General features: G+C 45.3%; 1 protein-coding gene across 2 annotated transcripts; it reads right to left on the bottom strand.

Moving 5' to 3' along the window:
• Positions 1-8447: 8447 nt before the first annotated feature.
• RAB4A (RAB4A, member RAS oncogene family) lies at positions 8448-54956 on the bottom strand. 2 transcript variants are annotated; one of them, XM_043596357.1, is made up of 8 exons: positions 54682-54954; positions 29249-29329; positions 26886-27000; positions 21778-21840; positions 20062-20216; positions 18728-18823; positions 14300-14436; positions 8448-10171 (listed from the first exon to the last, which is right to left on the bottom strand). In XM_043596357.1, exons 1-7 carry the CDS (start codon positions 54710-54712, stop codon positions 14321-14323), a joined length of 657 nt encoding a protein of 218 aa, XP_043452292.1. In that variant the 5' UTR covers positions 54713-54954; the 3' UTR covers positions 8448-10171; positions 14300-14320. The 2 variants fall into 2 exon arrangements, with proteins under 2 accessions (XP_043452292.1, XP_043452294.1); XM_043596359.1 differs by lacking the exon at positions 8448-10171 and adding an exon at positions 11217-13248 and having other exon boundaries at positions 54682-54956.
• Positions 54957-60098: the final 5142 nt, after the last annotated feature.

Consider the following 60098-nt stretch of genomic DNA (forward strand, 5'->3'; position numbering starts at 1 on the left):
CCATTGGCCTTGCCATTAAGTTATCTTTTAGTTTTTATGGCGTAGGTGTTGACTAATATCTGTGATGACAGCATCGGTTTCTCTCTCACATTCTTATGGCTTGAGGATTTCACAACTGGGGCGTTACCTTGTCTTTGTGCTGCCCTGCTATTGAGAGGAACCCTGGGAAGTTGGGATCAAACGCTTGCTTCCTGCCAAGAGCCTCCTCGAGTGGCTCACCACGCTCGGATGGCCACCTGCTTCTTGGGCGGGCCCCGCACGCCGGCTCAGCACCCGGGGCTTTTGCACCCTGCTCACTGGTGCCTGATTCCTGCCGCCCTTCCTGCTTTCTACAACACCCGCTGGACTGGACTTTTACTTTACCCGCCACCGAGGACTCTGCTGTGTCACCCAGTGACAGAACAGACCCGACATGGGGGTAAAATCTCGTGCCAACGGGAGAGCCCTATGAACAAATCCCAGACTTGGGCTACAGTGGAGGCCACTGGACGGGTCCCAAGATATGACTACATTTGGTAAAAGTTTGGAGCAACAGGCTCGCACCTCCCGCCAAAATTACTTCTGGAAATAAAAAGGGGGGAAGTAGAATAATCCGATAGGTATAGATTAAGTGAAATCCTAAGTAAGGCGATTTCTCTTTTACTCTTGCTCGAAGACTAAGTGAAATAAGTAGAGACGAGAAGCAGCAGAGGCTACGACTAGCCTGGCTCCAGAGTTTATTGCGCGTGCGTGCGCACACACACACACACACACACACACGGCGCAGGAATGTGGCCACAGGAAATACACGAAATGTTGCGGTGAGGGATGTAAGCCCCAGGTATAAGGTAGAGGACACTCTCATGAGGGGGGGCGACCGCTGTTAGCACAGGCCTCACAGGCACATTCTTACCTTTACCAAAGAAATATTTAACTCGCACACAACCTCAGGACTGGACAGCTTTAAGAGCCAACGAGAAGATATTGACAAGCATTCTGAAAAGAGTTAGCATGTGCTTTCGGTCACGCACTTTTCACCTGCTAATATTTTCAACTCACTGAAGGCAGGGCCAAAAGGCAAGTTATCAAACTTGTAAGTTTTTTTTTGTTTTTTTTTTTGTAAATCAAAACATGGTGTCACAAGGATGACATCAATATCTTCCCCACCTCTAACGATTTGGCACTAACGTTTTTTTTTTAATTTTTTAAATGTTTATTTTTTGAGAGAGAGAGAGAGGGAGAGGGCGCCTGAGGAGGAGGGCAGAGAGAGGGGGAGACACAGAATCCGAAACAGGTTCCAGGCTCTGAGCTGTCAGCACAGAGCCTGATGCGGGGCTCGAACCCACGAACCGGGAGATCAGGACCTGACCCGAAGTTGGTCGCTTAACCGAGCCACCCAGGCGCCTCAAGTACTAAAGGTTATTATTCTTTTTAATGTGTATTTATTTTTGAGAGACAGGGTGCAAGTGGAGGAGGGATAGAGAGAGAGAGAGAGGGAGATAAAATCTAAAGCAGGCTCCAGGCTCCAAGCTGTCAGCACAGAGCCTGACACGGAGCTTGAACTCACTGACTGCGAGATCATGACCTGAGCCAAAGTCGGACACTTAACTAAGCCTCCCAGGCGCCCCACTAAAGATTATTTTTAAAATAAAAAATTCTACTATGTGAAATAAAAACTCTTTATAAGTTCTTAAAAACTCCAGTAAATGTGTGTTTGAAATTTTGAGGGAAGAAAGGATTCCAATCAACACAAATCCCAGTGCGTTTTCCGACTGCTGTGCGGTGGGCTCCACAGCCTGCACCCAGGGCCTCCTGTCACTTCCTAGGGGTGGCCGGCTGCTACCCTCTGCCCTTTGGGCCCTAACTGCAAAGGGCTGTGTTGAAGGCTAAATCAGGCGTTAACGTGAAAATACTTTTCCGCTGCAAAAAACCGCAGAGCTCTTTCCAGGGCTTAATGTTATAGACATTTTAATTGACAGTATTAAAAATGAGCTTGCTAAACTAAATTTTCTGGTAATTTCACGCGTAAGCATTTTTATTTTACAATTTTTTTTTTTTACAGATTTTAATCTCTACACCGAACGCGGGGCTTGAACTCACAACCCCCAGATCAAGAGTCACGCGCTCTACTCAGCCAGCCAGGTGCCCCAATAAGCTCTTTTTTAAAGAATCAGTGGTCACCACCACCTGTCCTGCCAGCCATCTGTGGTTTCAGTTACCTGTGGTCACTCTGGTCCCAAAATACCAAACGTAAAACTTCAGATATAAATAATTCATTAGCTTTCAATTAAGCTGCATGATGAAATCTTGTGCCAATCTGCTCTGTCCTACGCAAGAGGTGAATCATCCGTTTTTCCAGCACATCCGGGCTGTGCACGCTACGTACCCATTGGTCACTTGGCTGACTTGATGATCAGATTGGCTGTTGTACCGTGGTTCTTGTGTCTAAGTACTATTTTATTTAATAATGGCCTCAAAGCACAAGGGTGGTGACGCTGGCAATTTGGACATTCTCTTACTGTGCCTAATTTATAAATTAAACCTCATTGTAGCTATGTACGCGCAGGAGAAAATGCAGTATGTAGGTCTCAGCCCTATAGCTGCAGGTTCAGGCACCTACTTGGGGGGTCTTAGAATGTACACCCGTGGATGATGGGGGGACGGCTGCACTTTGATCAGAGAGACCGTGAACGACCCAACGAGCGCTCGGCAACGGGAACTGGATTTCTCCAAGTGCAAAAGTACAGTTCTCATCGCTCAGGGTGAAGGTGCGGAGAACCAGTCAAAAACCTGTATAAACAATTTAAGGAGAATGCAAAGTTTGAACGTTGCCATTCCTCTACCCCTTTGGCAAGGCTGCAGGTACTGAGTTTTCAAGATCTGACTCTAGCCCTGGCTCCTCCAACACGGGGACTTGTCTGTTGTTAACAGGGTTACGTGATTAACAAAGTGGAGAGATTTGACACATTGCAGCCCCAAGCATTTAGGACCCAGCATACAATCCTTAGACAGCTGAGCATGGCTAGGCCTGAAAACAGGGGCTTACGGGTGATCATACGCTCGATGGCTTCCCACAGCCCTCAAGCTTAAAGCTCGGTGACTGCAGCAGCAGGTTGGTGACGATGGTGCGCGGACCTTGGCCACCTGCTTGCCCACGGGCTGTGCCGCGAGGTGCCAAGAGGCTAGCCAAGGGTACAAAGAACGCTAGTCCAAACAACAAAACCTGCTGCCCCAGAGTCAAAGCTCTTGCCCCTAGAATTTAAAATAACTGGGTACCTATGTTCATTACCCAACTTTTGGAAAGGGTGTAGGCTGCACCAGGAGATATGATTTTAGACACTTTTATGTGCCTTAGAGAAGAAATTTTGGTGTGACTCATCAGCTTCATGAACTTGGATGTGCAAATGTCTCTCCAGGTTTGGGAAGTTCTCAGCCACTACTTTAAATAAGCATACCCCCCCTCCTCCCTCCCTCCGTCTGGGACTCCAGTGACGCATAGATTGTTTCTTAACGGCGTCCTGTGAGTCCCGTAGACTTTCTTCATCCCTTTTCATTCTCCCTTTGCTTCTCTGGGTAATTTCACACCACTTGCCTCCAAGCTCGTGGATTCTGTCTTCTGTTCAGCCCGGTCTGCTATTGAAGCTCTCTACTGAATTCTTTGATGTAATAATTGTATTCTCCAGCTCCAATTTTTTTTTTTTTTTTTGGTTTTTAGGTTTTCTCTTTGTTGGACTTATTTTGTTCCTGTATTTTCCTGATTTTGTTACCGTTTGCGTCCTCTTGATCATCTTTAGAACAACTGTTTCGAATTCTTTATCAGGCGACTCATAGATCTCCATTCCTTTGGGGTCAGTTGCTGGAAGTTTATGGTATTCCTTTGGTGGTGTTATGATCCCCCTATTCTTTGTGATCCCCGCTACCTTGTGTAGGCGTTTGAGGAAGCAGTCACCTCTTCCAGACTTTATGGACCGGCTTCAGTAAGGAAAGACCTTCACCTGCGAGTGGGGGCCGCTGGAGCAGGCTGTGTCTCCAAGGCTAGCAGCGCAGGGTGCAAGGTCCAAGTGCAAGGGCGTGTGGCAGCTCCAGGTCTGATGCTGCATTGGTTCGGGTTGCATTGCCACGAGGTCTGTAGCATCAAGCGCATGACCCTCGGTGGACGCCGTGGGGGTGCCGCAGTGGCTTCCAGGGCTGTTTGGATCCTCAGTGCCGCCTCCAGGTTGAGAAGCTAGGGACCAGGGCAGGCAGTAGTGGTGGCCAGGCTAGTGGTGTGCACGCACTTGGCTGTGGAAGCCAGCTGCCGCTGCCCGTGTGGTGGCAGGGGCTGGGGCCGCAGCCAGCAGCAAGGGCTCGGGCCAACTGCGGGCCCATAAGCAAGCAGCTGGGGGTCCCTGGCTGTCGGTGTGCACTTCCACGGTGGTAGGATCGGCCAGTGATGAGAGGCTGGCAGTCTGCAAACGCACCGCTGGTGGGGCTGGCCACGAGGGTGCGCATGGCAGTGGGAGTCAGCTGTGGCCGGGGGGGAGGGGATCCGGGCTGGCATCTTGCACTCTTAGCCGCAGAGGCCTGGGCAGGCTGCCAGTGCAGATCCGGGGCTCTGGTTGGGGGGCACCGGGAAGGAGCAGAGCGGGACTCAGGCATCTGGCCCCGGGGGCAAAAAAGGAGGAAATGTGTAGGGGCTCCATGCAGGTGGCAGGGCTGTTTACTTCTTCAGTGGTGAAAGCCGCTGGGGTCCTCCAGAAGAGCAGGTCGCTGGCAACCGTGGTTACTCTTGCAGAGTGGCTGCTACTAGAGCCCTTGTCCCCCTTCCTCGTTCTTAGCCATGCCCGTAGGTCTCAGTGTTGCTAGCGTCTGGGGGCGGGGGGACCCGAAGTGGGTCCTTTGTGTGGTGCCCCAAAAGGCTGGGGAGTTCTCTCGGTGCTGAGCCAGTGCTGGAGGCACTCCTCCTTGGAGGATGAGATGACAGAGGCAAAATGAAGTTCTTCCTTCCCTTTTTTCGTATTCTCAGGCTGTTTGTCCCACTATGCTGGCGTTTTTCCGTGGACTCCTGAGATCGCTTGGAATGGATTTTGTGGACAGTTGTCTAATGTTGTCTGAGTCGGTCTTTGTTGGGGGACAGAGGCTGGGGACTTCTACTGCACCGTCTCGGTGCTCTCATCTGGAAAGGCGAGCTAGGAGTTATGAAACTCCCTCCCAGACAGAAAGGAATTTAAGCAGGATCGTATGACCACCTTTTGGAGAGTCTGAAAAAGGGGATCTTGCAGTGGACAGACTGGACATCCGAGTACTTTAGAAAGCCTTGGGGGCAGACCTGACTCATCATGTGTCCTTCCCACAAGCACTCCTACGTGCCAGGCAGCGGGCGCACAAATGCAGCGCTGTCCCAGGGAGGTCTTAGCCCAGGAGAGAAGACAAATAAGGATAACATATAGATAAATGAAAGGTTAGGACAAAAGAAAGGTTAGGACCGAGAATGACAGGAGCAGAGCGTGTTTGCAGGTGTCCGGGGGTGGGAGGGGCTTAGAGAAAGCTCCCAGTGGAGGAGTTCTACGCTGCCCCCTATTCGGCAACAGGGCCACAACTTGACTTGGAGAGCCAGTGGGGTGCGGTCCAAGGAAGGGAAAACAGTCCATGCAAAGGCACCGCGGCAATGAGAAAGCAGGGGGCATTCAGAAAAACACGAGTGTCATATAAAAGCACCATTCTCCCCAGGAAATGGGCGTAACAGGTACTATGGGGTATGTGATGTAGATTTATGGCCGTGGAAACTACTACAATGACCTTTCTGGAAAAGAGAATAATGTGGGAGACTTACTCTGACTTACCAAAACAATTCGATGTAAAATGATTTGAGGGCCCTCCACCCAACATAAAGAAATCAGCATGTCACCTTCATACATTGTTAGCTGGTCCTTAAATATTTAGTGAACACAATTATTTCCATGTTTTGGATATTTTCCATATTTGGGGCTGCAAAATACTCAGAAACTTAGCAATCTGTGTGCTTCACACCAGCTTTCTTTAAAATGAAACTTACACATCACCCAGAAGTTACAGAAACGAGTAGTCAGAGCAGAGGCTTATCTACACAGAAGTTTAGGGACGATGTCCTCTAACACAAAGAAGTTGACATTATTGCAAGTTTATGGTGTGGCTCAACCCACCTCATAGTTGGCTGGCGTTAAGTCGAAGTCAAATGCATTCTTCATAATGGGATATAAGCACATTAGGATGATTTCAATGAAGTATTTCTCATGCTACTGCACCGGCAGAGGGGATACTGGAAATACTTAACCAATACGGCAAGGTCACCGGCCACTCCGATGCTATGCTGGCCGCGGGGAGCAGGCCCGCTGCCCTGCTGTCCCTGCTGAGGGACAGAGCTTCTGGTACCATCAGCCACATGCTCTGATAATACTGTATGAAAGACGTGCATTTTGCTTTTTCCACACATGGCAGAAAACTTTACGTAAGTGCAAGGTAACAATAAACGTAACCACTCTTGGCTTTGTCATCAGGATCTTTCGAGAAGTCCCCGATGCTCTGGTGTTATATAAAATCACAAACTCCTTGGGTGGCGCAGTCGGTTAAGCGTCCGACTTCAACCAGGTCACGATCTCGCGGTCTGTGAGTTCGAGCCCCGCGTCGGGCTCTGGGCTGATGGCTCAGAGCCTGGAGCCTGTTTCCGATTCTGTGTCTGCCTCTCTCTCTGCCCCTCCCCCGTTCATGCTCTGTCTCTCTCTGTCCCAAAAATAAATAAACGTTGAAAAAAAAAATTTTTTAAATCACAAACTCTTTTCAGAGATGCACACTCAACTATTTTTTGGGTGAAACGACAGATGCCTTGGGTGTTTCCAAATGCTACAGCATTAAAATGTGGGGCAAAGGTCAATGAAACGAAGGTGATCCCCTGATCACACTGTTCTTGTCCAACAAGCAGTATTTTCTAACCTGAGAGGGCGATGGCCGTCACTTCCTCAGCCACGGGTCTTCCTGAGCCTGGTGAGTGTTCTCGGCTAAATCTGAAAGTCTAAAAAACAACTCCTTGAAGAATTTCATACAACTGGGAATTAACCAAGCAAAGGCTAGCTGGGACAAATTGTGACTGTCCATGGACAGGCGGAATGATTAGTCTTTAAAGAGATTCACTCCACAAGTGGCACAGAAAAAAAATTATGAAAAAATTCACAGGTGTTTGAAAGTCCTTCTAATCCTCTCCTCAAAAAAAACAAACCAAAAAAACCAAAAAACCCAAAAACGGATAAACTTCACAGAAAATTAAGAACCCCCTACTGGCTTGCAGTGTGAATTGCTAATCATTTAAGTTTTTTTTTTTTTTAATTTTTTTTATTTTAACATCAGATTCTTCACTCTGAGTAATATCACTGTTCCTTGAGACTTCAAAGACTCTTTTATAAGTCCCAAAAAATGTTTTTATTTTTTATTTTTATTTTTTTTCAAAATTTATTTATTTTTGGGACAGAGAGAGACAGAGCATGAACGGGGGAGGGGCAGAGAGAGAGGGAGACACAGAATCGGAAACAGGCTCCAGGCTCCGAGCCATCAGCCCAGAGCCCAACGCGGGGCTCGAACTCACGGGCCGCGAGATCGTGACCTGGCTGAAGTCGGACGCTCAACCGACTGCGCCACCCAGGCGCCCCCAAAAAATGTTTTTAATTAAAAAAAAAAACCATTACAGATTCCCACCCTGGGATGCTCTCATTTTCACTAAATGCTGGGCTTGTAAAATAAACAATTTCAAGTCTAAATGGAGTTTAGAGAATTTTCGAGGACTGAAAACACACTGCTCTAGAAATGTGAATTGAGAGCATCCTGAAAACGTAGTGAGTTGTGGAAAGCGTACACATAACATTTACCGGCGTATGATATAACAACATGTATTTGGTTTTCGTCCTTGATTCCCAGCACAGAGCTCCTAAAACCCTTGGAATTTCCACGATGGGGGTGTCTGCTATTAATCACCAAGTGTCACTTTGGAGCACATTGGAGTTTATGCTAATGAGGTGACTTAGGGTGGGGTCCCGTGAGCCTCAGGATGGGACTGGTCACCAGAAAGACCAAACGATTAGAGGGGCTGGAACTTCCAGGCCCACCACCTCAACTTGGGAAGGGTGGGTGCAGGCTGGAGATTGAACTCTTGAACAACAAGATGTGATGAGGTTCCAGGTTGGGGAACAAGAACACATCCTTGTGCTAGTGGTATCTGAAGTGTGTGTGTGTGTGTGTGTGTGTGTGTGTGTTGGGGTGGGGCAGACGAAGCCCGTAACCTGCGGGATCTGATGCTATCTCTAGGTATAGAATATTGGAAGTGAATTGTAGGCCGCCCCGCTCATACCTCTGGAGAATCAGAGAACTGGTTGAGGGCGTTGGAAAACACTCCACTGACCAATATACTAAATTATCTCCCTTCTTCATTTTTCCTGAAAGGCCTTTATTAAGAACCACCATGGTTTGGTTCTCCAGCAACTTTTATTGGTCAAACGATGTGGAATTCTATGCAGTACCTGTGGTTTAATTAATAGGCTCATTTGTAAACCAAGTTAACATCTTATTTTAAAAATTCTTGCTTTTGAATCAAGCGATGTGGCAGAACAGACATGCTCCTATCCCATGCAAAGAGCTGTTCAAAAGTGAGCAGCCTGCAGAACTATCATAAATGAGACGCCGAATCGAACATTCTTCCAGCGAGGTCCATGTAGTGGTTCAGTCTGAAAACTTACTTCATTTTCTGACTTTTCAAAACAAAAATATTCCAGGCAAAAAAAAAAAAAAAAAAAAGCAAAATTAAGACGCCTAACACAGATACATACTGATCTTTTTACCCAAGTCACCTCCCGAGTTTCCAGTGCCACTGTGCTCTGTTGATTAAATCGAACAACAAAAGCAGTGGCAGCTTCTAACTGAAAGGCAGTGAAATCCACCAATCAGTCTGCAGCGAAAAGTCACAGTGAAAGAACATATATAAGGTGAAGAATGCTTTTTAACCTTTTGGCCTTAAATAATACTGTATTTCAACTTTAAAGAAAAGTCCTATTATATGTTTTTTGCATCGACATTTTAAAATATTAGAACAAGTCTTTGTAATACAATATATATTACACTTCGATATACCTTATGTGAATTAAAAACATGTCAACTCGATAACCGTAGTAAGGCATTTAAGTATTCAGCAAAAGCTATACAGAAATTTCTTGATGAGTGGTATTCCTTTAATATTAACTTGATTTAGTGGGTTTCCTTAAAATGAACACAAAACAATAAAAGACTTAAAGAAGAGGCAGTGACGTCATACACCGAATCCTAGGAAAAGCACAGTAACGAACAGTGTTTTCCAGCAGGGAGACCAGACAGAGCAGCAAACGGGGAACAGGTGAGCGGCCCCAGTTATACCGTCCGTCGCATTTACCGACAGCCGAAAGTAGAATCGATTTCCTGGTAAGTTTGGGTAAAGGTAACAGAATCCTTAGTGCTGATCACAGTGCCTAAAACACAGCAGGTAGTCTGGCTACACTTCCTGAATCGATCTGGACGAAGGTGCTGTAAAATCAACAGAGCGCTGGAAAGCGTCAAGTTCATGGAAAAACTCCATTTTCCATTTTATTTCCGTGTCTGAGTAACTACTGCTCTAGTATTTCAAGTGTGGGTTACGTAAACACTTTGTGGACCGTGGCAAATGGGAAGTAAATAAGCATCTCACTGGCCATCAATGCCAGAGTCTTCGAATACCGGGCCATCAATATAACCAACTGTGCAATGTAGCTGACAGGATGATCAAAGTACACTCGCCATCGACAGGTTTTAGTTCAGACGATTAAGGAAAATAAAATTTTAGACTGCACTGGGAGCAACGTTCTATCAGGTCCTACATCAGATACCATGCCGTGGAGACGTATTGAGTAAGAGTCTATATACAGCACACAGTGAGGATTTAAACCAAAGATGAAAGGGAAAATATGGACCAGAAAATTTTTACATACATGTATACCTCTAACGGTACCGTCCATTTAATGAGATTTATTATATGATTTGCTGTGCCACATCTACTAGCTTGCATATTACCCCAAATTATTCTTCTTCGCAGGAATATCTACTTCTGTATAAAGTAGAAAAAGACGGTGGTAAAAAACTTCTTCTTCAAGCTCCGACAACTGTGCCCCAAATAACACCTGAACACCTAAAAAATATGAAGAACGATTTAGAAATCCGCATAACTATAAATGTGCAGACAAATACAGCTTAAAGTCCCATAGGGACTTGGTGAACAGATCTTCCTACTCCACTGAAACGTCATGTACACCTGTTAGATGATGTTGCAGGTGCATAAAAAAGTCCACTGTGGCAAATGGGAAAAGGGAAGCTTTACAGAGCTACGATCTCTACTTGCAAATTTTATAAAAAAAAGCCTATTTTAGCAACAGACACATTTAGACTTCAGTTAACCCAAAAAAGTCTCCGTATTGATACAAAGGCAGAAGAATCTCTATCTCAGTGACTCCCATCAACGACCACCCTTCCTTTCTAAGAGCCGAAAGTTTACATTCTTTTAAGCAGAACATCTTTTTTTTTTTTTTTTTAATTTGTGGAGTTTAATCTACCATTTCCTATTTGTTTTCTATTGGTCTGATCTGTTCCTTACTCTCCCTTTCCTCTTTCTGCCTTCTTTTTGGTTATTTAGATTAATTATGTGTTTATTTCCTTCTCATTCCTATGTTGGTTAATGGGCCAAAACTCTTCGTCATGTCACTGTAGTGGTTGCTTTAGGACTTTCTTCTTACTAAGATTTTACTTTTTGGGAGCAGTTTGAGGTTCATGACAAAAGTGAGGGGCAAGTTCATAGATTTCCCAGTTTCCCAAATACCCGCTGCCCCTCATACATGCAGAGCCTCACCCGTGATCAGCATCCCAGACCAGAGTGGAACATGTGTTACCAGGGATGAGGCTGCACTGACACATCGTCATCCCCCTGAGTCCATTATTGAGACTATGGTTAACTCTTGATGCTGTACATTGTATGGGTTTGGACAAATATATAATGAAATGTATCATCGTTACAGTATCATAGAGAGTATTTTCACCGCCCCAAATATCCTCTAGGCCCTGCCTATTCATCCCCCCCAACCCCAACCCCTGATCTTTCAATTATCTTCATAGTTTTGCCTTTTCCAGAATGTCATCTTGTTGGAAGCATACAGTATATGTAGCCTTTTCATGGTTTGAGAGTTGTTTTTTTTTTTGTTTTTTTTTTTTTAGCGCTGAATTGTCCATTGCCTGGATGTACCATACTTCAGTGATCCATTTGCGGAAGGACATCTTACTTGTTTCCGAGTTTGGGTAATTATGAATAAAGCTGCTTTAAACATTCACGTGCAGATTTTTGTGTTTTCAACTCCTCTGGGTAAATACCAAGAAGTGAGACCGCCGGATCACATTGTTGGAGAATGTTTAGTCTTGTGAGAGCTGCCGCGCTGTCTTCCAAAGCGGCCGGACCATTTTGCATTCCCGGTAGGGACGTATGACCGTTTTCCTGCTCCACGTCCTTGCTAGCATCGGGTGTTGTGCGCGTCTTTTATTTTGGCCATTCTAGTAAGTATGCGGTGGTGGTACCTCATCGTTGTTTTAATTTGCATTTCCCTGATGACATATGATGTGCACGATCTTTTCGTATACTCACTGCCACCTAGAGTACGTCTTCTTTGGTGAGGTGTCTGCTAAGGTCTTTGGCCCATTTATAAACTGGGTTGTTTTCTGTTAAGTTTTAAGGGTTCTTTGTATTATTTGGATAACAATCCTTAACTAGATGTCTTTCAGAAATATTTTCCCCCAGTCTGTGGCTTGTCTTCTCACTCTCTTGGTGTCTTTCCTAGAGCACAAGTTTTGTAACGGAACCCAGCTTATTGACTGGTTCTTTCGTGGATGGCGCCTTTGGTGCTGTATCTAAAAAGTCATCATTACATTGAAGATCACCTAGGTTTTTTCCTACGTTATCCTGTAGGAGTTTTATAGTTTTATGTTTTACATTTAGGTTTGTAATCCATTTTGATTTAATCTTTGTGAAAAGGGGGGTAAGGGGTGTGTGTGTGTGTGTGTGTGTGTGTGTGTGTGTGTGTGTGGTGTCTAGAGTCTTTTTTTTTTTTTGCACGTGGCTAGCCACTTGTTCTAGCACCGTCTGTGGAAAGGACCATCTTTGCTCCTTCATCAAAGATCAGCTGACTGTATTGACGTGGGTGTATTTCCGAGCTCTCTGCTCTGGTCCACTGATCGCTTTGTTCATGCTTTCATCAATACCAAACTGTCCGGACGACCATAGCTGAATAGTGTCTTGAAGTCCCGGATCTATGGTCGTCCAGCTTTGTTCTTCTCCTTCAATACAGTGCTGCTTGTTCTGGGTCTTCTGTCACTCCGTGTCAACTTTAGAATCACTTTGGTTTTTCCTAATATAGATCTTACACGTATTTTGTTAGAATTAGACCCGAATATTTCCTTTTTTGAATGCTAATATACACAGTATTGTGTTTTTAATTTCAAGCTGCACTTGTTCATTGCTGGTACATAGAGAAGTGATTGAGTTCTGTCTATTAACCTTGTATCTTGCCATATAACCTTGCCGTATAACCGCTTGCGTAGGAGTTTGTGGATTCTTTTGGATTTTCCACATAGATAACCATGTTGTCTGTGGACAGAGACATTAATTTCTTCCTTCCCTATCTGTGTACTTTTTATTTCCTTTTTTGTCTTACTGCATGAGCTAGAACTTCCAGGATGATGCTGAAAAGGCATGGTGAGCAGAGACATCCTTCCTTGTGTCTTGTTATGAATTGGAAAGCTTCAAGTTTAATGCTGTTAGCAGTTTTCTATAGATACTCTTCCCCACGTTGAGGAAATTCCCCTCTATTCCTAGTTTACTGAGAATTTTCATCATGAATGGGTGTCGGATTTTGTCAAATGATTTTTCTCTTGATGTGATCGGGTGATTTTTCTTCTTTAGCCCATGGATGTGATGGATTACATTAACCGATTTCGGAATGTTGAACCAGGCTGGCATACCTGGGATAAATCCCACTTGGAAGTGGCACAGAATTCTTTTTTGTACAGTGTTGGCTTTGATTTGCTAAAATTTTATTGAGGATTTTTGCATCTATATTCACGAGAGATACTGGTCTGTAGTTTTCTTGTCATGTCTTTGTCTGGTTTTGGAATTAGGGTAACGCTGGTCTCGTAGAACGAGTAGCAAGTATCCCATCTGCTTCTGTCCTGTGGAAGAGATTGTAGAGAAATGGTGTAACTTCTTCCTTAAATGGTGGAACTCACCAGTGAACCCATCTGGGCCTGGTGCTTTCTATTTTCAAAGATTATTCATCATTGGTTCAGTTTCTTTAACAGATGTAGACTTAGCCAAATTGTCTATTTTTTTCTTGGGTTTTGGCAAATAGGTCTTTCAAGGAATTGGTCTGTTTCATCTGTATTATCAAACTTGTGGGCATAGTGTTCTTTTACTATCCTTTTCATGTCCATAGGATCTGCAGTGATTCCCCTCTTTCATCTCTGATATTAGTAATTTATGTCTCTCTTTTTTCTTAATTAGCCTGGCTACAAGGTTATTGATTGTATTGATCTTTTTCAATAAATCAGCTTTGATTTTGTTCATTTTTCTCCATTGATTTCTTGGTTTTCATCTCATTGATTTCTGCTCTAGTTCTTATTATTTCTTCTGCCTACTTTGAATTTAATTTGCTCTTCTTTTTCCAGTTTCTGATGGTGGACACTTAGATGACTGATTTTGAGATCTTTCTTCTTTTCTAATTATGCATTCAATGCTATAAATTTCCCTCTAACAATGCTTACACCACATTCCACATTTTGATAAGCAGTGTTTTGATTTTCATTTAATTCCAAATGTGTTTAAGTCCCTCTTGAGATTTCTTCCTTGACCCACGAGTTATTTAAAACCGTGTTAACCTCCACAGATTTTGGATTTTCCTGTTATCTCTCTGTTATTGATTTCTAATTCAATTCCATCACGGTCTAAGAGAAGACACTGTGTAATTTCTATTCTTTTAAATTTGTTAAGGTGTGTTTTATAGCTCCGAATGTTGTCTATCTTGGTGAATGTTCCATGTGAGCTTGAGAAGAATGTTTCAACGCTGTTGTTGAAAATACCTAATTTTAATTATATAATCACCTCTCCATTTCAACGTAGCTGCAAAAAGCGACAGCAACCTTTACAGCTAAGCATGTATAGAACGCCCAAGTAAGGAGGAGTACAAGGTTGTGTCAGCAAAGATGCTGTGATGTGAGCACCTACCTGTGCACTCCCGTGCTGCTTTTAACAACCACACTCCTGAGCACTTGGGGCCTGTGCGCGACGTGGTGACCTCAGCTGTCTCAAGGCAGCATCTCCGTACTGAATACCAGAGCCCATTCTTTCTGGGTCCAGCTCACCTGAGGACCAAGCAAGCTTTCTTTAAAAGAAGTTTTTATGTTTCTGTGGTGCCCCAAATATATTCAGTGAAAAAAGCAAAGTGCAGAACACTGTGTGTAAACAGTGTTTTGAGGGGGGTCTGGGTGGCTCAGTCAGTTGACCATCTGACTCTTGATTTTGGCTCCGGTCATGATCTCACGGTTTATGAGTTTGAGCCCTGCACCGGGCTCTGCACTGACAGTGTGGAGCCTGCTTGGGATTCTCACTCCCTCTCTCCCTGTCCCTCCACCATTCACACTCTCTCAAAATAAATAAATAAACATTAAAAAAAAAACCCAATGTTTTGAATAAAGGAGTAAAACCACATACACATTTTCTTGCATGGGCATAAAAATACCTTTGGAAGGATATATAAAGAAGTGATAATAACGGCTGGCTTTAAGAAGGAGTTTTAGGGGCGCTTGGGTGGCTCAGTCGGTTAAGTGGCCGACTTTGGCTCAGGTCATGATCTTGTGGTCCGTGAGTTCGAGCCCCACGTCGGGCTCTGTGCTGATGGCTCAGAGCCTGGAGCCTGTTTCAGATTCTGTGTCTCCCTCTCTCTGACCCTCCCCATTCATGCTTTGTCTCTCTCTCTGTCTCAAAAATAAATAAACGTTTAAAAAAAAAAAAAAGAAGGAGTTTTAGATGGCTAGGGGCCGCGAGAGGGGTGTGGAGGGAGACTTTCACTGTATCCTCTTTTGTATTTTTTGAATTTGGAATTATGTGAACGTAGTATGTACACAAAACTAAATTAATTTCAAATTAAACTACAAGGAGACCACTGCCTACTTACCAGAATGGTACGAACCCAAGTGTGGTAATATTCCCCCGTGGGCGTGGCTTCAGTGCAATAAGCACTTCTATTCATTCTAGTGGGGCTCCATTCCTCATATATAGCAGGAATGTGACAGCCTCGACCTAATATCCAAATGCTTAGGTTCTCTGACCTGGCAATTCCACTCCTGGGACCTTATCCTACACACACACTCCACACGTGCGAAACGAGAATATAAAAGGTTATTTACTGCAGTATTATCTGTGACAGCAAGATGTTGGCAATAATCCAAATGTCCAAAGTAGACTGGTTAAGTAAATTATGGCAACACAGACAACTGAATATTACATGTGCACACAAAATACGTACATGTGTACCTTAGCATATGTATGTATAGGGAAGTCTCTGTACGTTGATCTGTCATCATCCGTAGATCTAGTAAGTACAAAAAGCAAGACGCAGCAGAATTTATAGTATGCTAACTTTTGCGTAAAGAAAGAAAAAAAAAAGAGGAGGAAATGATGGCTTTTGAACCATATTTTAAAAACACTGCTGAAAATTTTTAACTAATATCTTTATATTCTTTCACCTAGACATAATTATGATTTTGAGGATCTCAGAAGAAATAGACCTTGAAAGTTTTATATGAGTCAACTTATGTGTACTATATTCATGGATGCAGTATTAAGGCGGCAAGGTAATTAAATAAAACCTCAGGCTGAGCTTGGCAATACTCAACACCAAGTCAATTTTAATAACAACGTATGTTATAGAGTCTTTAAAAGTAACAGTTTTTGTGCCAAATTTCGTAAAGAAAAAATATTCTGTTTTCAGATCAAGAAAATCCAGAAGGATGAAGTGTCCCTCTCTTGTATCTGGGCCCTCGACCCTCTCTCCCACTACCTCACCCAGTGCCCTACTTTCTCTGTCATGCCCTCTCCCTACCTCCTCTCCTTTACTTTCTACCTCATTTTCTCTCTCGGCACTTAGAAATGCTAAAATGTCTTCCGTCACCGAAACCTCTTTACTCCTTTGTCCCCTGCCATACCAGTACCTTCTTCCTCAAGAGAGGAATCAAAACTCACTCTGCTTTCTCACTTCCTCTTTGTTCCTCGTTTGCTGTCTTCTATTTTCATAATTTTGCTGGAGCTGTTCTTGATGAAGATGATCAGTGACTTCCTATTACCCACCGCTGTGGCTATTTCTTAGCTTAGTTCTTAGCTTATCAGACTGGTCTCCATCTCACTCGATCGCGAACAAGTCTTTGACTCGCTTAGTGTTTGGGCTGAAATGATACCCACTTTCCCCTGGTTCTTTCCAGACATCTCTGACCATTTCCTTCTCTTTCGTAGGTTCCTCCTCTTCTCTCTCGGTCTCCAAGGCTCTGCTTTTGATCACTGCTTTTCTCACTCTCAACGGCTCTCAGACGATCACGTTCCTTCCGTAGTTTCGACTACTCCAACGTACTGATGACTCCCAAATGGATACCGCCAGCCCAGACCTCTCCCCAGAGCTTGTAACTGCACGTGCTTGTTGTGCCAGTGGCACTGCCAAGGGAACCCATCAGAAACGGACTCCCCTTCATTCCCTTGAGCCCGCCTATCCTCTGGCTTAATGACATCTCTTTACCGAGTTACCCAAGTGGGACATCTAGTTATCCTTGGCTCCTCATGCCTTCCTGACCCCACCGCCTCACCGCCCCCCTCACCCCAAAACCAACTGCCCTACTATTTAGCGTTGGAGTCACATGACGCTGCTACCAAAATATTTCTTAGATTCATCTATATCTCCTAATCTTTACTTCCACATCCTCCTTAAAGCTTTAATCAGTCATATTTTACTTGGATTACTCAAAAATGCCTTAATTGCTCTCCTGGTCTCTAGTCCTGTTCTTTCACTCCGTCCTCGACGTGGCCGCCTACATGCATGATGTATCTCAGGTCCCGACCTGACCTTACCACTCACTGCTCCCATCCCTGAATAGCTTCCCATCCCGTACAGCCGTGGTTCTCAATCCTGGAGGAGTGCTAGAGTCAATCACATACGAGGGCTTTTAGAAATGCTGATGCCCAGACTATGCTTCGGCCCAATTAATCAGCATCTCAAGAGGTGGGGCCTGGGATCTGAATTTTCGTGTCCCAGGTGACTCTAGTGGACAGCCAGAGGTGAGACTCAGTAACCCACAGGACAAAGTTCCAGATCCTGGATGAGAATCACTGGCCTGGTGGGTGCCTCTCTCCAACCTTCTCCTCTGCCACCCCCCCACTGTAGTCTCTCTGTTCTAGTGATTTCAACTTTACGGTCATTTTCTGCCAGTCTCAACTCCTGCTGTCCCTTCTGCTGGACTACCCTCCTCTCCACTCCCTAGGCTGGCTCATTCCTACATTTTGAAAGACTGGGCTCGGTTATCACCTCCTCTTGGAGGGACACCACCTCCGTGACCTGGCTGGGCAGGTTCCCCTTCTCTGTGCGACCCCAGGATTCTATGCGCCTCCCAATTATTATATCCTCCACACCGTATTGTAAATTTGATGTGTCTCATGAAAGACAGTATCTTGAGGGCAAGGGTTGTGATTAATTCGTTTTTGTATCCTAGCACCTGACAAAGAACCAACCTTCAGATATTTGAGTGAATCAATTAAAAAGTGAACGTCTACATATAATTTCAGTATCTTAATAAAACTCAACTCTAATAATGACAACTATGTACTATTTTGTCGGCTGCCTAAACTAGGGTTATTTTATTTTTTTATGTTTTTTTTTTAAAAAACTTTATTTTTGAGAGAGAGAAAGAGAGAGAGTGTGTGCAAGCGGGCGAGGAGAGGGAGACAGAAGATCTGAAGCAGGCTCTGCACCGAAAGCAGAGAACGCAAGCAGGGCTCGAATTCACGAACTGTGAGACCATGACTTGAGCCAAAGTCGGACACTTAACTGGCAGAGCCACCCCGGAGCCCCGGGTTATTTTAAACTCATTTTTACTGAAGCGACAAATACAACACAATAACGAGACGCGTTACTACCGAAGCATACTCAGTTAGCTTCAGAAATAAATTATCCACGAGGTACAAGCTGCAAGTACCAACATCGTGCATGTACCCATAACTTCCTTAACCTCACGCAGGCGGTCCACCATCACGCCACGTGACCGTGGCCCAGCAGGGCTAGTAAGCTGTTGTCAGAGAGCGAACAGAGCTCCAATCTTCCTCCTCGAAGCGATGGATCCCAAAAAGGCCGGGGTTCTGAAAGCCAACACCCACTGAGGCCCCGACTGCCCATCCTCTGTCACCAGTGGGCCATGGAAGCCACTATGAACAAGGGTGGGGTCTCACCTCAGCCATGTGCACAACGCCTTCAAAACCATAAGTGGCAATTTTAGGTTGGCGGATGTAGAGAGAATACTCCTGGACTAAATCACTCCTGGAAAACTAAAAGGTGATACTACCGGGCTAGACAGTAAAATATGCTGAAGAAAAGTTTATTGATGGAAAACTTTTTACCTGATTCAATTTTGTTAAGTATTTTTCTTGCACATTGTACAAAGGCCTCCTCCACGTTCTCCCCCGTTAGTGCACTTGTTTCCAAGAACATCAGCTCTAAAAGTGACATCAAACAAAACACGAAGCCATGTTTAGAGGACGGTCACAATTCAGTAACGGACAGCCTGTTCAGAATTCTCTTCGAACGGCAGTCAAAAAAGCAATTTATTACTTACGAACCACATATCTCTGCAAATAAAATCAGTAAATGTAAATACGGCTTTTTAAATGTCAGAAGACATCTACGCTCTCCTGAAAAGCGGGAGACGCCTTGTGCTAGCACTTAAGTCTACTGGAGAGACCGTGCGAGCTCCCGCGTTCGGTAAGGAAGCAGGCTGCTGGAAAGGGCCCAGCTGTCGACACGAGATGGAGATCCTCCAAACAGTCTTCATGTCACCATGGATACAACCGAAAGGTTTTTCATTTTGGAGGGGACTACACGGCAGCTTGTCATTCTGACGGCGAAGAGGCCTTCTATGAATTAACACTCTTCGTATCCGTCGGGGCGCTTACTACCCCAGTGGGGAGGCGGGCTCGCCTTGCTTCTGTATTTCTAAATGGTTTCTTTCCAAACTCACGATGGCTTAGGTTCTTCTCCCATGCTTATTTTCTTAGCACAACGCCAGTCGATCTGTAAGAGTATAATTTGGTAGTCCTAGACTCCAAGGGACAATTGGCGCTAGGATATTTTAGTTCTTGACTGGTTCTAAAAATTATTTAAAATGTCTAAATTCTGATCGTTTTGTGATCTATAAGCAACCATTAATTTTATGTGTCGCTCTCTGGTGTTCTGTATGGAAAGTCATAGAGGTTTCCAAGGCATCTAGAACCAAATGACTTTAATTTAATGTAACTAAAATAAAGCCAATAAGCCTAGTATCTCTTCCACTGCTTCCTCTTCTATTTAGATCTAACATTTTACCAACTTAGCTCCAAATTACATTAGAGGGGGGGAAAAGAAAAAAAGGACCGGACATCACCTGATTAGGGCCTTTAAAAATTAATAGTATAAATTTCACTTTAGACCAAAGCCTGGGCTGTTCAAAGACCTCGGACTGAAAGGTCATTACACAGTATTAGCACACTTGCTTTTATCCTCATCGTAACCTGGCGGGCAGAATACAGTGAAAATAGGTTAAGTAAGTCTAAATTTACTAAAAACCACAGGAGATCTCACATTTCTTAAGTACGGCTTAATCCTAAAATTTCAGTAGATACGGTAAACCGAAAGCAATGTTGTTACCCCCAGATCCGCCCATTTGAAAAGCGGTAGTATTAAATAAAAGGTCACTTGCCATTTTCTTGAGCAAATCTGGAGGCTTCTAAGAAAGTAACTTCACGATCTGCATCCAGGTCCTTCTTGTTCCCACAGAGGATGATCACAATGTTCTGACTCGCTAGCATTCTGGCATCTGTTAACCAATTAGTAAGCGCATTGTAGGTTTCTCGGCTGCATAATATAAGATTGTGAAAATAATACATGTTTTTTATAAAACTAGCAACTCTTTCCAATCATTCACACTACTCACACTGCTTTTAAACATGTCAGGGTAATGTCAACAACCTTTAAGGTTACTCAGGTAACCTGAATGCTCGATTACACACCACGCCATAGGGTTTGTTTGTTTTTCTTCCAGAAAAATGGAGAGAGCAAGTCAGATATTTTGCTATTTGTTTTTGCCCAATCGGTGCAAAAGGAAACAGAAGTTCCTTTATTCATTTCGCTAATATTTATCGAGCTCTTAGCTCTAGGCTCAGTTGTGTGCAAGGTGGGGAAGCAAGTTCTAACAGGTAGCTGCTATCATGTAGCAGGTCTGTGCGGCATGCTCGTACTTTGTAGGAGTTTATCACATTCTTTATAAAGACTCTGTGCATAAACTCTACCTCCCTTTTCCATGAGAAGCCTGAGGCCCGGAGAGATTAATTAAGTTGCCCAAAGTCACACAAGCAGCCAGTGGCGGAGCCAGGACTTGACTGGGTCCGTCGGACTCCAGGACCAGCTCCGCCATCTGCCGTCTTCTGTCCTGATACATTCAGGGACACATCTGCCCTGCGGGCAGATTACTTAGCCTGATGACTTTGCAGTTGGCAAGCTGAGCCTTTCACTGCCTGAGCAAGTGCGGCAGGGCCGGGCCAGGAGCTGCCACCTCATTGCCAGTGTGCCTCCTTCCGCACACACAGACTGGGTGTCACAGCAGCAAGGTGACACTCTTTGGGCAAGTTCCTACTGGAAAGAGCTGCCAGATGATAGGGTATAGATGACATTTTTAAGGTGGTGCCGGCACACACTGAGATCAGTGCTGTCTGATGGGACTTCTGCAAGGACAAGAATGTTCTATAATCCGTACCGTCCAATTCAGCAGCCACCAGTCCCGTGAGGCTACTGAGCCCTCGAGATGGGGCAAGTGAGACCAAGGAACCAGATTTCTAATTTAATTCGTGATACGTGGGTGACAGTGCACTCAGATCCTTATGATGTGCCAAGAGCCTTAACACCAACCGATTTAACCAGCTGCAAACCTCCCAAGTCTTATGCAATTATCAGCGCTCCCCGTAACGGACCAGGACACTGAAGTCCAGACGCTACGGCACCCTCTCCGAGGACCACCAAGCTAGCCGCCCAGAGCTGCATGCGAACCCGGGCGGTCAGAGCCCAGAGCCTGGGCCCTCGCCTTTCGTCGACATCGACGACTTCTAATAATTTACCACACCGAAACGTTCACCTTGAGGTGAACCTTGAGGAATGTGTCAAAGCATCAAGCTAAGAAACATAATGAACCGCTGGGGATGCTTTATCTAAAACCTCACTGCTGCATTTCCTTACGTGGCAAAGGGGCGGCAGCGGCTGGCTCAGACACCTCTAAAGCCCCGGATGAAGGGGCCGAGGGGATCCCAGAATCCCAGGCACAAAGCACACACTGCACGCAGGTGCGCTTTGGCAAGACCAGGCTCCGGGGAGCAGGGCTGCCTCTTCCACCGGGGGTGGGGATTGGGGGGGGGGGTCACGTTACCTGGTGATGTCGTAGACGAGGAGTGCTCCCGCGGCACCTCTGTAATAACTTCTCGTCACAGACCTGAAAGAGTTACACTACTCTTACTTCCGGCCAATCAAGATCCTCTCCCACTGAACACCGTCACCTATTTTTGCTTTGCAGACCACCACGCAGGGACAGGTGTTGCATTAAAACAGAAATGATGCAGACATCTGAGCGAGCGCACGGCGGGGGGGGGGGGGGGCTCGTCTGTCTGAGATCACGTCACGGAAACGCTGGGGAGGTGGGGGGACGTGCGGCTGAGACAACGGTGACATTTCCTAACAGGTAGATGAAGCTCTCCCCCAGCACCCAAGATCGGCTCTGAGCTTACAAGGAGGGGCAGAGCGTCTTAGGGAGCCATCAGAACCCCTAGGCGGGCGCTCAGCACCCAGCACTCCTGCCCTGCTTCCTCTGGGGGAGTTTCAGGCCTTCTCCACGGCCCTGCGTAGCTGCCCCCCTCTTTTCCCGGGAAAAGGGAAGTCCTCGGGTGGGAAGTCACTGCCCCCACCGCCCCCGTACTCACCTTCTTTTCCCCTCCCCACTCCTAACAAGGAAAGGCGCTTTGCCTATGCCAACTGAGTGCCTCTGACACAGCTTATCCGCTCTCGCGGTCCTCAGGATTATTTTCTCGCAGTAACCCGCTTTCTCCCCAGCAGTATCAGTCTCTCCTTCTCTGTTAGATTCCACCCCCCATCAGCAACATAAAATGTGCTCCGCTACGTCCCCTCTCGAACAGCAAGACGTGCGGCACAGTCCTTTCGGCTACCGTCCCGCTGTTCGTTCCTCTCTGCACCCCAATTCCTCCAAAGCAGTTGTCCCCAAGCAGCTGTTTCCTTCTCTTCACCACTGCTCTGGCGTCCGTGTCCGCTCCTCCGCGTCTCCGAGTCCGGCGGCATTTCTGGGTCCTCATCCCTCCACCCCGCCTCACCCCTCCCTGAACCAGCCGCCCCCCTCTCCTCCCTCACTGGCCGCTTCTCCTCCTCCAGCTCGGGGTCACGCTCTCGCGAGCCAGCCTGCCCTGTTGGTCCCAGAGTTCCTCGGAGCTGGGGCTCAGTCCCGGGTTCTCTCTTCTAGTCACACCTTGACCCGAGAGTAATCTGCGGCTCGGGCTACTTCTGGAAGATCCGGCCGCTGCCCCAACGCCCCCTCGTGACTGCCTAATGAACACGTCACACTTAACATTTACAAGACAGGACGTCTTGGCTCCTACCCGCCACGTCCATTCTGGTTTGGGGGGTGGGGAACGCCACCGCTCCTCTGTTTATCAGCCAGAAAACTCTGCCTTTATCCTCAACCTTCTCCACACTGGACCCACCAGTCAGGTCTTGGCTCAACAACTGACATCTCCTGTGTCGTCCATGTTCTTCCAGCTTCACCAGGGCCATCCTAACACAAACCACCGGTCTCCGCCTGGAGCCCTGCAGTCACCCGCTACCACGCGTGTCCCCACGGCCACTTGTGTCCCCTGGTCCACTTTCCTGAGCAACCAAATTCCTCGTCAACACCTACAAGGCTTCCTGCGCTCAGACGCTGGAAATGGACCTCAACTGCCAACGGTCGATGACTGAATCAACCGCGTTCACCTACAGACACCTCCGTAAGAACCCCTGAATGATAGGGTTCAGACAGCTTCTGAGTTCATGATCACTTGCAGGGGCAGAGAGGGCAGAGCACCCGGAGAGGGCCTGGGAGCTCAGCACCCAATTCCCACATACATTGCCCAATGCATCTCTTGGCTGTTCCTGGGTTGTACCCTTTATAATAAACCGGTGACAGTGAATGCAGTCCTTTCCTAAGTTCTGTGAGCTGTTCTAACAAATCACTGAACCTGGGGGATGTGTTGTGGGCACCTGTGAATTTGTATTTTGCTGGGCAGAAGGGAGGATGGCCTGGGCACCTAATTTAGGACTAGTGTATGAAGTGGGAGCAGGTCCGTGGGACCCCTTAGCCTGTGGGGTCGGATGCTAACTCCAGAGAGAGTCAGAATTGGAGTTGAATTGTTGGACACCGAGTTGGTATCGGAAAACTGGAGAACAGGTGTGGAGAACCCCCCGTTTGGTGAAAATACACATCACAGAACAGTGCCTGTCTTTAGGGCAAAAAGAAAACTGGGGAACTTATCAAAAACAAACAAGATGACTCATGATTAGTTTGATACTTGGAAAAGGGCAGCTATTTTTAAATGTATTTTTTGGCTCTTAAACTCCAAAGGCACACAGACAGCTTGAGGCTTTTCCTTTCTACCCGTAGACTGCGCTCTGCACGGCATATGCTTGGAGACCTGGCGACAGGTGCAGCGTGAGAAGGGCCGCATTTTGAGTGCTTCCTGGGGCCGCCTCTCGGACTGGAGGGAGGCCTCTTCTCCACATACGCGGAGGCAACTCTTTTCTATTTTAGTTTCCAGAAACTAGCAGACATCTAGTTTCCAGAGAAAGGGGTAAGAGATTTCCTCAAGATAAACTAAATTATATCGGCTGCGTCATTCACTTTAAACACGGTATTTTGACATGTGGTGTCTAACAAATTATTCAAGTATACAAATTTAAGCATTTAAGAGTACTTTTTTGAGGCAGTTAATGTTTCTCAAAAGTAATTTACAGCAGAGTAATACAGGTACATAGTTTGAAAAGGAAATACCGCTGACAGTCTCAACATGAAACTCCGCTGTCTCCTGCCTCACTCTTCCTGGGAGCCCCGCTCCCAAGGCGAGTTCCTTCCCTTGCGCTTGACTTTTTTCCTAAATGAAGTCACTAACAGAATACGTGTTGAACACCTACGTGCTATCTTCTCCCCAGGGCTTTGGAGAAGCAACAAAGAAACGCACAAACGTCCCTACTCTCATGGATCTTCGTTTCCTTTCTCCACCATTTGCTTTCATCTTTCTGTAAAATGCTTATGAAACTATTCGACTTGTGAGTTTCAGGGCTTACTGCTTTCCTGCTTTGATAAGAATCTAGCACACTCATAACCTCCCACCCCCTTCCCTCCGTCTCCTCTTCCTCCCGGGGAGCACCCTTGCCTGCCACCGACCGGCCTGCGGTGCCTCCTTGTTCTTCTCCCCAGCTGGGTGGATGGACTTCACCGTCCTCTTTCAGGGTTTACTTCTTTGTATTGATGAAGCATACCCTCCCGAAGTTTCTAAGAAAGAGTGTGTGAAAGACAACCTTTGTTTCCCCTACTCTTGAATATCTGAAGGTCTTCTGACTTCATTATCTATCACACTTGATTGATAGTTTGGCTAAGTTTCGAAGGTCGGAATGGGATTTTTCATGCTGGGTTGGCAAGGTGAGGCTTCAGTTATCTTCTGGCTTCTGCATGCTGCTGTTGAATGGTGAAATGCAATTCCCATTTCTGCTCCTTTAATGTGACTGTGTTTTTCTTCTGGGGATCTTTTTGTACCTCCGCTGCCTCTTTGTCCTCTGAAATTCCACACGACATGCACGCTAGTTGGGATTTTTTGCCCCATTCATTTGCATTCGGTCTAAGGCGGGCCCGATACATCTGGAATCTCATTTCTTCAGTAGAAAAATCACAGAGATTGGGCTATTTCATTGGAGACGCCAACATGTTAATATCTTTAGGCCTTTCCTCTGGGGCTACTCATTCTTCTGCAGAGAAAAATTGTTTCTCCTGAATACGCACCTGGCGGCCAGCAGCCAGGGAAGAGGTGGGAGGAGAGGGCGAGGGTTCGCAGACTCTCACCGATTTCCTTCTTTTCGGTCCTTCCCTCGTCCCTGTCCTCTGCTGCGCCTTACGACTTCGCGTCTAGACCCTGCTTTAACTCAGAGACTGAACTTCTCATCACGTGTGTGTGTGTGCACACATACAGAAACACTTTAAACCTCCCTCCTGTAGAACCTGAAGCTTCCAAATCCTGACCTTTCTTGGGACTCAGCAGGAGGACGTGGCCTCCAGCTCCCTGGCCTCCCCCATTATGGGCACTTAGATGTAGCTTTTAGTCAGTCACCATCCCCTAATCACGTGCCCTCCCTTTCTGGGTGTTTGCGAGTTAATGCCATTTCTGTTATTTTATAGTCATTCCGGTGAGGGTTCGGGGCTGAGAAAACACAAGTCTGCGTGTTTGATCAGTGGTTCCAGAAGAACGATCATGATTAAAAATGGTTTCGGGGCGCCTGGGTGGCGCAGTCGGTTGGGCGTCCGACTTCAGTCAGGTCACGATCTCGCGGTCCGTGAGTTCGAGCCCCGCGTCAGGCTCTGGGCTGATGGCTCGGACCCTGGAGCCTGTTTCCGATTCTGTGTCTCCCTCTCTCTCTGCCCCTCCCCCGTTCATGCTCTGTCTCTCTCTGTCCCAAAAATAAATAAACGTTAAAAATGGTTTCGATATTTCTGAAGCAAACAATTATTGAACATTTAAAATATAATATACTCCTGACTTTAATGAAATGAAATGCTTATAGTGAGAGTGAGTTTTACTTAACTGAATTTTAAGACCGTGAATATCCGTTCTGTTTTGACTTTGTGTATCTGTCAAAAAAACACACCTAAAATATCAATCTACTTTCTTGCTTTAGTAGTTACAGACTATTAAACATGTAACCTCCTATGCAGTGATCTGGGGTCATAATTTCAAACATCAGTTATGACTATAGTGTAATAAAAATGTGCAGGAGAGAATATTTGGTGGAACGTATACCAGCCGTCAGAACGTGCTAGTTAATGTAAAACAAAATAAAACCGCAAAAGAGGTTTTTAAAAATTCTCCTTTAAAAGTGGAAGATAGAGAAGAAATTGTTGTGCTATTACTTTGCCTTAATTTTAATCTCAAAGTATACTGCAGAATACACAATGTCACATCCTCCAAATGTACTCGCTAGTCCCAAAGAATAACTCAGCCTCTACATTAGGATGCGTTCGCTCAAAAGAGATTCTAACGCGTTCTTTAGCAAGTCAATGCCACCTGGAGAAAACAGTCCTTTAAGACAAGAAGCTGCTCTTTAAGCTTCCAGAGGTGAAGGTTCTGAAATCTGTGTAGGGGAGAAGACAACTACACATATTAAAAGGCTATAATTGGTTATTTCAAATCCAATTTTCAAATATTTTTATTAAGTTAGAGAGAAAGCTACCTGAATCGTTCTTGGCCTGCTGTATCCCATATCTGTAACTTTACATATTTACCACCAACATTTATTATCTTTGAACCAAACTCCACTCCTATTGTATGATTTGAGTCATCTTTGACTGAAAAAGAAAAAGAACAAGATATTTAATTTTAGAACATTAATGAAACAGGCTTACAGATTTAAACAAGTGAAATCAAGGGTTAAAGTCAACGGAAATGTAATTTACTGTAGCCTTTCATTTTTCCAACAGTCAGTTGATACGAAGCACTCACTGTTTTAAACAGAACACACACACACTTCCTCTTCTGAAGAAGACGATAAGACTCTTTTGCAAGACCCCCAAAACAAACCATACATTTTAAAGTCTAGGCTTGGAAATGGCTACACCACCTGAGAACCACATCTACCCGTCCACGGGGAGGGTACTCACAAATGGTGACTGCATAAAATACCCGGGTGCCCCCCGAAAGGGCTTACGGCCCACTGCACCTCAGTCAGTAATGAAGAGGTGAGAATTCCCACTATTTGAATGGATAAATATTCCAAAGAAATCAAAGGGGAGGAAAAACACTGTAGCCCCCAAAAGAAACTTGATGGACACCAGAGATGAAGGGAAAAAGAGGAAAAGATAAAACAAAAACAAAAACAAACGAACCCCAAACCCGAAGCCTCTACGCGTATTATCGTGGATTTCAGTACTGTGTGGCAATAACTTGGAGTGAACCTGTTGGAGAAGTCAATACTCTCTGTGCCAGGAGGCGGGCAAGATAAGCAGCTTGCTAAGCCCACCCTGAGTCAGCGGTCTGTGAAGGAACACTGCTGTGGCGATGAACACTGAGGATGGCTCCACGGCCCATGACCGGCTTCCACTTGGTGGCTCCACGGCCTGTGACTGGCTTCCACTTTACAGCCGTAGGGCCAAAGTCAGGGATGCCACGTGACAGGGTGCTGAGTTTCCTGGTGTGTGTGTGTGTGTGTGTGTGTGTGTGTGTGTGCGCGCGCGCGCGCGCATGCGTGCGGGTGCACAAAACAGGTTCATACTGACCACACAGGCCTGTCCCAGACAGTGCGGAGCTAGTGTGGACGTTCTAGAATTCAAGCTACCGAGAAACCTCGGAGTAAAAGGCTGAAAGGGTGATGGCTAAAGTCGGAGGGCATCCTGATTACAACATGGCCACAAGAGGAATAAAGTGAAACCTTTCCAGTGATGCTCTAGACCACGCGGACTAACACCACACAGGTACCGGTCTCTGTGGCGAGGCCTTAGGGGAGGAGATCAAGGGAGAGCTCGCCACAGAGAGAGGACACAAGGATTAATAAGCAGGTGGGCACTGGGCCCAATGTCCTGGGGGCCTTCTCTTCTGAGATGCTACCATGCAGTGTTGGCAACCTGTGAGGGGACCTGGGCCCCCAGGGGGGGAATATGTGTTCCACTCGGTAAGGACTGGCTCTGTGACTACTCCATGCTGGGGCCGTGTCACTGGACAGAGGTTCCAACAAGTCCTTGGAGATTGAAAATGGAAATAGCGGAATACACTTCTACAGTTTTACTCCTCGAAGCTCTTTGCCTGGATACCCTCTGCCGTCTCTTTGCCCATTTTACCCACCCCCACTTCAGCAAGGGCAGTTAATTCTGCCTCCGTGCCTTTACCCACCTGCCGCGAAACAGGTCATTCCCCACCATTCTTTCCATGGCTCTAAGGGCACACTGTTTATTTTCAGGGTCTCTAGGTCTAACAAGTCTTTTACAATACATCGGAGTAAAAAATCCAACCTCCCTTACCAGAAGAGCGCCAAGTCAATGGCAAAAAGATGGGTCTGTGGTCAAAAGGTCCGGGCTTGAGTCTAATCAACTACCCTCCCAAGGCGGTGGGATGATCGTCCCAAGAGCACACACCCACTTCTCTAAGCCTGCGCCTTTTACCTGCGAAACGGAACTGAGGACAACAGCTGCCTTCACTGTAGGACAAGGCTGCCGAGGACCCCACATGACTGGCTTATCTACAATGTGCCGCTAGGGCTTTTTGGGCGCTGGCTCCCTGTCAGGGAATGACATTCCTCCTTTGCCTTCCGCTTCACCATGTTGTAGCTCAGTGTCTGGAATGTATCTGAGTATGTGGGAAAATGGATGGTATGATAATATGCCGAACGATGAGCCATCATCAAACTGAAATAACTTGACGAAAACCACAGGCATGTTGCTGAAAGCTTAAGACGACATAAACTTTTAACGTTATTTTAACACATTTTAAACTATAACTCTTGGCCGAAATAATATTCACAAGTTTTACTACAAACAAATCTGAGCAAAGGAGCACTCTCAGAAAAAGACATGCACGAAACACTGACCATTTGATGTCACTTACATTTTTTTTCTATAAACTGATGAAGCAAGCAAGACTTGCCAGTTCCCGCATTTCCAATAACCAAGAACTTAAACAAAAAATCTGAAAAACAGAAAGAGACTATGAAAAAAACCTTTAAAACGTGCTATGTTTATTCTTAGACTATGATTAAAAACAAGAAAAGTTAGTAAGACCTGACTTGTTAACAGAAAAGAGAGGTGACTACCCTGTGAAAACAACAATACACGTGTCAACTTACCTTTTCACCTCTTGGATATTTGGCTTACATGCCAATTCAGTGGTTTCCCAAACTGTGCTCCTGGGACAACTTCCTTTCATGTTGGAAGTCTGGCGACTGTTCTTGTAATGTATAAAATTTGTCCCTTTGCGAGTCACTGTTCTTTTTTTTAAAAAAAAATTTTTTTTCAACGTTTTTTTATTTATTTTTGGGACAGAGAGAGACAGAGCATGAACGGGGGAGGGGCAGAGAGAGAGGGAGACACAGAATCGGAAGCAGGCTCCAGGCTCTGAGCCATCAGCCCAGAGCCTGACGCGGGGCTCGAACTCACGGACCGCGAGATCGTGACCTGGTTGAAGTCGAACGCTTAACCGACTGCGCCACCCAGGCGCCCCTGCGAGTCACTATTCTAAGAAATACGCATAAGCAGTGACAAGAAAAAATAGCCTAGAAATTTCAAGTGTTTCTGTACAAAAGGAAAACCCTGGGAAACTTCTAGGCTTTGAGAAGTTCACTCCTTTCCTTTTAAAAATAGGTATGCTTTCCAGGGGTGCCTGGGTGGCTCAGTCGGTTGGGCGTCTGACTTCGGCTCAGGTCGTGATCTCGCACTCTGTGGGTTCGAGCCCCGTGTCGGGCTTTGCGCTGACAGCTCGGAGCGTGGAGCCTGCTTCGTATTCTGTCTCCTCCTCTCTCTGTCCCTCCCCCACTCGCCCTCTGTCCCTCTCTCAAAAATAAAATAAAAACATTAAAAAAAGTTTTTAAAAAGATAAAAAAAATAGGTACGCTTCCCCCCGCCCTTGCGGATTTTTGTGGTCTTGCTTCTATCCCCTTATCTGTAACTTGTGGGAAGGACAGCTTGAGCCAAGTTTGAGTCAGTATTCCAAGGGTGAAATTTGTCTCATTCAGCGTAGAAAGAATTTCTCATTTCTTCTTTACAGAGTAATATGTTTAATTTGGGATATTATTTTACACGAAATGGAAATGAAGACTCCCCAGTGCAATTTGTTATTTAATCAGCATGATGTAGCATCGGTAGCCCCACGATGCCTTAATAATCCATTTTGCTTTTGCTGTTAGCAAAGAACTTGAGTTATGCGGAGCCCAGGTGCTGCAGAGGACCCCTCCCACCCCGACCCCTCCCACTTTGATCAGAACCCATCGACCGCTAGCCCCCATGCTGCTGGACTCATTGCGTGGCCCTGATGAGTCTGTACTGCGGGTTCCCTGGTTTGCACCTCTGAAAGTGTTGCCTCCATACATCTTTTGAAAACCCAGACGAAGCGCTCCGAGCCCTGGCTCCCTCTTTCCCCCAAGGAAGCTCCAACAGCCCATTTCTTTGCTGAAGCTTAGCCTAGCCCTGTTTCTTAAGACCTATATTCATCATCACTCCCAGATTAGGCCGATTCAACCTCTCACGATTTCCACAAGGTTACAGGCAATGAGCTTAGTGGATAGTGCTATGAGGATTGTCGGCGCTTAAAAATAACAAGTTTTATGCTTCTCGTTGTGTGGTTTGAAAGCATGCACATTCAGGTTCACGGCAGCATTATCCGGAGTAGTCAGGAAGAAGCATTATTTATAAATAAATGGATAAACAAAATACGGTGCATACAAGCAGCGGAATACTGCTCAGGCTTGAAAGTGAGGAAATTCTGACACATGTCACAACACGGATGGACCTCAAAGACATTACGCTAAGGGAAACAATCCAGTCACGACAGGAGAAATACCGTATGATTCCATTTCTATAATGTACCTAGAGTAATCAGACTCTGGGACAGAAAGTAGAACCGTGGCTGCCAGTGGCTGGGGACGAGGGGAAACGAGGAGGTGTTGTTTAATGGAAACGAGCATCAGTCTGGAAAGATGAAAAAGTTCTGGAGACAGACTGTGGTAACGGTTGTACTCCAATGTGAATGTGCTAAATGCAAATGAACTGCAGACTTAAAAATGGGGGGAATGGCAAATCTTATGTAATTCTACCACACACACACACACACACACACACACACACACACACACACTAAAACATGCCAAATCTAATCATTTTCATCAACCAGCTTCTATAACCTAAGACGTCGAAGGGAAGATGGTTAAGATTGCCAGGTTAAAATGAAAACACTGGAACCTTTCAATCTTTTTCAATATCTTCTTCTACTTAAGATGTAAAGCCCAATCATTGTGCAGCTGACCTTTGAACAACTGAGTGCGTCCACTTACGTGTGGATCTTTTTAACAGTACGGTACTGTAAACGTATTTTCTCTTCCTTGTGATATTCTTAGGAGCATTTTCTTTTCTCTAGCTTGCCTAATCATAAGAACGTGATATATAACACGTACAGTATAGAAAATACGTGTCAACTGGTATTTTACGTTATCAGTAAGGCTCCCCGTCAATAGGAGGACATTAGTAGTTAAGTTTTTGAGTGGTCAAATTTATATGAAGGTTTTCAGCTGTCCGGAGGGTTGGCACCCTTTGCCCCTGTCTTGTTCGAGAGTCAACCCTATAAGTTAGAAACAGAAAAGGGTGAGGGCTAAATAAAGATGCTGCCAATATGCAGGCAACAGCAAGTGCTGAAAAAGAAAAGAATCTGTATACGCAAATTGAAATGTTTATGTGTTATGTCTACACAGAAAAATGAGGATCACAAATCTACGTGCTCCTGGAACAAAACCTCGGACAGCTAAACATAGACTTTGGCTTGACTCTTGTTCCACTGTTTTCTTCTCCTTTGGAAATTTTGCTAAATGTACTTTACTATGGTAACTGCTACCCGGGTTGTCCCATAGCTCCGAAAGGCAAAAGGGTAACATATCCACTGAGCTGCACCTTGCTGGACAAAAGATATGTAGTCTCCAGATGTAAAAGCTCCTCCAAAAACGCTTTATACTCTGTCTTGTAGCTCAAACAGGTTAAGTATTCATGCTTTAGTGGAAAACCCTTTAGTGTCACCATCTAGAAATGCTGGATAAAATAGATCACATTCCCGCTCCCCCCCACCCCCCCAAAAAATGCACAGCGGAGTTTTCAGGAAAGAAAGGAAAATTCTAGACGCTTGGAACAGAGAAGAAACAGAAAAAAAGCAGTAGGGGCCCAGATATGGGACTGTCAGGGAGAGTAAATCCACACTTAAACACCTAATTACCATAGTGAAACTACAGACAAACACTATAAAGGCGATCAGAAAGAATGGAAAAACTCCCTATAAAGAAACTAAGTTCCTTACCCCAAACAGGAGAAGGCAATGAGATAATACCTTCCCAGTATTGAAGGAAGGAACACAAAACCAAAAACTGTCTAATGTAGAATTCAATGCACGCACTATTATACTCAATGCCACGGTAGACTTTTGCTTCCAAGAGATAGAATAGGAGACTTTTCCCTATTCCTCCTGCTCAGTATAACTTAAAAGCCTGGAGCCTGCTTCACATTCTGTGTCTCCCTCTCTCTCTGCTCCTCCCCTGTTCACGCTCTGCCTCTCTCTCTCTCTCAAAAATAAACATTAAATAAAAAAACATAAACAAAAGTCAGCTCTCTCTGGCCATAGGACTAGGCAAGGGCAACCTAGCAAGAGAGAAAACTTTTACACATTAACTGCTCTTTAAACAAATGAAAAACAAAAATCTTCAGCAAAGAGAAGGTCTTATCAAAGAAATAAAACATAAGGAAGAACCATCAGATAGAAATTTTAGAATTGAAAAATACAGTAACTGAAATACATAGTTCAGCAGATGGGCTCAACAGCAAAATGGAAAGGGGCAGGGAAACAATTGGTGAACTGGACGACAAAACGATAGAAAATATCCAATTCTGAACAACGAAGAGAAAATAGACTGAAAGTATATAAGTAGAGCCTCACAGACCTTTGAGACTCTAAAAAAAAGCTCTAATATTTGTGTCACTGGAGTCAGAAAAGGAGAGGAAAAAGACAACAAGGTTGCAGAGATGCTCAACGAATCAATGGCTGAAAACTTTCTCAATCGGGCAAGGGACATAAACCCAGATTTGAAAAGCTGAGTAAATCACAGAGAAGATGAATCCAAATAAATCCATGCCAATGTACATCATAACTAAACTTCTGAAAGCTAAAGACAAAGAAAAAAAATCTTGAAAGCGGCCAGAGAAAAATGACAGACCAGAGAAAATCACAGCTTACCTAACAGGGAAAAAAGCCATCCAAATGACAGCAGAGTTTTCATCAAAAACCAGAGAGGCCAGAAAGAAGTGGCACAATATTTTCAAGGGCTGGAACAGAAGAACTCTCTAGCCAGAACCTTATATATGGTGAAAGTGACCTTCTGGAATGAAGGGGGGAATCGAGACGTTCTTGGGGAGGGGGGCAGGAACACTACAGAATTTGTCAGCAACAGACCTATCCTCAAAGGAAGGAGGACCATGGGACACAAAACCATGGATAACTACAATAGGCTTTTTCTTCTTGTCCTGTTGAGTTTTCTAAATTATGTCTGGCTATTTAAGCAACAATGATTAACACTGTCCAATGTGATTCTAAATATGAGTGCAGGAAACATTTCAGACAATTTTGTTAAAGGTGGGTTACTGTAAAGGGATGTCAAAGAAGGTAAGGTTTTTTATATTTCCCTCAATGCATACAGTGGTGACACCAGTAGACTGAGATGTATATACAATGTAATACTTAGAGCGACCGCTAAACAAGCTATACAAAGAGAGATGCTCAAAAATAGTATACATAAATAAAAAAGAATTCTTTTTTTTTTCAACGTTTATTTATTTTGGGGACAGAGAGAGACAGAGCATGAACGGGGGAAGGGCAGAGAGAGAGGGAGACACAAAATCGGAAACAGGCTCCAGGCTCTGAGCCATCAGCCCAGAGCCCGACGCGGGGCTCGAACTCACGGACCGCGAGATCGTGACCTGGCTGAAGTCGGACGCTTAACCGACTGCGCCACCCAGGCGCCCCAAATAAAAAAGAATTCTTAAAAATGTTCACATAAACCACAGGAACACTGGAAAGAGAAATGAAAAACAGAATAAAAAAATGGCAAAAATAAGTCCTAATATATCAGTAATTACAATAATTGGGTAATGTATACATGTAGCAATTAAGAGACAAAAATTGGCAGATTAGATTAAAAATATGCCATAACTATTGGCTGTCTACAAGAAACTCGCTTTGATTATAACGACCCAGGCAGGCTGAAGGTGAAAGGATAGAAAACGCCGTATCGTGCAAACATTAATCAAAGGAAAGCAATATTATTATCAGGTAAAACAGACTTCATAGCAAAGAAACTGCCTACGACCAAAAGGGTTATTATATAACGATAAAAGGATAAATCGACCAGTAAGACGCAGGAATCCACACCTTCAACTAATACAATGCTATGTCATTTATATCTCAAAAAAAAAAAACAAAAAAGAAAGACTAGGAATCCTAAATGTGTATATCACAGAGCTAAAAAGCTTATCAAGCAAAAACTGAGAGAACTTAAAGGAAAAACAGAGAAACCCACAATTATGGTTGGAGACTTCAACACCACCGAGAGTTCTTCACAACCAAGAGAACGAGACAGAAAATCAGCAAGCATAAAGAACAAAAACACAGTAAACCAACCGGACCCAGCTGGCATTTATAGAATATGCCACCCAACAGGAGCACACACATTCTTTTCAGGGACCCATCAAGTTCGACTATATCCTGGGCCGTAAAACAAACCTCAACACATTTAAACGAACTGAAATCATATACAATGTGTTCTACAACCCCAATGTAATCAAACTAGAAATCAATAAGATGAAGACGGAAGGAATAGTTCCAAATACTTGGATACTTATAAATAATCCACTTCTTTTAAAAATTTTTTTAACATTTATTTAACTTTTATTTGAGAGAAGGAGAGAATTCGAGTGGGGAAGAGGGACAGAGAAAGAGAAAAGAAAGAGAGAAAGAGAGACAGAGAATCTTAAGCAGGCTCCATGCTAAGCACAGAGCCTGACGTGGAGCTCAATCCCCACAACTCCGGGATCATGACCGGAGCCAAAATCAAGAGTTGGACGCTCAACCCACTGAGCTACCCAGGTGCTCCTAAATAATTCACTTCTAAATAATCTATGATTTAAAGCAGTCTCGCGGGAAATCGAAAAAGTATATTGGGCCGAATGGAAGAAAAAACACAACCTATCAAACTTTGTGGGATACAGCAAAAGCAGTGCCGAGAGGTGAACTTGGAGCGCTAAATGCACACATTAGGAAAAAAAGAAAGCCACAAGCAATTATCTACGTTCCTAACTCAAGAACCTAGAAAAAGAAGAGCAAAATAAAGCAAGCAGGAGGAAGGAAATAATAAAGAGCAGAAATCAATGAAACTGAAAATAGGAGAACAAAAGAGAAAACCCATGAACAAAAGCTGGCTCCTTGAAAAGATCGATAAAATTGATAAGCTTCTGGCAAAACCGTAATGAGTTCAAGGAATTAAGGTCTGACCAAGGAAAAAGGCAAGACTGTGAGGTGGCACAATAAACTTTTTTGGGCACACTTGGACAGGCTGCATCGGAGGGGATATCCCTCTCAGCAGGAGAACTTCCAGACAAGATGCCCAGAAGGGGAATAGGGCAAGGGGACTTTTGGGGGAGAAGGGATTTGAGAGGGGATTTATGTGTCTAGATGATGTCGCCAGCAGTCTGGCGGGGCAGCTAGCAGCTTGAGATCCTTCATAGCCCTTGAGTTTGTCAAAGGTTAGCAGATGGTGCATGTAATTTCACAGGGTATGCAAAGCAGGAAGTCTCTAAATGGCTAAAAATATGCTTATTTGGGCTGAATTTTAAGCAACTGAGTGTGTAAGAATTTGAGGTTAGTGCTGGTAGACTCTGAACGGATGTCCCAGCTTGCCAGGAGAAAGAAAACAACAGAGGGACCAATATACAGGGCCATCTTTAATCCATTTCTATAACAAGGAAAAAAAGACGACACAAATAGTCAATCTCAGGGATGATACAGGGCATGTCACCAGAGACCCTGCAGACATCAAAAAGATAACAAAGGAATAACACGAACAACTCTATACACATTAATTCGACAGCTTAGATGAGATGGACCAATTCCTTGAGAACACAAAGTACCACAACTCACCCGACATAAAATAGACAATTTGAATAGCCCTCCAGTGACTAACGAAATTGAATCTGTAATTTTAAAACTCACAAAAAAGGAATATTCAGGCTGAGATGCTTTCACTAGAGAATTCTACCAAATATTTAAAAAAGAACACAATTCCATATAACCTCTTTGAGAAAATAGAAGAGGGAACCCTTCCCAAGTCATTTTATGAAGCTGATATTTATTATTACCTAATTTATTATACATTTTTATTTTATTATTTTAATGTTATATATTTAATGTTATATATTAAATATGTTATGTTTTATATACATATACATATCTTAAGCTTAAAAATATATTAAGTATGTATTATTAAATACATAATTGCATATTATAAAAATATTAAAAATTTTTATTTACATATATTACAGTGACACCAAAACCGGAAGAAGGCAGTATTAAAACAAAACATACTACAGAACAATATCTCTCACGAATCCTTAACAAAATACTAGGAAACTGAATTCGGTAATGTTTACATTTATAAATTTAAATAAAATTATACACTATGACCAAGTAGGCTTTATTTCAGGGATAAAAGGATGGTTCAATACTTGAAAATCAATGTCGCTACTCTATTTAGGCTAAAAAGAAAAGTCAGCCAGCCGATCATACCAATTGGTGCAGAAAAAGCATTTCACAAGAGTCAATGCTCACTTGTGATAAAACCCTCAAAAAAATAAATATGGAACTTCCTCAAATTGATGAAGAACATTTCAAAAATTGTACAGCTAACCTTATACTCAATGATGAAAGATTACTCCCCCCTCTCCCCCCGCAAGATGAGGAACACAGTAAGGATATCTGCTCCCGCCACTATTATTCAGTATCACACAGGAAGTTCCAGCCAGGGCAATAAGACATGAAAGGGAAATGAAGCCACACAGATCAAAAATAAATAAAACTGTTCCTATTGGCAGATGATATGGCGGTATATATAGAAAATCCAAGGACTCTCAAACAAAACAACCTCCTACAATCAATAAGCGAATTCATCAAGGTGAAGATTAGAGAATATAAAAATCAACTGTTTTTCTAATACTAACAGCACACACGTGGGCATCAAAATTAAAAATATAATGCCACTCACAATCACTCAAAAAATATACTTAGGTCTCAATATAAGAAAACATGTAAAGGACTTCTATACTGACAAGTATACAATGAGAATGGAAAAAAACCCAAAATAAATCTAAATAAAGGGAGAGATATACCATGTTCATGGATTAGAAGACTGGACATAGTAAAGATGTCAATTCTCCCAAAATTGATACATACATTTAATAGTTTCTACTAGAAATCTAGCAAGACTTTTCGGTACATACAGACAAGCTTATTCTAGAACTTATATGGAAAGACAAAGGAACTAGAATAGATGAAACACCTTTGAAAAAGAAGAATAAAGTGGAAGGAACCACTGTACCTGATTTGAAAATTTATTATGTAGCTACAGTAATCATGACTGAATGGTATTGACATGAGGAGACACATATCAATGGAACAGAATCAAGAACCCAGAAATAGATGTACACGAAGTCATCCAACTGATGTTAAAACTGCAAAAGTAATTCAGTGCCACAAAGTTAGCCTTTTCAACACATAGTGCTGTGGCAACTGGGCATCTATAAGGGGAAAAAATGACACTTGACTTAAGTCTCATGCCTTATGCAAAATTAACTCAAAACAGATCACAGACTTAAAGGTAAAACATCATACTATAAAACTTTTAGGAAAAATTAGGAGAAAATTCTTCATGATCTCTGGAAAAAGCAAAGAGTTTTTAGACTTGACTCGGAAAAACAACAACAACAACAACAACAAAACCAAAACAAGCCAGAGAAGGAAAAAACTGATCAAATGGTCTTCCTCAAGACTGAAAACTTCTGCTTTGTAGAAAGTTTTGTTGGGAGAATGAAAAGATAAGCTACAGGATGGAAGAAAGATTGCAAAACATATATCCAACAAAGGACTAGCATCGAGGTTATATGCGTTAAACAAACAAACAAACAAACAACAACTCTCAAAACTCCACAATAAAAACTCAAGTCATCCAATTAGAAAATGCACATAATATGAAGAGATATTTCACTGAAAAGATAGAGAAATGGCAAATAAGCATGTGAAAATATGTCTCTCATCATTAACCATTCATCAGGGAAATGCAAATGAAAACCAGTAGTGAGGTATTGTTACACACCTATCAGAACGGCTAAAATAAAAAATAGTGATAGCACCAAATGCTGGCAAGAATGCTCGGAACCCAGATCACCCACACACTGCTGGTGGAAATGTAAAATGGTGTAGCTGCTTTGGAAAATAGCAGTTTTTAATTTTTTTTTTTTCAACGTTTATTTATTTTTGGGACAGAGAGAGACAGAGCATGAACGGGGGAGGGGCAGAGAGAGAGGGAGACACAGAATCGGAAACAGGCTCCAGGCTCTGAGCCATCAGCCCAGAGCCTGACGCGGGGCTCGAACTCCCGGACCGCGAGATCGTGCCCTGAGCTGAAGTCGGACACTTAACCGACTGCGCCACCCAGGCGCCCCAATAGCAGTTTTTAAAAACAACACGCGCAACTACCATATCACTCAGCAATTGCACTCCTAGGCATCTATCCCAGAAAAATTAAGGTTTATGTTCACACAAAACCCTGCACATGAATGTTTACAGCAGTTGTATTTGTAATAGCCCCAAGCTGGAAACACTCCGATGCTCTTTAACAGGTGAACAAGCTCTAGTACATTCATACCAGGGAATCCTACTGGGCAGTAAAAAGGAATGAACCGTTGGCATATGCAGGCACCTGGAGGAATCGCCAGAGAAATACACTGAATGAAAAAGTCAATCCCAAGACATTACGCAATGCATGCATGATTCCATTTATATAGCATCGTTGAAGTGACAAGATTATAGAAATAAAGAACAGATTAGTAGTTGCCAGGGCCTCCAGAGGGGGTGGGGGCAGGAAGGAAGAGTGTGTGCCTATAAAGGGCAATAGATCCTTGTGCTGATAGGAATGTTTTGTGCCTGCAGCTGTGGCCACATCAATATCCTGGTTGTGGTGTCTTACAAGTTTTTCGAGATGTTACCACCAGGGAAAAACACAAAGGGGCCATGAGATCTCTGTAATTTTGCTTAAAACTGCATGTGCATCTGTAATTATCTCAAGATAAAAAGCTTTATAAAAAATAAAATAGGGACGCCTGAGTGGCTCAGTTGGTTAAGCATCTGACTCTTGATTTTGGCTTGGGTCACGATCTTGGGTTTGGGGGGATCGAGCCCCATGCCAGGCTGTGTGCTGACTGCATGGGGCCTGCTTGGGATTCTCTCTCTCCCTCTCTCTCTGCCCCTCCCCTGTGCTTGCATGTGCTCCCTCTCTGTCTCCTTCTCTCAAAATAAATAGAAATTAAAAATTAAAAAAAAAAAAAAGAATAGGTAACATATCAAATAATGATTCTATAAGTTTACTATGCACAGTCCTAAACTGGAAGAGTTACCAACGGATGTGCTTCGAGAAGGAAATGGTACCCAGAAGGAAGGAGGGCAGCTACAAAGCCAAGCGGTCCAGTCAGTATGTTATTTTCTGCCTGGAGATATAGCTGTTTGGCTAACCCAGAAAAAACCAAGCACCACAATGGGTAATGAGTTATTCTTTGTAGGTGAGAAGAATCCAACTCTGTGAGGAGTTTCAGCTAATGCCCCTCCTGTTTACAAGGGGATCTGGATTTCACACACCTCCTTGTAACTGAGCGCCAGGAGACGGGAGGCCCCGTGTGCTCATGTTCAACCCCGGGGTCAGGAGTACAGCCTGATGTTCTCTCTTCAGAGAGGTAGTATTTGACGTCTGATGGCCTCATGCCCCCATGTCCATGGGTCGGGTAGAATTTGAATTGATTTTACTGACTTATTTTGTTTTTATCACCGTGGGGTTTTACTTTCTTTTTCTCTTCTCTTTGGAACTGAAGGACATACACATCAAATATAAAGTACATATACGTTTTATATGTCAAGCGGACGGTGCTTAACGGCTACAAAAGGCTTTAATTAGGAGCAGGTAACTAACCATATTACAGAGTAATTAAGGAAGGAAAAATGCCCAGGTGGGCTGTATAAGATCACCTAAAGAGAACTTGTGAAATAATTAGGTTTACTTCAAGCAGACCTGATGCAGTTTTATTATAATGGTTGCTAACTTGGGGGCTCAAAATCACAAAGAAGTTTTCTGCATCGAATCTATGATAATTCCATTCACCTGATGAGGGTTTCCTTGGCATGAATTAAGCCTAGAAGTGGGGGAAAGACCATATCCCAAAGCAGAGAATCTAAAATGAATATATGCTACCAATGTACTTTTAATTTTTCACAAGAAATTTAAATGTGGTAATAGGAAAGGTATCACATACATAAAAATCAGTTCCTATTTAAAAGTCAGCAATTCAGGAACACGGACAAAGTACAGATCAGGAACAAATGGCCTCCACGCCAAGTGAAATAGCTAACAGAGAGCCAAAGGATTAACTCTATGGGAGAAACCTCACTCATTGGGGACTTGCTGACTTGTCTTTACATTCCTTTCAAGAACCTCGAACTTCTCAGACCAGAGCAGGTTAGAAGCGTATATACTAAGTAGGACTGTGAACTTCAGGTACAAGGACAATCAAGTGCTCACAGCAAAGGCAACCACGGACCAGGAAATGAGCCAGGAAGTGACTCTAAGAGCACAGCACACTTATTCAGCAATTGATTGCCAACGACGACCTTGAAATCTTCCAGAAAATTAAGTCATAGTGAGCAGACAAGACGGCCTTTGCCTTCCTAGTTTCTCCCATGAGCCATGGTTTGGCATTTAAGATTTCCAAAGGTCAGAAAGGAGGCAAGGGCTGGTGGCCCGGGCCACAGGACTGGCTCCACGTTGCACTTCCCGGCAGAAGAAATGTGGCGTGCTGGGACAGTGGGGCCATCTGAGAGGATTCCTTGGTTTCTGGCTTCGGCAACCAGCTGGTGTGGGACACCAACACCTGTGATAAGAGATACTGAAGGTTTGGAAGAGGAATCCATCTCGTGGCAAAATGATGAATGCAAATACAGAGAGGTGAAACTTAAAATACCGGTGAGCCGACACAGTGGAGATGTGGGGGGAGCGGTGCGCCCAAGGGAGGAGGCCCCAGCACCCCAGGTGAATTCATCCTCGCCTGAGACGGGGCAAAGCCAGTCGGCTGAAGATTTAGAGGCGGGACGCTGTGGATGAAAAGTACTGACAGCCGCACAAGGAGCCTGGGCGTCCGGGGGGATTGCAGAGTGTAGGGCGAAAAAAGTGGAACCTCCAGGGTGATCGGTGGCGTGAGTCTGAAGACTCGAGGGGTGAGTCCAAGGTGGGAGGGAGGGCTTGGTCACAGACAGGAAGAGAGACCTCCCTTCTTCCAAGACTGCAAGAGAAGGGTAGAGGACGAGCGAGCGTGGAGGTAAGTCACTTCACGGGTTGGAGAAGGGCAGGGGAGGAGAGGTGGTTTCCTGGGCGTGGCACATTCTCCCCTGTCTTCTACTGGACAGGAGACAAGGGGTCTAGCGAAGGTGGGGACAAAGGGCAAGATGGCCAGGATGAGAGGGGAATCGCCAAGTACTACCGAGAGCCCCTTCGAAGCAGACCACAAATCCGCAGTGAGCTTAATCTAAAGAGCGCTCTGTCTGCACGGTGGCAGGTCACGCGGGATGGGAAGCCAGGGCCAGGGATCTGCACGGTTGAAGGACCAAGAAGGGACGGGTGGAAGGAAAGGCGACGGCATCACGTGTGGAGAGAGAGCAGCTCATCACGTGACAGAAGGGGAGCAGGTGCCATGCGACTGTGTCCAATGAGCAGCCGGGGAAGTGAGTACCTGGGGGGGGGGGGGGGCGGGGAAGAGAAGGTGCCTAGAGACGAAGTGATGAAATGGACACTAAGCTGCGGACTGACCCCTCTGCACGGACACTGCAGTCACCCAGGAGCGGTGAGGCGCGGGGGCGGGGCATGAGACCCTACACCAGGGGATCTTGTAGAATGAGGCATAGCCCCGAGGTCATCACGTCACAGCGATGAGCAGGATCGAGTAGGGCACAGAATGCAAGATGGCACGAGCTTCAAAGAGAAAAACGTTCTGGTAACGCTGGTCAGGCAGGAATTAAGCTGCAAAAGCTTGAAGTGTTGGCTTGGGAGAGAGAGAGGGCTTGGGCGGTGGAAGAACACGTGACCTGTGAAGGGCGGGTAAAAATAAGGCAAGGGAGGTGGGAAAGAAGGCAAAGCCTAAAGCCCGACTCTGGTACTCTGAGTTAAATGCCAGCAGAGAGGAACCGTGACGTCTGTGGATTTAACATTTGCACCGCAGACTGATGGTTGCTCAAGGTCCGGTGACGGGCTCTGTGATTTTGCAGAAGACCTCATTTGGATCAAATCCGCTGTGGGGCCCGGGGGTGTGGATGCAAGGTAGTTAGCAGGTGAATGAGCCTGGTCAGCCACCAGCACTGAAGCTGTGAGTTCCTAGTTGCTTTCTACGTGATGTAATAACATAAAAACAGAAAGAATTCTCCCAACGTGCAAAACTGTCCCGAAAAGGAAATCAGTGACCAGTGTGGTGCACAGAGACAAAGAGACCTAATAAAAACAATCATCTTTAAGCAGGGAACAAGTTTTGGATACTTCAAGCATTTTTTTTTCATTTGTTTTACAGAGACCATGCACGAGTGGGGGAGGGGTGGGGGAGTGACTGAGGGAAGGACGGGGGGGGGGTGGGGGGGAAGGGAGAGGAGGGGGGGAGAGAGGGGGAGACAGAGAGAGAGAGAGAGAGAGAGAGAGAGAGAATGAATCTTAAGCAGGCTCCACACTCAGCACGGAGCTGACAAGGGACTCAGTCCCATGACCCTGGGATCATGATCTGAGCTGAAATCAAGAGTCGGAAGCTCAACCAGCTGAGCCACCCAGGTGCCCAGTTTTGGATACTTCCAAGAGTAGGATGTTCCATTTGATTCTGATACACGAGAAGATAAAACCACATTAAGAAGTAAGGGCAAGTCGTTCGTCAAATATTTCAGAGAACACTCCAACTGGTATAATTAAAAAAGAGAAGGTGAACAGTTAAATTTTTATTGGAGGATACATACACAAAATGTTGTCTTTCTGACTTGCGACTCTGGAGCAAACCTGAATACCGTTAACAGTATTTGCACGTTTACAAAGATCTGTGAAAGCATCCCTTGTGAATGTTAAAGGTCTTCCGCGTTGGTCTGGAAGGTATAAGCTTTGGTCCCCGTTACCCTCCACCCCCCGGTTTGACCCTGAGTTCAGAGATAAGATTTTGACTCATGTTAAATGTCCATGTTTGTTTAGAACGTGCAGGGGACCAATGACATCCAGTGGCAATGTTTAATCTGGGTCACCACTGAGCGGAGATTTTATGGAAGAGATTTCTGTGCAAGATATACGCAGAGTAAAAACCCAACTACCCTTGAGAATGTGACACAAGGCAAATTTGAGCCCAAATTCTGGCTCTACACCTCCCAGCTCTGACACTCAGGCAGAGCACCGAACCTCTCAGTTTCCTCACCTGTAAGTGGGACATAGCGTTTACCTTTACACTGTTGTTGTAAGGATCAGAGACACTGGACACAAAGTCCAGTAGATTATTCTGCATAGATTATTAGAACTTCATCTTTTTTTTTTTTTTTAAAGCAATGTCTACACCCAACGTGGAGCTTCAACTTACAACCTTGAGATCAAGAGGTGCATCCTCGGGGCGCCTAGGTGGCTCAGTCGGTTGGGCGTCCGACTTCGGCTCAGGTCATGATCTCACGGTCCGTGAGTTCGAGCCCCGCATCAGGCTCTGGGCTGACGGCTCGGAGCCTGGAGCCTGCTTCAGATTCCGTGTCTCCCTCTCTCTGCCCCTCCCCTGCTCATGCTCTGTCTCTCTCTGTCTCAAAAATAAATAAAACGTTAAAAAAAAAAAAAGAGGTGCATCCTCTACCACTGAACCAACCATGTGCCCTAACTTCATCTTTATCCAGAGGTAAGAGTTATAATTTAGGCTCGGCATACCATCGGTTTTTCAGTAAGGAAAAATTTCCTATACAACCATGGAAACAGAGCAACACGTTAATACCAGAAGAATCTTCAATCGGTACATATTCAAAGATACTGACCTAAAAGCTTCTTTGGTCATGCAATAGCTAGAAATAACACTGTTCTTGGCAAAATGTAATAGGGAAAATTATTATTGTATAATAGGTCCCAGAGGAAATACAGAGATGGGTCACTTCTAACTCACAATGCTTTTATACTTGTAAACGTTTAAAGGAACTTGTTTACATAGTAACAAAAGACACTTCACAATCAATTTTACCAATAAAGCTTTACCAGTCAATGTCTAGACTTATGGAGGTCTCCATGAAATTGAAAAAAGGATAATCTAAAATATAGACTTCATTCTCCTTTTTTTAATGTTTATTTATTTTTTTTTCTTTTTTTTTTTTTTAATTTTTTTTCAACGTTTATTTATTTTTGGGACAGAGCGAGACAGAGCATGAACGGGGGAGGGGCAGAGAGAGAGGGAGACACAGAATCGGAAACAGGCTCCAGGCTCTGAGCCATCAGCCCAGAGCCCGACGCGGGGCTCGAACTCACGGACCGCGAGATCGTGACCTGGCTGAAGTCGGATGCTTAACCGACTGCGCCACCCAGGGGCCCCAATATTTATTTATTTTTGAGAGAGAGAACGTGAGTGAGGCAGAGTGGGGGGGCAGAGGGAGAGGGAGAGGGAGAGGGAGACACAGAATCTGAAGCAGGCTCTAGGCTCTGAGCTGTCAGCACGGAGGCTGGCACGGGGTTTGAACTCGCAAACCGTGAGATCGTGACCTGAGCCGAAGTCAGACGCTCAACTGACTGAGCCACCCAGGAGCCCCTGGACTTCATTCTTATATAGTATCCTAGATTATATACGTATTTATGACAAAATTATTCAAGGTGCTAATATACGAAAAGTGGCAAAATAGCGATGGCCACCAAATAGCAACTTCCATTCCCCCCCCCAAGTATTACCACGGTCAAAGTGACTCTGAAGAGGAACGTTAGTCTTCAAAACACCAAATATTTTTAGCGCGTTCACAAAGACCGTAAGAACTCAGGACGAGTGCAAGTGTATCCTGTTTGCAAAACGACAGGAGAAATTTCTTGTTTTCTAAGAAGACAAGGGATTCTAACGTGTGTGCATACGGCCAATGTGGATGCCCACGCTCTTTCTACTACTGTGCTGCCTTCTCGGACTGCCTCCTCACCGGAGGAGGGGAGGTGTGAAGGAACGTTTAAGCCCATCATCTTCTTCAGGAAGATCCTTACTTGGAACAAACAGTTGAAAGGGAACTGCAGCTTACATGTTTTGGAGGCTGCGGGAGATGCTGTCGTAGCAGATAACTGCCTAACAGCTACTCCCCAAGGAGCCAAAGGAACAGGTGAATGTGACCCCAAAGCTGGAGACAGCCATTGGTTATTTTAAGCCAATTATGGCCATTCCCAGCCCCCTCCTCCCTGCCAGACTGGATTAGAAAAACATACGGCCTGGGGGCGCCTGGGTGGCCCAGCTGGTTAACGTCAGACTCTTGGCTTCAGCTCAGGTCATCATCTTGAGGTTCATGAGTTTGAGCCCCACACTGGGCTCTGTGCTGACAGTGCAGAGCCTGCTTGGGATTCTCTCTCTCCCTCTCTCTCTCTGCCCCTCACCTGCTCGCTCTCTCTCTCTCTCAAAATAAACTTAAAAAAATGTTAAAAAGAAAAATATACAGCCTTAAGCTAATCAGTGCAAAGTGTTATGACACTGGCCACATAATGGGTCCAGGGACAGGGACTTGACCCAATGTGGCTCAACCGGGTGGAGAGTGAGAACTTTTACTCCATCAATGCAGGGAAGAGCTCCTCTTTCCTACGGACGTAACAAGAAAGTGACCGAAGGGCGCCTGGGTGGTTCAGTCAGTTAAGCATCTGACGCTTGACTTCAGCTAAGGTCATGATCTCAGTTTCACGAGTTTGAGCCCCGGGAGTGGGGCTTTGCACTCACAGTGCAGAGCCTGCTTGAGATTCTCTCTCTCTCTCTCTCTGCCCCTCCCCCGCTTGCACTCTGTCTCTCTCTAAATAAATAAAGAGAAAGAAAGAAAGAAAGAACAAAGAGAGAAAGAGAGAGAGAGAAAGAAAGAAAGAAAGAAAGAAAGAAAGAAAGAAAGAAAGAAACTCGGATTACAAAGAGTAGTCATTTTATGGCTCTGCAGGGGTGAGAATGACAGTGCTACAGGTCCTTGTCCACACAGCTGAGCTCCCGACTCAGCCAACCCTGAACACCCTCCTCACTGACAGTTATTTGAAAAAAATACATTTCCATATTACCTCCAGCATTGTGAGGTGGGTTTTCTGCCCCCTGCAGTTGGAAGCATTCTGCCTGATGAAACGACCCGAAGGGCTCATCACCTATTATCGACTAAACAGAAACTGTGTTACGCACAATTTCAAAATTCTTTTCTTTTTGGTCATAGAGAATCGGTTTAAAATCAAAAGGCGGTCAAGTAAGCCGGGATTTAGGACTAGGGGAGTTCACCCAACCACTGGCTACTTGGTAACTACCAAGTGCCAGGCATCTGAATGCTTAGGAACCACACATTCAGATCATCTGAGACATCTGCCATCACAACAGGGTTATGTCTGCCCCCAAGTGCTCCCGGGCCACTGAGCGGGGTGCCAGTCTCCCCTGAAGTGCCTGATGGATACACCAAAGCCTGCCCTCAAGGCTCGTTCACCTCCACGGTCGACCAACCTCCTTCCACTTGATTAACCTGTTCTCTCCCTAGGTACATTCACCACCGGGCAGCCGTGAGGCCCTGAAGCTCCAGAAAGCCGTGAAAGCACCTCCACAACTCTCTGCCCCCCCCCCCCCCCCCGTGCACTGTGAACTGATTTCAGATCCAAGTTCTCAGAAGGGAAATCTATTTTTTAAAGGATGCCCTGTGTGACCTCTTTAAGTCAAGCAAACGTGGTCTGTGGAAGACGTTTTAATTAGTGTTGCGTTTATATTACACACAATGTAAAGACTGCTTGGTTTCTACCATAAAGAAAAAAAACCTATGTCTTACAGTCGGTTTTCCTATTAACCTGGCCTTTTGTTTCATACTCTGTAACTCAGAAGAAAAACGCCACCTCTCAAATGGAATCAAATCAAAGGTGCTTTTAGCAGTCCCAGAAGGCCGTGTCCAGGAGCACCAGGGACACAGAGACGTCTCAGCAGACCCCTGCTTTCAAAGAGCTCATGGTCTCATCTTGAAAGAAACATTCTCTTTGTCGCAACTGAGATTTGAGCATATTATAAAAGAGATATGCAAAGTCCTGGGGCACCTGGCAGGCTCAGTCAGTAGAGCATGCAACTCTTGACCTTGGGCTTGTGGATTCGAGTCCCACGCTGGGTGTAGAGATTAGTTAAAAAATAAAATCTTAAAAAAAAAAAAAAGATATGCAGGGTGCCTGGGTGGCTCAGTCAGATAAGCCTCCGACTTCGGCTCAGGTCATGATCTTGTAGTTCCTGAGTTCAAGCCCCGTGTCGGGCTCTGTGCTGACACTTCAGAGCCTGGAGCCTGCTTCGGATTCTGGGTCTCCCTCTCTCTCTGCCCCTCCCCCGCTCATGCTCTGCTCTGTCTCTCTCTCTCTCAAAAATAAACATAGAAAAAAAAAAAGACATGCAAAGTCTAGTGCAAAGATAGTATATATTTTATGAGGGCTTCTGCAATAACAGGGCATAAGCAAATGAACAAGAGAAACAGTGTTATAACTAAGGGAGCACACCACATACAGTAACATTTTAAATGATAACAAAAGAGAGAGATACTTTGTTTTTAAGTTCCAAATTTTTTCTGCATGCTTAAAAATTCACATTTGAAAAATTACAAGCCTCCCTCTAACATATGGGCGTCCACTCGCCCATAATTTATTAGCCCTTGATGAACGGTGTACCCTACCCTGCACACCTAAATATCGTTAGCTGCTTTTTTAAGGACTTAGATGCCAAAGACGCAGCACAGAAGAGAGACAGAAAGAAACGAAGACTAAGATAACTACGCGTTGTCATATAGGAGTCTGCCATTCTGAGTAGTGCAGGAATGCACTTGGCTGTGGCAGAGTACAAAGCCGTCTTTCTCCAGGTGTCACAGCCATCATTCTCAGGGACTTCTTGGTATTGGCCAAATCTCTCCACATTAATTTACTCTGGTTTGGGGAGCTCAGAGGGGGATTACAAAGGGAGAAAACTTGTAGTTACACGGCGTTTATTTGATTCATCTGTTACAGTGCTATTTACTCTTCACATTTACCCAACTTTATCCACCCTTTAAGCAACAGTACCCTGCATGTCATTTTAGCTTTTAAATTACATTCACAGCTACAGAGAAGCACAAAAGTATTCTTCAAACATACAGAGCATGGGCCATTACTAAGATCAGACTGGTAGAGAAAGCAGCGATATTCAGAGAACACAGAGCACAGAGGATTCAAAGGTTTTTCTCTCAAACTGTTTTCACTGGCATGTATCCTAACGGAGTTTTCAGGAACGGGGAAAAAAGAAAATCTATTCCATCAGCCTAACCAATCTCTAGAGGATGGATTATGAGAAGACGTTCAAGGAACAACATCAGCTTTCTCCTCATTCCAAAGAAATATTCAGAGCAAAACGCTTGCCTGATTAGATATGCTAAAAGTGGAAAGAACCCTGTTATGGCTAATTCCATGCCTCGGGGCCCAAAGTGTGAGATACTTTTCAAAACACATTGGTGACGTGGTTCTTAACAGAAGAGGTATTACTATTATTACTAAGTTAAGAAGGAAAGTTCACATTTTAGGCTTACGTGGAATTATTTTTCAAGGAGCACAAGAAGCTTTGGAAACACCATTTACTTAAATCATGATGATATTCCCGTGAAGCTGTGGCCTAAGTTGCCAGTAGTCTGGGTCCCCGGATAGATTTTACCAGGACCCCTTCTAACTTACCCCTACCGGAACCCACCTCACCCTTGCCCAGGCGGTCGGTTTCCCTTCCTGCATGCGGGGAGCTACAGAGGTTGCTTTACCGCCAGTTACAAGGACGCCATACCACCAGCAGCAAACAACTGGTCCAACTACTCAGGTTGCTGTGACCCCAAAGCTGGAGACAGGCATTGCCTTGTAATCCACTAATCTGGCCCCCCGCTAACCTTCCCTTGCCTCCTCTAGGGTTAACAGTAACTTGAACTACGTTAAGGGGTCTATTTAAAAGACAGAAACCAACTGGACTCAGGAGATGGGATGATGAAGAATTAAAGATTCCAACTTTCTCTCAGGCAGATGGGTACCAGGGACAAATAGAAGGCTGGGGAGTAGGAATGGGTTGGTTGGGTTTGGGATGCAGTGTGTTAGGATCCCCCAGGCCCTCCAAATGGAATAGTTAGGTATGGAGTTCAAAACAGGCTCTTAAGCCTGAGGGACTGATATGACTGGAAACAGAGATTCAGGAGTGGCAGAAGTCACAGGCAAGGATTGGGAGGGAATGCTTTATAGTTCAAGTGACTGTGAAAATTATCGTCCACTTTTGCTTTTCCGAAGAACAAGGTTTCCTCCTGAAATCACTGTTGCATCAGATGATAACCAACTTGGATATAAATTGGAAAATAAATTAATTAATGAAAAAAACCCAAAGGGCAGCCTTGATCTCAAGAGTGCCCCCAAACAAACAAACAAACAAACAAACACACCACCAAAAAGCAAACGAACAAGTTTTCAAAGGTCTGGGCACGGGAGCCGTTATATAGCGTAGGATCTCGACTTTCTATCAGGTCCCCGGACCAACAGCACTTGCGTGGGCTGGGAGCTGATCAGCCGTGGAGCCGCCATCCACCCCCCATCTACTGAATCAGAACTGCAACTTTACGCACCAGGGGACTCGGGGGCCCAGCAGTTTGAGGACCTCTGGTGTAGTGTTCCCCACGTTCTCGTTCTTTAAAGGGTCACCCGTTTTCAGTACATGAGGAAAGGAAAACACAAACATTAGAAATGATAAATAGATTCGATTTGGAGAAAGGTCCTTTATGCCGCTGTTATACGCTTCCTTGACTGACGTTTATGTCTTTTATGAAATTCAGGTAATGGTTATTTTGGTGATTTCTCTAACAGTAAGTTATTTTATACTTTACTGGCACCACATCCCTTTGAAGATGTTACTTCCTTTACCCCAAATATCCTTACTCTACTTCCCCTATTAAGCCCAAATTTCTCCATGAGTCATATTCTGACTACCAAGGCCTATATTTTAGTGTCATAGGGCTGCCATACCAAAATGCCACGAGCCGGATGGCTTAAAACTAGAGAAATTTATTGTCCACCAGTTCTAGAGGCTAGAAGTCTGAAATCAGATGTCAGGAGGGCCATGCTTTCACTGAAGGCTCTAGGGAAGGACCCATCCCTGCCTCTTGCTAGCTTCTGGTGGGTGCCCACCCCCTTTGTGGTCCTTGGCCACTGCCGTCTCAGCCTGCCCTTTGTATCACATTCTCCCTGCACGTGTCTATACCCAAATCTCTCCCCTCTTACTCGGGTAGCAGTCATTGGATTAGGGCCTCCCCGAATCCAACAGGACTTCATCTTAACCTGATTACATCATTCCTATTTCCAAATAAAGTCACAATTCGCAGGTACCTGGGGTTAGGACCTGAACGTATCTTTTGGGGGGATCCAATTCAACCCGCGACGGCCTACGACGAAATATTTCTAAAAGAAAACATCTTGATAATTCTCCAAGTGATGTGGTAAATACTCTAATACTGTGCTTTCCAAATAAGGCACAAAACAAAAATATGAAGACTATATTGTAATAAACCCAGCACACGACTAACAATTTGCGTTCTTGTTTCATTAAACCGTGTTCGTTGTAGAAAGCATAAAGTCCAAAGTGTAGAGACTGATCTTAGATTTTTTTCCTCAGTCTTAGCCTACTTTAGTCCTTACTTTTTTTCCCCTAGCATTTTCTGCACCACTTATATTTTTTAGCCCCTTTTTGGCCATCATTGCTTGGGACTACCCAATCCACTTGTTAATTTGTCTCGCAAATCTTGGAGTCAGGAATTACTTAAGGCCAATTTGTGTCACCTCCCAAGTCTCAGATGGCGGGAGTTCTTTAGCCATACTAACTGGCTTTAAGAATGCTCTGAAATCTACACTGGGGAAACACTGTTTCAGTTTAGATATACTTAGACAAGGGTTTCCAACGGAAACAGATCTGTTTTAGATTTTGACTGTGTGTTACGATCTTACATACAGTATTCGTGTGGTTATTAGTTTCAGGGCGGGCAAAATGTTTACTACTCAGTCTATGGAAGAAGACATAGTGCCTTAATTTGCTAAAAAGCATTAAAGGCAGATATAGCTCATCACTAGTACTTTATAAGCACTGGCTCTTTATTTTTCACCCTATTGCCGTTAAGCTACACAGAGCCTCCTTTTCTGGAAGAGAAAGTAAGTATAGAGCACAAAGGAGTTTAAAGGTTGGGCAAACATTCCTTTACCAGCTAGCCAAGAGGCACACGTCTGGAAGGTGGAACCTGATTGTTTTACTTTTGGGGAACAATGCTGTGCAAATATGGTCAATGATAAATGAAGGTGACAGCTTACGACTTTTGGCTGGCAGTTTCAACTGCCACATTTGCTGTTTCTGAAACCAACTTTCTTTTTCTTTTCTTCTCTTTGTTAACGTTTATTTATTATTGAGAGACAGAGGCAGAGCATGAGCATGGGAGGGACAGAGAGAGAGGAGAAGACACAGAATCCGAAGCAGGCTCCAGGCTCCAAGCTGTTAGCACAGAGCCCGACGCGGGGCTCGAACTCACAAACCGCGAGATCGTGACCTGAGCCGAAGTCCGATGCTGAACCAACTGAAGCCACACAGGTGCCCCTGAAAACCAATTTTCTATTCCATTAGCTTCTTCTAACTTTCTCTATTAGAGAAAAAGATTAAATTGTGAGTAAAAACATATTTGGATGGAATCATGACAAAACAATACTGTTGCTTAAAGCCTTATGATATTTATTTATTTATTACATTCTTTTAACATTTATTCATTTTTGAGAGAGAGCGAGCGTGAGCAGGGGAGTACAGAGAGAGAGGGGACACAGAATCCGAAGCAGGCTCCAGGCTCTGAGCTGTCAGCACAGAGCCCGATGTGGGGCTCGAACCCACGAACTGTAAGAGCATAACCTAAGCTGAAGTCGGACGCCCAAACAACTGAGCCACCCAGGCGCCCCCTTATGATCATCATTTAATCAGTTAATCTGTGATGCTCAAAAGTTCAATTAACTGCATCTAAAGTGTAGCAGAGATATGCGATATTTTACGAAGGTTAGTTCATATAACACAAATGAAATGTAAAAGCTCCGTCTCCCGAACTCTTCCAGTCCTTTCTTCCTCACTCATAACCCCCACCTGGTTTTCTTATTCAGACTTTCCACCCCTCCCTAACGCTCCTATCCAGGTCAGAGAAAAAAAGTGTGGGGTAAGGAGCACTCGAAAATAAAGCAAAGCACAAGGACAACCAAAAATCGCTAGAGAAGCGTATTTCCTTTGCAAAATCTCCCGACTGTGGTTCTGTACAGGGAGGACCCGACCACACGGATGAACGGGACCATTTGTGGCTCTGACAACACTTCAAAAGCCATCGGGTTCCTGGAGGATGTCCTAAGCCTTCTAGGAATGGGTGTAATGCCCCGAGGGGCACCAAGAACAGGGCAATCACAAGTCACAGGAGAGGCTGAAGGTGAAGCAAATGCACTGTGGCCTCACCCCTCTTAGGAGAAAGATGGAACCTTCCATAGGCTCTCTCCACCTCGCCCTCACCTCTGTACCACTGTTTAGGCTCCCCTTATTCGAACTCCGTTTCTCTCCAGCCCTGGGCATCTGCCATTCTGCCGCCCTGACCAGTTACTACCTCCTGGGCTCCCCACTCTGGGCCAGGGTTCCTTCTAACATACTTTCCGAAGGCACAATCCTCCAGGACTCCGGCCCGGAGTTTGAACTACTCATTCGTTAGTGTCCTGATGGCATTAACCCTGTATCCGCCACTAGACGGCATGCTCCATGAGACCAGAACCACGCCTGTCGCGTGGCCTGCGGTATTTGCAGCACCCTGCTGGCTCCACCCTGCCATTCCACGCGTGTCTGTTGAAGGAGCAGCGGGCCACCACAAGTGATCTGAGTCCGGGTACATACTTTTGAACTTGAACCTCTCCCTGGGATTATAACACTCCCAATCAAAGTCTTAATCTGAGAACGCACAATTCCGAACAAGTAATCAGAGACTGGTAAACATCTCGAGCCTGATGCAAAGGAGACGCGTACGATATTAGTTATTTTTACCACGCAGGACTAAAACAAAGCACAACAACACAGTAGATGGCTTTCGATTACTCAAAAAAAATGATTCCCTTATAGCATCCAGGTGTGGGTGCTACAGGGGCAGCAAAGATTAAGCAGATAGGGCTCTGCTCCCAGGGTGTTTAGGATTTTAAAAAGGCACATTTATAAACAGCCATAATGCAACCCAGAAAGGACTAAACACCCGAGAGACGGAGAAAGGGAGAAATAAATGAGGCAAGAGGTCTCCGCACGAAGACACGGGTTAGTCTATCGATCACTTCTCACTGTAATCCCAGGGCAAAGAAAGGAATTCCAACCCAGGAAAGGTCATGCTGGAATATTCGAAGAACACACTGAAATACAGGCGTCGCCCTAAGTCCTTCACGGCCCCTCGCCGGGGCCAACATCGCAGAGGAAAGTCTTCAACTGGCTTTCCAGACCCGGAGCTACTGATAATTGGCAAACCCTCCGCGTGTGAGCGCGTAGAAAAGGCCGGAGGAAACTTGAGAAAGCACATCACGTAAACGGGCGGCGCACGGCCGGGCCCGCGCCCCCCGCGCCCCCGCCGCCCCCGACCTCCCGCGGCCCGGACGCGCCCCCGAGACCCGCGGCCCCGCGCGCACCCGCCCGCCTCGCCCGGCCGCCTCGTACCGTAGGTTTCGGACATGGCCGTCTGCGACATCTTGGGAGCGGCACCGCCTCTCGCCGGGTCACCGGCTGCAGCTCCGGCCGGGCCGGCGGGCGTGGGGGGCCGGGGTCGTCCTCCGCGCCTCGGTGGGAACGGCGAGCGGCAGGGGAGCGGAGGAGGGAGGGGCCCGCGGTCCCCACGGCAACGGCCGGCCACCCCGCGGCTGCGGCCCTGCCGGACTGCGGGCTCCGCGCAGGCGCACGGCCTCCGCCCCCCGCCGGGCCCGGACGGGGACTGGGAGGAGGAGGAGGAGGAGGAGGACGAGGAGGACGAGGAGGAGGAGGAAAGGGGGCGCGAGGCCCGGCCCTTCCGTGGTCGCGCGTGCGCACGCAGACCGCGGCGGGGGCGGGGGGCAGCTGGCGCGGGGAGGCCGGGGCCCGGGCCAGGGGCGGGGCCGGGGAGCGCCGGGAGGCGGGGGCGGGGGGCTGGAGTGGGAGCACCGGGGTGGGGCAGGGCGCGGACGGAGGGTTGCGGCTGGCCGAGGTCGGGTTGCAGGGGTGGGGAGGGGCCTGCGATCCGCAGGCTTGTGGGGTGACCGAGTGTTGGGGACAGTGGGGTCTAGCTCCTGGGCAGGGACGGCAAAATGCCTGCAGTGGGAAGACAGTCCTGCCGCATTGGCCCTCCGCGGTAAAGACTTTGTCGTCGTCGTCGTTAGCGGCTCGCAGGCAGGAAAAGACTTCTTTAAACTATTGTGGTCAACCGGGGAACGTGGTTAATGGGTAACTAGGAGGCGGTAGCCCCAGTCGTCCAGCTGGAAGACCAGCCCCTGTGGCCGAGGAGGCTGGCTTAGCCGGGAAACTGAGCTTTACGCAGACCTGCCAGGCCCTCTCCTGTGGGGCTAAGCTGGTGTCTGGAGAAAACGGTCAGAACTTAAGGTGCCCTGGTGCTGGAGAGAGTCCCCCCAAGATTGTAGACATTGGCCCTTCTGCGTCCCATGTTGGGGGAATCTGGCTTACGGGCAGCCGAGAAGCATCTCCCGGACCTCAGCTTAGGTTAGGATTCGGTGGCTGGGTATTCCGATTTAAGGCGCAAAGCTGAATTCAGAATCCCCTTCTGCTGGAAGTGCAGAGGCAAATGTTTATTAGGAAGAGAATTTTGGCTGGGAGTTTGCTTCGACTGAGCACGACCAGAGTCACATCCTGTGTCCTAAGACCCAACCTTATTCAAAAGGTGTAGCAGGATACTAAAATATGCCTTGGCTAAGCTCGCAAGTAACGTGCACCGTGGGGAAAAGGCTAGTAAATACGTTTTTTTCGAGTCCGTTTGGCTCCATCCTCCTCATAAATTGGCATCAGACTTTGAGAACTTTCCCCTCTTCCCCAATGGCCATTTGGCTCTACATTTTACTCTTCTCTCTGATCTTAATAGCAAATAGATATCCTTGCTTCTAAATCACAGAGAAGCCCCATGCTGAAATATTGTGAGGACTATAATCTAGAATTATTTTGCATATATTTCTTGTTCGGTGGCTGAGATGCTTTGTGGCTTTCTTAATTTGGTTTTCTGCGTGTTAATGCGGATTTACACTCCTGAGTATAGCAGGCTAATCTGATGGAAACTATTTCCAACGAAAGACAGGGGTCCCATTCTTTAAATCTAAGATTTCTTCCTGCCAGGAGCTTTTGTGGATAAGAAAGAAATCACCGAGTTACAGTGATTGCTTGGGTTATTGACTAAAACTGGACCTCGAGATCTCTGAAACCTGGACAGAGTGGTAGACATAAAAAAATTAAGCTGCTGTTTCAAAGCTGAGAGAAGTTATCTGTTCTGTGGACATGAAGACTTAGACCTTTGGGGAAAACTCTTTGTTTTGGAAAAACTACCCAAAGAAATCTAGTTTGCAAATACAAAGGCACATATCACAATTAGAAAAGGAAATACGCAAGAGCTGAGGCTTGAAGGAGCCACATTTTTGGAACAGCAGTGTGGAAGATTCTTTGCATCTCGGTAACTGTGGATCTTTGAGAGAAACCAAATTTCTCCTAAAATCTCTTCGAGACCACCTTTGATTTTGAGGTGCTGTTGATTGTGGCAGGAGAACTTCTTGCAAAATTAGTGTTTTCTCCAGTTATTTTCTCCTTTCTTTTCGGGGGGGGGGGGTTGCGATGGAGTAAAAGTAAGTTTCCAAAAGCCTCAGCACACTGGGGATATGTCCACAGGAAATGAAGGGAGAAGGATTTCTTCCAGAAGATCCGCTCCTCCAACGCCTCCTTTACTTTCCTTCTTGCTCCCTGGCAATGCTTCACATGAGATGAGCAATTAGGAATCTCAGGGGGCTGCTGGCCTCACAAGGATTCATGTTCTCCAGGACCAGCAGAGGACCACAGGGGTAGGGACAGTGGTCTCTGTAGGAAACAGTGAGCACAGATGGACAATGACTGAAGGGGCCTTTTAGACTCCTAGGCAAGGGTTGGACCGAGACCAGTGGTCCAGTCCCATGGCGTGGAGCCCTAAAAAGGCTTAGGAATGAGAATCCAGCATAGCCTTGATGGCCCAGAAAGTGATGGCATTGGGAATGAAAGGAAATGGCATCCTTGGTGGGGCTAGGCTTGGTGGAGAGCATTGGCTACAGCCTGTGTGGTTTGGTGACTTTCCTTGATGGCTGGAGTTGAAGAACACGAGCCACCTTATGTCTGGGTCCTTGCAGACTCAGAAATACCTCGGTGTTACTTTAAGAAGGGCACCTGGGTGGCTTAGTCGGTTAAGCGTCTGACTCTTGATTTTGGCTCAAGTCATGGGCTCATGGTCGTGAGATCGAGCCCCTTGTCAGGCTCCGTGGTGAGCGTGGAGCCTGCTTAAGATTCGCTCTCTCTTTCCCTCTGCCCCTCTCCCCTGCCTCCCCTGCTTGCATGCTCTCTCAAATAAAATTAAAAAAACAACAACAACAAAAAGAAGGACCCAGGTTCTGCCCAGGTAGGTAGAGGCTTGAAAAGGTGGCCTCAGTTAAACACCCAGGCTGGTGACACCTGTGACCTATAACTCTTCAGGTTGAAAGAGACCTCAGAGGCCCCTAGACCAGTTTGCTCTCCAGGGCCGAACGAGACTACCACATCTCTCATTGGACACGCCTGTTGTTCGGGAATATGCAGTCAGGATGGGCTAAATTATCTGCAGTAACAAAGATCTCCCAACATGCCTATGACTGACACAATGGCGTTCATCTCTCAGACCACCTGCCCCACTCATGGTGGCAGAGACTCAGCTCCGTGTGAGCACTCATAGACCCAGGCTGACCCAAGTCTCGTATAAACACACGCTCCCACCATTACCCAGGCAGGAGAAGGAACCAGCACCGATTGTGCATCCGCTCATGAAGATTCCATCGGGAATGGATAGAATCGTTTCCGTTTATATTTCATGGGCCAGAGCAAGTGATGTGCCCACACCTGACTTCGAAGAGGGTGGGGAGTACCACATCGTATGTCCCAGAAGGAAAGGAGAAGAGGGTGTATTTGGAAAGATGTGATGACCACCACAGGGCTTTGTACCTGTCGAGGCAGCTCAGTCTGCTTCGGTTTGAAACAACTTTGTTGAAGTGCATTTGAAGTACACAAGTGATTATTTTTGGTATAGCTGTCTAGCTCTGCTTGTGCCCCTGGGATGTCACTACTGTGGGCCTTTTCAGTGGAGACATTTTCTACGATTCCATTTTATCTTCTTTGTTGCTGATTAGGAATACCTTCTTGGAAGGTTATCTTAGCGGCTGTTTTAGGGTTCATGGTACGGGTTTTTCACTTGTCACAGTCCACCTTCAAGTGCCATGCCATTTTATGCAGAGTATAAGAACCTGGTACCGCGTATGAATGGAGTCAAACAGTGTCCTTTTGTGACTGGTTTCTTTCACTTAACATAATGTCCTTAGGGTTCATCCATGTTCTAGCATGTGTCAGAATTTCCTTCCTTTTCGAGAATGAATAATGTTCCTGTGTGTGCGTGTGTCTGTGTGCATTGCATGTGTGTGTATGAGATCTATAAAACACGCATACACATATATACCAGAATTTCCAGAAAATTCTGTCCTCAATCGATTTAAATTTTTTTTCTCAACGTTTATTTATTTTTGGGACAGAGAGAGACAGAGCATGAACGGGGGAGGGGCAGAGAGAGAGGGAGACACAGAATCGGAAACAGGCTCCAGGCTCTGAGCCATCAGCCCAGAGCCCGACGGGGGGCTCGAACTCCCGGACCACGAGATCGTGACCTGGCTGAAGTCGGACGCTTAACCGACTGCGCCACCCAGGCGCCCCTGTCCTCAATCGATTTAAATAAATACTTCAATGTATCCACCTAGTTACTATGTGTAACACTCTTCCATCCCTTGTGTCGATTCAGATTCCATGTGGTATCATTTCCTTTCTGCTGGAAGTAATTCTCTTTGCAGATCCTGAAGGGCAGGTCTGCTGGGGATGAATTCTTTCTGCTTTCATATATCTAAAAATATCTTTATTTCACTTCTATTTTGAGTGATGTTTTTCTTAAGTTTAGATTTCTCAGAAGTTTTTTTTTTTTTTTCCTTCTAACACAGTGTTTTCTGGCTTATATTGTTTCTGATAAGTCTATGGCCATTCTTTATTCCTTTGTATGCATTGGGTTGTTTTTTTTTTTAAATCTCTGCCTTTTTGAAAGATGCTATCTTTTTTTTTTTTTAATTTTTAACACTTATTTCTTATTGAGAGACAGAAAGAGACAGACCATGAGCAGGGGAGGCAAAGAGGGAGAGGGAGACACAGAATCGGAAGCAGGCTCCAGGCTCTGAGCTGTCAGCACAGAGCCCGACGTGGGGCTCGTTGGTTTGTTTTTTTCAGCCATTATTTCTTCCAATGTCTCTTCTGCCCCTCCCTCTCTTCTCTTTGGGTGACTCCATCGTACATATACCGGGCCATGTGAATTTGTCCCACAGGTAACTGATGCTCTGTTCATTTTTTGCCAACCTTTTCTCTTTCTCCGTGTCATTTTAGATCACTTCCATTGCCATGTCTTTAAGTCCGCTAATCTTTTCTGTGATATTTACTCTGTTAATCCTATCCAGTGTGTTTTCCCTTTCAGACGTTGTAATTTCATTTTTAGAAGTTCCATTTGCATATATGCCTATCATGTTCAGTACTTATTCTCATTTTCTCCTTTAGCTTCTTGAGCGTATAGAATGTGTTATAATAATGCTCTTAACGTCATTTTCTACCAATGTTATCATCTGAGGAATTTCTGACACAGTTCCCCTTGATTGTTGTAGGTGGTGTCTTCCTGTTTTACGTGCCAGGTAATTTTTGATCAGGTGCCAGACATTGAGGAGTTTACTTTGTTTAATTGTATGTATAATATATAAGGATTAGGAATTCTTCTGGGCTTTGTGTGTGTGCTGGGGATTGATGTAAAAATTAGA

This window comes from Prionailurus bengalensis, chromosome D2 (genome assembly GCF_016509475.1).
Source record: "Prionailurus bengalensis isolate Pbe53 chromosome D2, Fcat_Pben_1.1_paternal_pri, whole genome shotgun sequence".
In the NCBI taxonomy this organism is placed as follows: domain Eukaryota; kingdom Metazoa; phylum Chordata; class Mammalia; order Carnivora; family Felidae; genus Prionailurus; species Prionailurus bengalensis.

What these genes read in the sequence shown, in the direction of transcription:
- RAB4A (XM_043596357.1), bottom strand. Translation starts at nt 54,712, where the DNA reads ATGTCGCAGACGGCCATGTCCGAAACCTACG. An exon ending in GGCCATGTCCGAAACCTACG is followed by an intron (nt 29,330 to 54,681) that starts GTACGAGGCGGC and finishes TCTGTTTTTCAG; the next exon opens with ATTTTTTGTTTAAGTTCTTG. An exon ending in ACTTAACAAAATTGAATCAG is followed by an intron (nt 14,437 to 18,727) that starts GTAAAAAGTTTT and finishes CTTGGTCCTCAG; the next exon opens with GTGAGCTGGACCCAGAAAGA.